Below are 68276 nucleotides of genomic sequence, written 5' to 3' on the forward strand. Positions count from 1 at the left end.
TCTTCCTTTTTCTCTCTGCCTTTGCTCTCTTGTTCCACTTCATCTCCAACAGTCTTATTCAGAAGAAGTTTAGTCTTGGGGTATCTGAGTGGCTTGGTAGGTTGAGCGTCCGACTCTTGGTTTCAGCTCAGGTCATGATGTCGCCGTTGTAGGATTGTGCCCCACTCTCAGCTCTGTGCTCAGTGCAGAGTCTGCTTCAGATTCTTTCTCCTTCTCCCTCTGCCCCTCCCTGCTCATGCTCTCTCTTTGAAATGAATAAGGAAAATCTTTAAAAAAATAAAAAAAGAAGAAATTTAGTCTCTTTTTTATTTTTTATTTTATTTTTTATTATTTTTTTAGTCTCTTTTTTAGATAGTTCCTTTGTACACCTTCCTAACCCAACTCCTGCTTTTAAGCTCTTTGTGTGTGTGTGTGTGTGTGTTTTCCTATTGCCAACCTGACAGTTATAATTCCCTAGTGGACTTCTAGCTCCTAGCAGCTTCTGCCTAGCAGAAACCACCACACCGAGTAGGACAGACTAGATGACCAAGCAGATACAGTCAAGATGGTGGCTCCACCTTTTCCCTGAACTCTGAAGGCCATTGGAAGAATAGTTTCCTGAGCACAGATGCTCCCCACTCCTCTGCCTTCTAGGTGGAACTGGGGCCAGTGCTTGGGAATCTACCATGTCTCTCCACACCAGTTAGTTGCTTAGAGGTTTTGGGAGGGGAAGAATTCTGCTATCACTGCTTCTGCACATGGATCCCCGTAAGGCTTTACAGCCCTCGAACCCTGGGAAAGTATGTGTATGTGTGTTTATGGATATGTCGAGGGTGAAGTTGTCATTCTTGGGCATGCTGGCTGGAAATTAGCCCATCAGTGGGGACTCGGAGCTTCTAATCCATTTCATATTCCCAAGAAGGGCATCTGAGCAGAGAAAGAGCCTACAGCAAAGGCTCAAGGGGAGGGCTGTCCTCAGTGTTTTGCATCTTGGGTTTGCATGACTGGAGGGGATGGGCGGGGTCGGATGTTCGGGTTCTCCAGGTAACACCCACAAGCTAAAACTTTACCAAAGGGTTTGTTACGCTGCCGCGGGTCCCAATTTTCCGTCTCCTGGCGGACTGTGAGCTCAAAGGGCTCAGGTTTCAGGGAAGGCAGTTCCTTCAGCACTCAAGGCCAGTTCTGATGCATGTTGTGTGTGGACGTGTTTTCCCAGAAACAAGTCCCCTTCTCTTTCTTTTAGGAGCTTCAATGCCCTAAAGCCAGTACTTTGTGGCCAATGTGTGCTTTAAGAGGGTGAAATTCCTGAACTCTTCCTTTGCTACCCCTACGTCTCCCTTCCTTGGCCCATAGCCCATCCTAGGGAACGGTGCCACTCTCACATTGCTTTCGCTCCTTGAAAGAACAAACATCTTCACTGCAGCCTCAGAACACTGGTGTGAGGTGATTGTTTATAGTAGATGTTTCCATGACACTCATTTATTTCTTCTGCAGATACAACTGTGTTGGGGGAAGGGATGAGAAGTTAGAGTAGAGAGACCGAGAAAGATGGAGACCTTCCCGTTGCTTCTTCACCTATCATCTTCCTCTGTAGGGATAAGTCCACCTGCCTGCCCCTTTCCCTGGGTCCCTCCATCTCAAGGCCCTAAACTATTCCACAAATCCGTCTTGGCTTCCTGATGCTGAGATGCGGCTAGGTTCCCAGATGGGTGGGGAGGGGAGGAATTTTGTGCATAAAGAGGCAGGCTTTTTTAAGAGAAGGGAAAGAAAAAAAATAAAAGAACTTTTATTGCCCAAAGTAGGGATTTAGTAATGATGAGCAACGATGACCTCTGCCGGGGGTGGCAGTGTGAGTACGTGTGTTCCGGGGAGGGGGGTGGGGGGTGGGGTCTCTGACACTCCCTTAGCTGAGCCAATGACTCATTCTAAATCGGAGCGACTTTTGGAGGTCATTTTAGTCATCCCCCTGCCTTCGGGCCGGATGGAGTTGGACTCCACTGCAGCATGTGTGAGGGTGGGAGGGGGTCGACCGCTGGGGTGGGGGCGGGGGCGGGGGGAGAGGGGGAGAGTGTCCTTGCGTGGACAGGAGTGGGGCAGGGCGTCGTGTGACCTGGACGCGCCCCAGCCCTCCCGCGCCGGGGCTTCCCCATCCCTGAATCAGCATCCTTCTCCAGGGAAACAGCTTTTTGCAGGCGGAGAACCGGATGTTGGGTTTCCGGGGTGGGCGGGGGCGACGTCCCCTCGGGCCCGGCCGGGGAGACTGGGGCATTCCCGGGGTCCCGTCTGCAAGCCCGAGGGGCCCGCGGCCCCCCCGCCCGGGTCGCCCAGAAACTTGCCCTGCGGCGCGAGCCGAGCCGGGAGCCGCGCGGAGACGCCGCGACGCCCTCTCCCTGGCAATGCGCATGATTCTGCGGCTCTGGGCTCGCCGCACTTCAACGCACCTTGAAATGGGCTCGCCTCCTGCGCGCCGCGACGGACGGGCGGCCCAGCCAACGGGCTGGCGCGCTGGCGGGCGGCGGCCAATGGGCGCGCGGCGGGGGCGGGGCCGGGGTCCGGCCCGCTAGGCTTCACCGCGGCGAGGGCTGCGCTGCGCCCGGGCGAGGAGTGCAGGTGCCGCTGCGCCGGGGCCGGAGGCTGCGCGCCGAGCGAGCCGAGCCGAGCCGCGGAGGATGGGGAGCGGGCCGCCCGGGCTGCAGGGGCACCGGCGCGGGGCGTAGCGGGCGCGGGCCGGGGCGCGGGAGCGTTCGGGTAGGATGAGGCTCCTGGCTGGCGCGCGGTAGTACTATGATTTGGTATGTGGCCACTTTGATAGCAAGTGTGATCGGCACCCGAGGGCTCGCGGCTCAAGGTGAGTTGAAGTGCAGCGCCCGGCCCGGCCCCCGCGGCCCCGCCGAGGTGGGGTCCCGCGGGGCGCGCCCCGGCTGCACCCCGCGTGCCGACTCCCGGGCTCCGGCGGGGCGCGCCGGCGGCTCCCCAACTCCGGCCGCCGCGGACCGAGGGAGTTCGCGGGCGGGCCGGGGCCGCGCAGCAGCCTTCAGCGGGAGGGGGCGCCCCGGCCCCGCGACCCTCCCGCTCCCCGGCGCACGCCCCTGCGGGGCACAGTCCCGGCCGCCGTGTCGGCGCGCCCAGCCCTGCCCGGTGCCCGGTGCCCGCGCCCGCCTGCCCGCACCTGCGCCCCGGCCGCCGAAGTTCCCCGAGCGCGGGCCGCGCAGGGCCGACCCCCGCCGCCGACGCCCGCCCGGGCGCAGGACCCGCTCGGCTGCTGGCGAGGGCGGCGGGGCGCGCGGCGGGCTGGGGTCCCCCCTCCCTCTGCAGCATCTCGGAGCCCCGGGAGCGTTTTCTTTCTGTGATTTCCCCGGGGCTGAGCCCGGGATGCGGCGACGGGGAAGCCGGCGAGTTGGGTGCTGCGTGCGTGAGCGCGCGCGCTTTTGCTTTGGAGACGGGCCGAGCGACCCGCAAGGCTCCGGGCGGCACCGCAGGCTCCCGGCCCTCCGTGGGGGCGAGCGGAGCCCGGCGCCGGGACTCCGAGCTCACCGTCTGCAGCGCACGGACGCGACCCGGCTGCGGGCAAGTTCGCCAGGCCCCGAGGAGGGGAGAGGGGCCGAGAACCGGCGGGGGTGGAGGTGGGCGCGGAGGGCAGGGGGCCTGGGCGCGAGAGGACCCGCGTCGGCCGCGCTGGGGCACAGCTCCCGCCCCCGGCCCGGCCCCCCCCCCCCCCCCGGGGCCCCCGGCTCCTCTGGGCCGTGCAGGGGGAGAGGGGAGCGACCGGGAAAGTTTCTAGGATGGAATGTCTCCCGTGCTATTCGAGGAAGGGAGTGAGTCTGGAAACGGAACCAGAGGAGGGCCAAGAGGGTGATTTGGTGAGACGCTATGTCGACACGGGGGGTCTTCAAACTCCATTTGTCAGTTGGGAAAACTGAGGCCGGGGAGCCCCAGGAGCGCGTGGGATGGCGGTGGGTGTGACGTGGGTCGGGCCGTGTGTGAGAATCTGCCCTTAGCTTCAGCCTCCTCCTTTCCCCGTTTCCTTGTAGTCTTCCGATGCCCTCGTCCTCCTCCCCTCCAGGTTTTGGTACGTTCCTGCTAGTTCCTGCTATGGGACTGTCGCTGAAAGCACAAAAGGAGCTGCTGGGGATCTTTGAATAATAATAAAAAAAAAAAAAAAACAGATACTGAAAGGAGGCTCTGAAATAGCCTCCACCCTGAGAAGTCAGGGTGAGGGGAATGGACTTTGGGCAAGTTTAAACACAGAGTGAAGGCAGGTGGGTTTATACCTGCAGCAACACACAGAATGGCCAGACAGAAGGAAGGACTTCCCACCGTGGAAGGTTGTTGGGCATGAAGGTTATGGGTGTGGAGAGGTCCCTCTGTCGGGGCTGGCTTGACATGCACCCCTGAGCCTGCCCCTCTTGTTGGTCTTGGGGTCCTTTTAGCTTAAAAAGGCTATTTGCATGTTAGTCAAGGACCTAGGTACAGAGGCAAATGATCTGGTTCCAAGTCCTGGCTCTGCCACTTGCTGGCCCCGTGACCTTGGACAAGCTGCCCAACCTTTGAAATGTCATTTGCCTCAATGGAAGTGTAGGGTTAACAGTATGAGCTTGTGGGGTTTTCTGGTGAACGTTAGCACTGTAAAGAACTGAACGACTACCTGATGTATACTAGGTGCTCAATAAACGTTAACATGACTATTATTCTTATACTCGGTATCTCCGGGGTTCCCGGCTGCTGCTCAGTTTCTGTCCCTGTGGCCAGTCAGGGCATTGGGACCTGGGAGTATCTTGGGGGAAGTTCAGAAGGCTGCCTCTGTCAGGAACCAGGTAGCGGCTGCGGCTGACCTTGTCTGAGGAGAACCTCTTGTTCCCCTGAATCCCAGGGAGGTGTGCCGAGGGCGTGCTTGGAAATCCTTTGAAAGATCTGCAGAACTGCGAGTTGTATCTGCGGCCAGAGGCTTGTGGGAAGGATGCAGGAGCCCAGGAGGCACGCAGCCTCTGGAGTGGGGGGGAGGGGGGCCTGTGTGGCAGGCCTTTGCTCACACGGGAAATGCCAGCCACTGTTCCACGCTGGCTCTGGGTGAGAGCTCAGCTGCTCTCTGGCTGGCTTTAAAGGCGACTTCTGGGGAGATTCCTGAGAGCCAGGGGCTTGGAGATGCCCCCTTTAGGGCTTGGCTGAAGCAGAGGCTGCTCCAACAGAGGGGTAAAAGGGAATGTGGGTTGGGACAGTTAGGGATGGGCTCCCCTTTTGCCTTAGACCGTGTGTGTGTGTGTGTGTGTGTGTGTGTGTGTGTGTGTGTGTATGGTGAGTAGGGTCCCTGGAGAGGTCGGAGAGGGTACGGAGAACATAGGTATCTGGCGTCTGGGAGATGGTGCCTGGCTCTCAGCATCCCAGGCTGAGCAAGCTGGGGGGCGGGGGGGACGGGACCCTGGGCCATGCCTGGGTGACTGTGGACCTGCCTTCGAGGTCTTATTCCCAAGGCCGCCGCCTCCTGTCCATCCAGATGCTGCGGTTGTGTTACCCCTGCTACAGCGGCCCCACACCCACGGGGGTTCTGACTCCCATCCTCCGGGTAGGGTACCTCTACCTGCCTGGCCTTGACTCTCCCTTCTTCCCTTTGCTGATGAAGGTGGGAGGGAGGAGATGGCGACCAGGAGGCTCTAGCACGACCCCACGGGCAGTCCCTCCGCAAAGAAGGACTCTGCTCGGCAAGTGGCCAAGCCGTCCGGCCAAGCGGTCCGTGCGCGCTCGCGCTTGCGTCCCCGCACACGCGCCAGAGGCAGGGGTGTGTCTGGCAGCCTGCACCCCGGCAGAAGCTGAGGACGGGATGTGTTGGAAAGGGCACGGCCCAGGGGCAGTGGGAAGACTCCGCTTCCAGCTCCTGGCCTGAGGCCCAACGTGTGCCAGACTTGGAGTGGGCAGGTCCCAGAGCCCGAGGGTTTCGTGTTTATGGCTCGGAGGCGGAAAGCGGAGGTCTGGTTACCCGAGGAGCAGAGGCTGCGCAGCTGGGCGGCGCCGAAGCTCAGCATCTCCCTCCTCCCTCCCTCCTGGCTCCTGCTCTGCTCTCCTGAGGCCCGCCTCTCCTCCCGCGGCCCGCCCGGCCCGCCCGGCCAGGGTGCGGCTCTCTCCCTCTCTCCTCTCCCCGGCCCTGTCCGTCTTGGGCCTGCAGGCTGCTGGCTTCTCCCCCAGCCTTCCTGTGCTGGGGTGGGGGTGGGGAGCTAGGTCCCAAAGGGGGCTAGGCCTGAGATTTAACACACTTCTCCTCTCGGAAGCCTCCTCCCTCCCCAGACACTTCCTGTGACCTTCTTCGGCTGGGGCCCGGGTCTCAGGGGGCAGTTTCCGTCTGTCTGCTGCCTACTTGACGTCTGTCTGCTGCCTACTTGACGAAGAGTGGATCTGAATTATGAGAAGAGCTGTAATTGGTGTGAGCCGTCTGCGGTTGTGTGCACATGCCTGTAGAGGCATGTGTGTTTGCACACGTGTGTATACATGCCTGTGCTTGCGTGTGCATGCACTGTGTCTGCATGCACATGTGTAGGGGGCAGCGGGACGGGGAGGGGAGGCTCCATGTGGGGAGGCCCTCCCCTCCCCTCCGGGTGCTGTGGGTGGCAGTGTGACTACACTTGGAGCAGACACCTCACTCTCCTCACCCCTGCTCTGCACCTGAGTCGAGGCAGCCCAGAAGTTTTCCAAGTTGCAGGCTCAGCCCAAGGGCTGGATTAAAAGATGCCTGAGGTCCCAGAGAGAAAGACTGAATGGGGGCCGAGCCGTCACTGGGGGGCCAGACCCCGAGCTCCAGGGGCCCAGGAGCTCCAGCAGGGGCCCCGGTAGAGCAGGGGCTGGGCCCTGGGGACAGGGCCACGGCTCCCGGGGCACACAGGCAGCTGTGGCCTGGCCGCCCAGGGGCCCTGCCCGTGGGGCCAGCGCGGGCTGCCCGAGGCAGCTGACCTATTTTTCCTAGGAATCTTCCTGCTTTTCTGTTCTCTCTTGCGTGAATAAGCAGGAGACTGGTGAGCAGAGAAGGGCCTCCATCAGGGCTCTGGACAGCAGTTCCATGCGGGCCAAAGCCAAAGCGAGGAGGGAGGCGCCCGCAGCCTAGGGGTCCTCCTGGGAGGAGGGGGGACTGGGCCAGGGAGGAGGGGGACTGGGCCAGTGCCCTCAGCCGACATGGCCTCCCTCGTGCCCTAACCCGTCCGGGTCACAGGCGGCCACGGGGAGCTCGGGCCGCACCTGCACGCGGGCTCTGGGATGTGAGCCTCTGTCCTCATTCTCTGGCTTCAGCCCCGGGGTGCTGGGCTTCTCAGGGAGTAAGCATGGGCTTCGGTGCCCACGGGCCCATCTTGTCTTCCCCAGGAGCCCCGGGGCCCTCACCTGCCTGCCTGCGGGCCCTGGGGTACACGCGTGCGCTTGGCCGCGGGGCTGGCCGGCGTGTGCGGGGCGCAGGCTTCCTGGGGCGCGTGCGGGGCGTGTGCGGGGCTTGAGGGGTGTATGCGGGGTGTGTGGGGGGCGCAGGCCTCCCAGGGCGTGTGCGGGGCTTGCGGGGTGTGTATGCGGGGTGCAGGCCTCCTGTGGTGCATGCGGGGCTTGCGGGGTGCTGCGGGGTGCGGGGCGGGGCGTGGCCGTGCCCTTCCTCGAGGAGCCCCTGCAGGAGCGAGGTTGAATTACCACTGCTTCCTGCCAGGGGCTCCTGGGGAAAAGGCTCTTGGAAATACAATCTAGCCGAGAGCAAATTAAGGTTGCTAATAGCGGGGCTGCGGCCTGCGGCCGGGGAGCGGGCCCAGCCCGGGGTGGGTGGGGGGCAGCCCCAGGGGAGGCGCCCTCGGTCCTGCCCTGCCCTCGGTCCCGGAGCCCTGTGGGGTGGGGGCTGGGAGCCAGCACCCTGAGAGGGGGCGGGGGCGGGGGCAGGGGCAGAGGACAGGAGCCAGCCTGGCTGGGGCCTTGCTGGAGGCAGAAGGGTGGCCCCGACCTCCAGCCCACCTGCCTCCTGTCACCTCCGCTCTGCAGTGGTCCCTGCTCTGGGCCGTGGGGCGCCTGCCCCTGCTTCCTCAGGCCACCCCTCTGGGTGTGTGCTGGTGTGGGAGGCTCCCTGGAATCTCCTGGAGCCTCCTGGCTTGTTGGGGAGGAGTGATTGGGGGACTATTGGGGGCTGTGCCTTTTTTGGACTCAGCAGGGATTATTTTTAGGCTGGCAGATGGAGGTGGCGGTGGCTGTCGCTGGTATTATTAGACAACAGGCCTGTGGTTTGGGAGTCTGGTGCCCAGAGGAGGGGGGGGGACGAGGAAGAAGAGGAGGAGGAGGAGGATCAGGAACAGGAGGCTTCGGGAGGACCTTGTACTGGAGGATGATGGGGCTGGTGGCCCCTCCGCTCGTGCTCCCCCCTCGCCAGGGCCGCTACCTGCAGAGTGACGCTGAGCCCAGGCCTGTCGAGGCCAGCAGCTGCCTTCTGCCATGCCCACCCTGTCTTCTGTGTGGCCACGGGCCCTGAGCCACAGGGGGTGGGGAGGGACCACCCCTTGGCCGGGGAGGGTGTGGGGTGCCGCGGGGAGAAGCCTTGGGGCCTGGGCCTGGGCTCGGCAGGGGGGTGTCCCCCCGAGTGAGTCCCAGGTTGCTCCTTAGTGAAAACGAGCCCATTGCGTTTTGCTCAGGTGGGCATCTGGACATCGGGGGACGTTTGTGGCCTGGCCCAGGGCCTGCCGTGAGCTGGGTACTCAGGACGCGAGGTGGCTGGCGCAGACGCTGCCCGGCCCTCCTAGAGCTCCTGGGGTGCGCGGGGTGCTCCTCTTCTGCCAGCCACTGGGCAGGAGCCCATCCTGGGGCAGGACCTGCAGGGCCAGGCTCCATGCACCTGGATCCAAGCAGCCTGGGCCTGGCCGCCCACCGGGCACCACCTGTGTAGACAGGGGATTGGTCCCCTCGGGGCGCCCCAGAAGGTCAGCCAGACCACAGGGGCCACCTGGTCCCCCCTGCTCTCCTGCTGCTTCCTGCGCAGAGCCCCAAGGGGCAGGCTTGTTGCGCTTGGTCCGCAGTTTCCTGCCTCCTCCCAGACCGGCCAGGGCAGCTCCTGCGCCCTCAGCGCCACAGCCTCCTCTCCTGGCTGCCCAGGCTGTCTGCTGGGAAAGGGGCCTGGCCCCCCCCCCTTGTAGCCCCTCCTCACCCAGTCGCTCTAGGTCCTTCCTCCCCCTTCCTCTTCCCATCCCCTCCCCCCTCTCCCCTCCCCTTTCCCATCCCCTCCCCCTTTTCCTCTGCTGCTTCCCATCCCCTCTCCCCCTCTCCTCCTTCCCTCCTCCCCTCCTCCTCTCCCCCTTTCCCATCCCCTCTCCTCCTTCCCCTCTCCCCTCCCTTCCCCTCCCTTCCCCCTCCCCGTTCCCATCCCCTCTCCTTCCCCTCTCCCTTCCCTTCCTTCCCCTCCCCTCCCTTCCCTTTCCCCCTCCCCCTTCCCATCCCCTCTCCTTCCCCTCTCCCTTCCCTTCCTTCCCCTCCCCCTTCCCATCCCCTCTCCTCCAACCCCCCTCCCGCCTTCCCCTTCCCTCCTTCTCCCTTCTCCCTTCCCATCCACTCCCCTCCCCCCTTCCCATCCCCTCCCCCCTTCCCCTCCCTCCTTCCCATCCTCTCCCCCTCCCCCTCTCCCCCCCCCACCTTCCTGCTCTCAGTTGCTGCAGGCAGCCCTGCTGGGAAGAAGCCCACTTGCTTCCTGAGGAATTGCCTCCACTCTCTCCCCTCCTGGTTCCGGGTCCGTGAAGCCCGTGTCTCTGTGTCCCCTGTGCTCGGAGTCCTGTGTCCTGCCCTGGGCTGGGCTCTGCCTGCGTCCCTGCCTCTCTCTCCTGGTTTCTTGAGTCCCTTTCACTCTTGGGTTCGGGTTTGGTGTCCTCCTGGGTTACAGCTCATCTCTCTCCTCCATCAAACCCCTCTTCCCTTTTTGCTGCCAGCTTGTTTACTTTTTTTTTCCTTGTTGGAGCTTTTCTGGGGAAAGTGTTTTATTAGACATGCTTTGGCTCGGAAAGGATCGGGCTCAGGAAGGAGTGCTTGTAGGTGTTGAGTGAGAGTGCTGTGTGTTGACGAGTTGAGGAAGCTGATAAATATTTTAGGGCTCAGCAAACCAGGAGCGTTGGACGGAGTGCAGAGGCTGGGACAGGGCTCCCACCCCTCCGCTTTCTTCTTGGGAAACTCTCTCTCCTTTTGCTTTCCTTAGAATCCTTGGGATGCTCCTCTTGCCCTTCCCCTCTGCCCCTGCCCGTCCAGGCCAGAAGGGGTCCTTCTGCAGAGATGCCGGTGGGGCTGACTGGCTTGGGGGCAGGTCTAGGGTCGGACTTGGGTGGGTGCTGCATCCTGAGCCTCCCGCCAGCTGGGGAGGGGATGGAAACCCGGAGCCTGGCGGTGCTGCGGGAGGTGTGAGAGGCCGCCTCATTGCTCTGCAGTGAGGATGAGGCAGGCATTGATTGTACTGTGGGAACCCACTTCCGCGCCCACCCACCTCCTGGCATTGCCCCCCCCCCCCCCCCCCCCGGCCCTCAATCCCCTGTAGCTGGGGAGCTACCGAGCTGCAGACCCCAGCTTCACCGCTAAAGGGGGCAACCGTCAGCCCCTCTGCCTCCTGTCTTCAGCTGTAGGGCCCGAGCCCTGGGCAGGGGCCCCCTTCCATGGTCAGCCTCTGTCCCCCATGCCCGGTACCCAGGCCCTGGGATAACTCCTTCCTCTTCCTGAGGCTCCTGTCTTTCCTCTTTTCACCTCCTGGAAAGTCCATGCAACACACAGTCCCGTATTCACAGGCACACTCACATCCCCCCAGGCACACACTCACCCGTGTGGTTTTGCCAAGAGCTCACATATGCATCATGCACACACATACACTCCCCCGTGCACACACACATGGCTCCCCCTGCTGGCTCCTGGTGCCTGCCGTCTGCCCTGTCCTTCTGGGTCCAGGATCAGCCTTTGTGCTCCTAGAGGCGGGGAGGCAGGCTCTGTCCCCTTCTGGGTGCCCCTGGGGTTGTGGGGGAGGGGCCTGCGGCAGCTGAGCCTTCTCCTTGCTTTCCCCGAGGGGCTGGAATTCAAACCTAGCCTGAAGCAAGGTTGGGGGTGGGGGGAGTTGGGAAACCTGCTGGGCCTTAGGCAGGTGAGTGCAACACTGTGCTCTGCTCCAAAAATACTCTGTGATCTTAGCTCTTTCTCTAGAAAACAGTGATGTCACCAGTAGCCAATCAGCTTCTAGAAGAGCTTGCCTCCTCCTCCTTCCGCAACTTCGGGAGGAGAGGGAGAGGGGGATGGGAAGGGAGAGAAGGAGAGACACAGAGATGAACAGACAACATGTAGGCAGCCGCGGAGCGGGATGCAAACATAGCAACCCAATCACACGGAGGTCCCTCCACAGAAAAGCAGGCAAAATCCCTCCCCGGTGCAGAGGGACAGGAAATCCACATATTTCCCCCAACACAACACACACACACACACCCCACACACTGATAGAGACATGAAAACCGAGAAAGACCAGTATAGAAGAATTCACACAGGGTGGGAGCTAAGAGGAAAAGACAGAGACACAGAGACCTGAAGAGAGAGCAGCACAGAGAGACCCGGAGAAGGAGCAGGGGAGAGAGGGACCTGGGAAGAGTCAGAGAGACAGACGCACAGCAGGACCAGAGACACAGAGACATGAAGGAAAGCCAGAGACAACCGGAGACAGGGACACACGGGGGTCAGAGATGCAGTAAGAGTCAGTGCAGAGGCCCCACAACAGATGGGCGGCCGGACGGAGGACGGAGGGATGGAGGGACGGAGGCACGGAGGCACGGAGGCACGGAGCCCTTCCCCCGCTGGAGGCCCTGGGCTCTGGGCTTGGCGCCCCAGCGGCGCAGCTGCTGTCCGTGGTGCTGCCCGGAGCCGGGCTGGGGGGAGGCGAGCCGAGGGGTGAGCCGAGGCCTAGGCCCAGCAGAGGTGGGTAGTGTGGGGAGGGGGCCCGAGAGCCTCTCCAGGGCCGTCCCTTTCCCTGGGAAGCCAGCTGGACAAGGTGACTTTGTGAGCACGGAGTCCTCGTGTGGGAGGGAGCAGTTTTGGGCTGAAGTGGGGGTGGCACGCCTCCTGTGGGGGCTCAGGTGTGGTTGCCAGGGGCCGCCAGGCAGGAGGAGCCGCGCCTGAGCTGACCTGTCCTCTGTGTCCTCCAGCTCAGGCCGGGGCTGGGTCCTCCACTCTGCCTCCTGCTGCAGGGTGGGGGGACGCACCCTTGCCAGCTGTGTGTTTGGTCATCTGCCAGAGGTGGGATGATCTCCCCTGAGCGGGCAGGCGCAGCAGTCCCAGCGTCCCCGCGCCGTCCCCAGCATCCTGCCTGCCTGCTGGGGATGCTGGGCTCAGCAGTTGGAGGGCTGGAGGCCGCGCCTGCGCCCCTCTCCGCAGCAGGTGCCAGTGGGGCAAGGGAGGAGGGGCCCGGAGAGGCTGGTCAGGCCTGCGGGCTTTTGGGCTTTTCCCTCGGGGTTGCCACAGCAGCCTGAGACGGCTGGCTCGGGATTCCCCGCTCCTGGGTGGAGTACTCGTGTTTTGTGCTGCGAACCTCCTCGGGCTGAGCTGGGGGTGGGGCGTGGGAGGAGGCTGGCTCTGCGGCTCCTACCAGGCTCTGGTGGGAAGCCTCCTGCGCAGGGAGGCATCGAGTATCTACCCCCTGCGGCAGTATCTATCCCCTGCGGCCCAGGCTGCGGCCCCTCCACTTCCTCAGTAGCCAGAGTCCTGAGAACTGTCGGGGCCTGGGGGGTGGGGGGGGACATGGTCATGGCTGTGCTCCTCGGGACTGCGGAGGGAGGATTTGGCTTGCACGACTGGATGGAACCGCTTCTTCCTCTTCCTCCCTCCTTCCACTCCATCTCAGGTTCATGGGTGCCCGGGGCTCCAGGGCCCCCGGAGGTGTGAACAGAGGGGGGTGAGAGGGTTTGGGGGCACCGGGACCCTCTGGGGGGTGACGGAGCTCTTAAGGGGGCGGCCTGGGGCCGTGGGTAGGGGTGGGGGCTAGAGGGCCTGGGACATGGCGGGGGGGCTGCTGGAGCGGGACTTCCGCCCACCTCCCTTGTGCACTCCCTGTGCCACCCGCAGCTGCCCACGGCCTGCGAGAGGAACCTGAGTTTGTGACCGCGAGAGCTGGCGAGGGCGTCGTCCTGCGATGCGACGTGATTCACCCCGTGACGGGCCAGCCCCCGCCCTATGTCGTGGAGTGGTTCAAGTTTGGGGTGCCCATCCCTATCTTCATCAAGTTTGGCTACTACCCACCCCACGTGGATCCTGAGTATGCAGGTAAGGGCTGGGCTGCTGTACGCCCGCTCCTGGCTCAGCCACGGCCTGCCTGCCCTTGTGGTCGTGGTCACAGTTGCGGTCACGGTCATGGTCGCGGTCACCGTCGCGCTGCGGTTGAGGCTCCTCCAGCCTTCCTCTCTGTGGCCGCTCATCGTTTCCCGACTGGTGTGTTACCTGTTCCCCGTAGTCCCTGCCTCTTCCATGCCCTCCTTTGGGCTTCAGTAGGTTTTCATTAAGTGGGAGTTGAGGGAGGAGGGGCCGCAGACCGGGGTGGGGGGGGCGGTTTGGCTGGAGGGGAGGCTTCACCAGGGCCGTGGTGGGAGCGCGCAGTATGCAGGTCAGTGGGACAGAGGGACAGCAGGACAGAGGGACAGCGGGAGCACGGGAGAGCGGGACAGAGGGACAGCAGGAGCGCGGGACAGCGGGAGAGCAGGACAGAGGGACAGCTGGACAGCGGGACAGTGAGAAAGCGGGACAGTGGAGAGCGGGTCAGCGAGAGAATAGGACAGTGGGAGAGCGGGATAGGGACAGCAGAGAGCGGGACAGTGGAGAGCAGGACAGCGGGAGAATGGGACAGCAGGACAGTGGAGAACGGGAGAGCAGACAGCGGGACAGCGGGAGCGCGGTATAGTAGGACAGCGGGAGAGCAGGACAGTGGGAGAGCAGGAGAGCGGGAGAGCGGAGAGCGGGAGTGCAGGACAGCAGGACAGTGGGAGAGGACAGCGGGAACACGTGCCAGGCTGCAGGGCAGCTGTGCGCAGGAGGGGCCGAGGCACAGCCCTGTGCCCTGGGCCAGGCGGCCCCGTGGTTGACACTTTGCTCTCCCTCCCTTGGCGTGAGCCCTCATGCCCTCAGGCCGGACGCCCCATCCCGCATCCCTGGCGGCGGCGCACCCGCCCTCTGGCCCCTCTGCACCCGCCTCCTGTCCTGCCCTGTCCTGTCCCGGGGTGTCTTGCTCGGGCTCTTCCTGCCAGCGGGGGCCTCTCCGGGAGTCACTGCCAGCGTCTGCGTGCCAGTCTGCTGGCGAGGAGAGCACAGGGCTTGAGCCTGAGCACGTGAACCTGAGTGTATGTGGGTGTGAGCATGAGTGTGTGAGCGTGTGAGTGTGTGAGCGTGTGTGAGAGTGAGAGTGAGTGGTGTGGGAGCATGTGTGTCGTGAGCGTGTGTGTGAGCATCAGCGTGTGAGCATGTGAGCATGAGTGTGAGTGGGAGCATGAGTGTGTGAGCGTGAATGTTGTGCACATGATTGAGCAGTGTGAGAGCACGTGTGTGTCCTGAGCATGTGTGTGACCATTAGTGTGTGAATGTGAGTGTGAGCATGACTGTGAGTGTGAGCATGAGTGTGAGCATGCGAATGTTGTGAGCATGAGTGTGTGTGAGTGCTGTGCACGTGAGTGAGCAGTGTGAGAGCATGTGTGTGTGAGCATCAGTGTGTGGGTGTGAGTGAGTGGGAGCATGTGTGTGAGCATGTGTGTGCATGAGTGCTAGGTTGTGAGCATATGTAAGTGTGAGCGTGTGAGAGCATGAGTGTTGAGTGTGTGCAAGTGCTGGATGTGTGTGAGTGTGTGTGTGTGCACGTGAGCCTGAGTGTGACCATGAGGTGTGAGTGTGAGCGTGTGTCTGAGTGAGCATGAGGTGTGCAAGTGTGTATGTGTGAGCATGTGTGCCTGAGTGTGAGAGTGTTGTGAGCCTGTGTGAGAGCGTGTGAGTGTGAGCTGTGAGCGTGCGTAAGTGTGAGTGTGTGTGAGCAGGAGAGGTGTGTGTGTGTGTGCGCGCACGAGTGCTGGGAGTGCTGGGATGCTAAAGGAAGGCAGGGAGATGGCAGGGCCTTGCTTCTACATCTACTTCCCTTTACCCCGTCCTCCCTCGAGGCCCACCGCGCGCTCTCCGCTCTCTCTGTCTCTGTCTCGCTCTGGCCGTGGTTGGTTTTGACTCTGGTTTTTGAGTGGATTGTCAGTGTTGAGATGGGCGGGGTGAGGGCGGAGGCCGGGGGAGGCCCGAATACAGGGTGAAGGACGAATACAGGGTGAAGGACGAGGACGAGTGGAGGGCGGAGGACAGGGTGGAGGGCAGAGGATGGGGTGAGGGCCCAGGACGGGGTGAGGGAGGAGGTTGAGGTGAAGGACCAGGACGGGGTGAGGGCCCAGGATGGGGTGAGGGAGGAAGACGGAGTGAGGGAGGAGGTTGGGGTGAAGGACCAGGATGGGGTGAGGGACAAGGACAGGGTGAGGGAGGAGGACGGGGTAAGGGAGGAGGACGGGGCGGGGGAAGGACCAGGATGGGGTGAGGACCCAGGACGGGGTGAGGGAAGAGGTTGGGGTGAGGGACCAGGATGGGGTGAGGGACCAGGACAGGGTGAGGGAGGAGGATGGGGTGAGGGAAGAGGTTGGGGTGAAGGACCAGGACAGGGTGAGGGCCCAGGATGGGGTGAGGGAGGAAGACGGAGTGAGGGAGGAGGTTGGGGTGAGGGACCAGGATGGGGTGAGGGCCCAGGACAGGGTGAGGGAGGAGGATGGGGTGAGGGAGGAGGTTGGGGTGAGGGACCAGGATGGGGTGAGGGCCCAGGACAAGGTGAGGGAGGAGGATGGGGTGAGGAACCAGGCCGTCAGGGGGAGGCAAGGAGGCAGGACGAGGGCCCCCCCAGGCAAGGCGGCGCGCCGTCTCCTGTGCCCCCTGCCACCGGGGGGTGCCAGCCACTCCCTGGGGGTCTGCTGGCAGCACCGTGACGGCCCGTCCTGTCCCTGTCCCTGTCCTGCAGGCCGGGCCAGCCTTCACGATAAAGCCTCCCTGCGGCTGGAGCAGGTTCGCTCTGAGGACCAGGGCTGGTACGAGTGCAAAGTGCTCATGCTGGACCAGCAGTATGACACCTTCCACAACGGCAGCTGGGTCCACCTCACCATCAACGGTGCGTCCGGGCCGCTTCCTGGGGCCACGCGGGCCGGGGCCGGGGCGGGGGGCGCGGTCAGGGGAGGCCTTTTCCCGACTCTTCTGTCCCTGCTGCGGAGACGAGTCGGCGGGGCTGGGCCCTGGTCAGCAGCTCCCACTGCCTGCCCCCTCGGGGGTCTCCTGGGGCCTCTGGGGCCCGTGGGGTGCACAGGATGGGCAGCTCCCCGGGCACAGGATGGGCTTGCTGTGGGTGGGCGTCCTTGGAGCGAGCGGGGGATGCGGCTCGGGGAGACCGTGCCAGCCCAGGGGTGCCTTCCCACGCTAGTGGCATTCCTGGGGTCCCAACACGACAGGGTTCCTTCCCAGGTTACTATTTTGGTTCCTTGTTCAGTATGTTCACGTGAGCGACACGCGGTGAGCGTCTGCTGTGCGCTAGCGTGCACGAGGTGCTGGGGGAACGAGGGTGACGCAGCCCGGACGCGGTCCCTGCTCGTCCCGGGTTTGCCGTCTAGGAAACTAGGAATCCTGCGGAGCGTCCCCAGCTTGCCGGCGCCCGGCGTTGACGGTGCCCACGAAGCGGATCCGCTGTGTTGACGATGCTTTTTGAGTGTTTGGACAAAGGCAGCAAAGTGCTCTGCGGGGGCACTGGCGGCCTGGCCCCGAGCCTGGCCCTGCTGTGGGTGGGGGTGGGCGGGGGCCTGGGTCTGAGGCTGTGACCCCAGCAGGTGCTGGGCCCTTGCGTGTCTCCACGTGGGGAGTCTCGCGTGTCCCTGGGAGTCCTCCCTTGGGCGGAGATACTCCGGAGGAGCCAGGAGAAGCTGGAACCGTGCAGAGAAATCTGGAGAAGTGACATGTGTGCTGTGGATGTGCCACACACAGCTTGGGTCCTTCTGGGTTTGGTGTCTGTGACTGTCGGCGCCGTGGGTGGGAGGGAGATTGCTGTCGCTCCTGGCCCGGAAGCTTCTCGCCGTGTCGGTCTGCCCTGAGGGGTGGCCCCGTGTGCCCTGGCGCGTGGGCTCGGGCCGTGTTCCCGGGCGGGGCAGCCTCTCGGGGGCCCGGGAGGACGGGACGTGGCCGGGCACCGGAGGCCCAGGGCTGATCTGGGCTGCCCGGTCCACGGGGTGCACTTGGCTCCTGTCCGGCGCCAGCGACTGATCGGAGGCTTATTTTAAGTCTTTGGTGCGCTGTCCCCACCACACAGCAAGCGTTTGAGTCACCTCCTTTTGATGCCAGCTGTTGTGTGTGCCGAGAATGAAAACTCATCTTAATATTAGCCCAAGCAAAACATAATTAGGAAGGTAAATCTGTTGCTAAAAGCTTCACTGACTGAACGCCGCGCCAAGAGGCCCCACGTCGAATCCTGAGGCTCTCGCGCCCCTCCCGCGCTGGGCTGGATCTCCACGCCCTTTCCCTTGCCTGTGTCCCGTCCCCGCAGCGTCCTCAGCCACCTGGTCAGCCACCGGGTCAGCCACCGGGTCGTGGCCGTGGCGGGGAGGCACTCCCATGCCCGGGAAGTAGAATTTAGCTGGAAGTTGCGCGTCGTGTTCCCGGCCCGCCTGGGTTCCCCTGCGCGGAAGTCGGTTCTTGGAGGATTCCTGATTGCTCCGGGGGGGACGAGCGTGGGCCGGGACCCGAGAAGGTTGCGTCCAGGGCACGGAGTGAGAGCCGGGTGATGGCAGGCGGCCGTCTGCAGAGGCGGCGGGAGGACGGGACCGTCTTGCGCCGCGTCTGGGCCGCGAGTTGCCTGTGGGGCCGACGCTGGCCCTCCTCCTCCTGGGGACAGGGAAGCGAGGACCTCAGAGGAGCACATCGAGGCCAGGAGGCCGTCGCACAGGCAGGTCCTCAGCCTGGACCGTGCAGAGGCCTGCGGTAGCGTGAGGGTGCTCGTGCCGCCGGTACTTACGCCGTGGGGCGCAACCTGGATCCTGGCTTTTGGGGTTGGCGTGAGTGACCCGCACACCTGGGCCTGGACACGGGGCTGCAGTGATCTTTGTCTCATAATGAAATGAAGTAATGCACACACGCCCACGCACAGATGCACGTGCACACACATGCACGTGCGCACATACCCGTGCCACATATGCACACATGCGTGCACATGCGCACACACATGCCCATGCACAGATGCACATGCATGTGCACACACACCCACGTGCACATGCACACTTGCATGTACACACATATGCAGGCCCATGCACACACCCAAGCACAGATGGACACGTACACACATGTGCATACACACACGTTCATGCAGACACATGCATACTCGCACGCACACACGTGCACACACACCCACGCACAGATGCACACATACACACATGCACATGTGCTCATACAGGAGTGCACACACCCATGTGCACACACAGATGCACACGTACACAATGCACATGTGCTCACACATGTGCACGCACACCCACGCGCACACTCAGATGCACACATACACACGCACATGTGCTCACACATCTCACACATGTGTGCACACGCCCATGCATATATCCACACGTGTGCGCACCCACACACAGATGCACACGTGCACACACGCACATGCCCACGCGCTCACATGTGTGCCCACATGCCACACATATGCACACGTGCACACATACGCCCACGCACAGATGCACACGTACACACGGCCATGCAGATGCACATGCATGTGCACACACACACTCACATGCACATACACGCCCATGCATAGATGCACACACACGCACCCCTTGAGTGTTTCTCCTGTGGCAGGCTGTGGGGATACAGCAGTGGGGTGGGCGGAACCCAGACCCGGAAGGCCGCGCACAGTTGCCTCAGGGCCTTGGGGAAACGGGAGGGAGAGCTTCCGTGAGGGGGCCCTTGCGGAGACCGGACTGGGGAGCAGGACTTACCCAGCTCAGGGCTGGCAGGTGCAGGGGGGCGTTCCAGGCTAAGGGATCAGCGTGCCTGGAAGCCCAGAGGAAGGGAGTCGGTACTCCGGGAAGGCGGCCAGGCTGTTCCCAGGGAGGTGTGGGCTGAAAGGCTAAGGACGTGGCGCCCTCTGCCGCAGGCGCCAGGACCAGGGCCCGCTCACCCTGGGACGCCTTCCCTTACCAGGAGCCCAGCTCCCAAACGGGGAGAACACAACACGCACCTTCGAGGTGAGAGCTCTCTCCCTTCATCCCCCTCCTCCACCCCGAGTTCTGAGGGCGAATATTTCCTTTATGGGCGGAGAGAGCCTGTACTGCCCACACGCTGTTGCTTCCAAATCAGAATGCTCAGTGTCAGGCATTTTCTGACGGAGATCACCTCTGGAAAATGAAAGGCCCATGAGAAATTAGAATTACAAATGGTCTCATTCTCCGTCTGTGTTTTCCCGAAGACCAGTTGGGTGGAAACAAACCCAATTATGCCTTTATCACATAGAAAATACCCCAAAAGCCCAAGCCAAGTCTTGCTTTAGGTTGGTGAATTACTTGGAGGAAAGGCCAGCCTATTTCTAACCTGCACTATTAATTATAGGGCACTTGCAAAAAAAGAATTAAGCCTGGAAATGCAGCTGGCACGCTAACACCTAATTCTGTAAATAATCGAGAGTCAAACCATTATTTTCCTGAAAACTCGAGATTGTTCAAAGTACTTTCCTGATTAGCACCTAAATAATAAAGTAATTATGTAATTAGTAATTAATTTGTCACTTCAGGACGTAATTTAATTTATTGTCTTTTCTTTTAAGCTTGACACCGGAGGTAATAGAGGCTGTGGCTGTATTACCCGTATTTCGAGGGGCAGGCTTGGCAAGAGGGGCTCTGTTGGAGATGCACACGTTCCAGGGCAGGAGGAGAGGCCTGGGAGCTGAATCTCAGGGAGCTGAGATTCCCGAATCCCTTTGTCAGGATCGGGAAGGCTGTTTGCCATCATTTTTATTAGATTAGACGTTGGATGAGGATTGATGCACTTGAAGGGCAACCGTTGTGTGAGTTTTGTGCGGGATGAAGGATGCTTGATTCACTCAGTATCCACGCCCGCCCCCGAGCCCTGGAGCCCCCGAGCCCTGGAGCCCCCGCCTGCCCCCGTGTGCCCCCGCGTGCCCACGCTGAGCCAGGGGCGCTGGAAGTGACTGAAGAAAGTGGTCTTGTCACGGTCTGGCCCCTGGGAGGTTTTATGGGTTTGAACGTGCGTGGTCTGTAGGTAGGTGTGTGTCTGCGTGTATGCTTCGTCCGTCCGTCCCTTCAACACGCATTTGCCGCGTGCTCTCTTACGTGCCAGGAACTGTGCTGGAAGCTGGGCGTGCAGTGAGATGGACAGAAAAGCTCTTTGTTCTCAGGGACAGTCCGTGATCGTGGCTTTAAGGAGAATTAAGGAGTCCAAGGGGGTGGAGAATGCCGGAAGCTGGGTCACGCACGTAAGGCAGAGATGGCATTCTAGCAAAGATTTGCCTGAACCAGAGGAGCGAGGTCTGGGTACAGACAGGACAGCAGAGGCCAAGGCCCTGCGGTAGGAAGACCAGGATGGCCGGTGGGCTGGCGCGCAGGGAAGGGGGTACGCGGTAGCGGACGGGTGGGCGAGTGAGGGGCGGCGGGACCCAGTCTCAGGCACTCCGGCTGGTTCTCTGGAGAGGCCACAGTGCCTGAGCGTCCCGGAGGTCTCAGGTGTCCGGGGAGGTGGTGCTGTGAGAGTGATGGCAGGAGAGCCAACCTTCCACGCCTGCTGACGTGGGGAGATGCCTTTCACACACTTTGTCTCTTATTCCTCCCTCGATCCTGGAGGGCCCCATGTAGGTAGAGCCCTGGGGGGCCGGGAGTAACGTGCTGGCTACCCCACCAGTGGGGCGAGCACTTTAACTGGGGCTTGGCCTCAAGACGAGCTGCACTCGTGCCGCCCCCGCCTGGCCTGGGCCCCAGGGCTGGGGTCCCTGGTGGGGCCTCCTGCTGGTCCACAGGGGACGTGGACCCGGTTGACTCTCCAGGCAGCTCGCACCGACGAGCTGAGGCTGTGACGGCTGCGGGTGCGTATCCGAACCGGGTGGAAATTTGGTCTAAGCTCCAGTCCGCGCAGGTGGAGGTGGGGGGACCAGGTGCAAACTCCGGAGAGCGCTCAGAAGGGAGTCGCCTGCAGATGGGGCCCCTCTTTCTGCTGGATGTTGGGAGGATGCTGGGAAGGGAGGAGCGGGAAGGGAGGAGCGTGCAGGATGCTCGCGGGATCCCCCGCAGCAGCCAGGCCAGTGGTCGCTGTGGGCCCAGGGGGAGCTCAGATAGCAGGTGCCGTGGAAGTGGGGCCTGGCGGGGGGTGGGGGTGGGGGGGGGCTGTGGGCATGTCAGGGGGGTGGGGGGAGGACCAGGGAGGACGGAGCTGGTGTGCGCAGGCTGCGCGAGAGCTCCTGTCCGTGCAGGGCACAGAGCCTCAGCAAACCCCTGGGGGCTGCGCATCAGCCCAGTAGGCCCGGTGAAGGTCAGCGATGTGCACCCCGCCAGGCGCACTTTAGACTTTGGGTCTTGCCTCCCCGTGTAAGACTCCCGGGCACAGGGCTAGCCTGTGTCCCCGTTCCTCCGCGTGCCCCAGCACCTCGTGAGGCTCACGTGGGCACACGGCGCGGTGCCGGGCTAGCGCCACCCTGCGTCTCTCTGCAGCCCCTCCCACCTTCACGGAAACACCCCCCCAGTACATCGAGGCCAAGGAGGGTGGCAGTGTGACCATGACCTGCACAGCTTTTGGGAACCCCAAGCCCATTGTCACCTGGCTCAAGGAGGGGACACTCCTAGGTGCTAGTGGGAAATACCAGGTAAGCGTGGTCCTCCTGGCTCACCCTTCCTTCGCCCCAGCCCTCCCTCCACGGCGGCCTCCCACTTCCCGTGACCTGTGTGCTTGGAGGGAGAGGGGCAGGAGGTGCCTGGCTCCGTGTGCCCCCAGTGCTCCATGCCCACCTGGGACTGGCGTCGCTAGGGCCCCATGGGGGGTACTGAGCTCCGTCTCCCCTTGGCCCCAGGTGAGTGATGGCAGCCTGACGGTGACGTCGGTCAGCAGAGAGGACAGAGGTGCCTACACCTGTCGTGCATATAGCATCCAGGGGGAGGCCGTCCACACCACCCACCTGCTTGTCCAAGGTGAGAGCGCTTTCTCTCCTCTCTGCGCCCCAGACCTTTTGCAGGGCCTCCCGGCCCATCTGAGGTGCACCGGGGTTTCCCCAGGGCGCAGCTGGGGTGGCTGGAGAGGTGGGCAGCCCGTGGGGACCGGGGTGGGCTCCCCCTGACTGTCGTGCAGTTCGCGGCAGGTGGCACCGTGTCGGGTGGGTTTTGGGTTTCCCCATCTGTCCACATAGTGTCCTGCTGTGCCTCGCTCTTCCCGGGGGAGGGGGCGTCCCTCAGGCTCCCACCCATGGGTGATGGCGTCCGTAAATCTAGACAGACCCCAGGTGTTTGGACAGTACCAAGGGTGTGGGCAGAGCTGGGGTCTGCACGGTCAGCCCCGGGGCGTCGCCGTGTGCCCCCCAGGAGGTGGATTCGGGCGCTGGGGAGGCTGGCTGGGCCGCCAGGGCTGCCGGGGCCGGGTCCTCTCTGTCTCCCCCGACCGGCAGTGCCACCCAGGTCCCTCTGCTGCCAGGAGAGCCGCCCCCTCAGGACGCGGCCAGCGCCAGGAGGCCTGGGGTCTCCCCCCATCTTGACTCTGCTTGCCCCTGCCTCTCCCCCCATCTGCCCCCCTGACCTCCGGCTGCTAAGCGGCACCAGCGTCTTCACTGCTTCAGAGGCCAGATCCTTGCTCAGTACTGAGAGGAGTGGCCTTTGCCCTCCTGCGAGTCCCCCGCTCGGGTTCTGGAGGGCAGGCCGGGGCGTGGGGGGTCGGATGGCCGGTCTGGGAGCCCGGGTTTTATGGAGGCCACGTGCCTGGCTGGGGTGCAGGTGTTCCCAGGCAGGGGCCTGCAGCTGGCTGCGGAGAGGGGGTGGGGGGGGCATGTCGTGACCCTGCCCCAGGACCTTTGCATCTGTCGGGTCTGTCAGGAGACTGAGAACCTAAGCCCTGGCGACCGCTAGGGGGGCATCTCCACGACAGCTCCCTCCCCGGGGTCCGGACACCCCGTCCTGAGGCCCCGCAGGCCCCGCTGGGAGGCCTCAGAGCTGTCGCTCTCCCCTCCTGCACCACGTAAGGTCCCGTTTGTTTCCTGTCCGTCCCCCCCCACCAGGGCCTCCGTTCATCGTTTCGCCTCCTGAGAACATCACGGTCAACATCTCCCAGGATGCGCTGCTCACCTGCCGGGCAGAGGCGTACCCCGGCAACCTCACCTACACCTGGTACTGGCAGGATGAGAACGTCTACTTCCAGAAGTGAGCGAGCTGCCCTGCCCTGTGGGGTCCCCAGCCACCCGGCCTCCCAGGGGCGGGGCCTCTGAGCAGGGCGGCCACAGCGGCCCTGGGGCACAGGGAGCCTGCAGTGGGGTGGCCGGCCCTCCCCCCCCCCGCCCGCCGCCTGGCCCCGCTGGCTCAGGGGGGATCCTCTCCCCTCCGTGCCGACCCGCCCCTGCTTGTCTCCTTGTGTGTTCGCAGCGACCTGAAGTTGAGAGTGCGGATCTTGATCGACGGGACCCTGATCATCTTCCGGGTGAAGCCTGAGGATGCCGGGAAGTACACCTGCGTCCCCAGCAACAGCCTGGGGCGCTCCCCCTCTGCCTCGGCGTACCTAACCGTGCAGTGTGAGTAGGGACGGGCGGCGGCCACACGTGGTGGGGTTCCTGAAGAGGCCGGCCCCGTGGGCACCCTCGAGAGCGAGGGTCACTGGAGGGGTGGGGCGGAGGCCTGACGGGATGCAGGGGGAGACCGAGGCCCGGGCTGCTGGGCCGAGGGAGGGTAGCTCTGGCCGGACCAAGGATGCCCTGTGAGCTGGGCTCCGTGGGGGCTCCGGGATGGGCAGACCCGAGCGGTCGTGCCTGCGCCGGCGACTGGCCCACCCTCCCCCCGGACTGTGAGCGAGATGCTCTCTGGCGCTTCTCCCCTCAGGTGTGCGAGGGAGGGCAGGTGCATGTGGTGTTGGCTTAGGCTTCCCCCCAGCCCTGCACGTCCCCTGCCGCGGACGGGCGTTTGGGGAGGAGGGGGCAGACCGTCTCCTGGGGCGACTGGGCCCGGGGGCCGCCGACACCCGGCTCGCCCTTGGCTCTCCACTCGCTCTTCTCCGGAGCTGCCAGGGATCCAAATGGATGGGCCGCCCCTCACGCCAGCACAGCCGAGGGCTTTTGTGCAAAAGCACAATAATTCAGTTGCTCATCTTGAATCCGTCAGCATCGTCCGTGCCTTCCCACCCCCTGGCAAGTGGTGCTGAGACGGAGAGAGGAGGACGAGCGACGAGGATTAATGACTTCCTTTGGTTTGCGGATGGCCCTGTCGCTGTGACTGGGGGCGACAGGCTCCCCATCGCGCGAGGGCCGGTGCGGGACGCGGGACAGCGGCTCGCCCCCAAGGGCACTCCCGGGCAGGGCGACAGGGGCGGCCGGGCCAGCACCGAGCTGTGAGCGAGTGCCACAGCGGAGACCCCGGGCCGCGGGGCGGGTCTCCCGAGGCCTCTGCACGGCTGGCCGGTGACTGTCCCGCGAGTGGGCGCCGCGGCGTCGGGGCCGGGCCGGCCTGCGAGCCCTGCTCCGCCGCTCACCGCACACGGTCGCCGTGTCGGTGTCCATGCAGCGGTTCTGGCCGCGCGGGCCAAGGTGTCCCCGTGCCGCCCCTGCCGTTGCCGTCGTCAGCAGCGGGCAGGCTCTCGGCGCGCGATGTCCCGAGTCCCCGGGCATCGAGGACCCTGAGGCCCAAGAAGCAATGTGACGTGACTGGGACGTCGGGTTGGTCCCGCCCAGACCTGCAGTCAGGAACACGGTTTACATGCGACTTCGCCGGTGCCCTGCACTGGGCTGGGCCTTTGTGAAGGGGCCTGGGAAGGGACGGGCCCACCTGCAGGAGCAGAGACCCGAGGGGCGGCCTCCGGAGGAAGACGAGTCCAGGCGGGAGGAAGCCCCGTGGGGGAAGCCATGGGCTGCCGTGCCCTCCCCGTGCCTCCCCGTGTCCCCCCGGTGCCATCTCCTGCTCCCGCGTGTCCCTTTTTACCTCCTTCTTGCCTCCAAGGAGAATCCGGGATGGGGGGCGGGGTGAGGTTTTCAGGTGGGTGAGACAAGGATCTTCATTTCTGCTAAAAAGTGGTTGTTCAGAGGATTTCCCATTCATAAACCTTTTGAAGATCTTGGAGGAAAAAAAACCCCTACATGCAAAAGTAGGAAGCTGTGTCTAAATATACACCTCGGCCTGGTATTTATGTAATGCTGTTCTCTGAAGAGCTCCGAGTGCTCATTCATCCTCGCCGCCTCACGGGAAGTTCTGGATCTTTCTCCCTGGTAGCCCTCGGGGGACGTTGGGGGAAGAGTCGAAAGGTGATGAGTCACCCACATCACAGGAAGCGCCGCACGCTCTTCTCCCGGGGACTTTTCATCCGTGGCCGCCGAGGTCGATTCTGCATCCCAACCGCACGGAGGGGAAACTGAGGCTGGGGGGGTTGGACAGCGAGCACCGTGGAGAGGAGAGAAAAGAAGCGCCACTGGTCCCGCCTCGCAGCACCTGTGCCTAGGGCGACGCTCCTCTTGGGCTTAGGGCGTGGACGGAGAGGTCGGAGAGGTCAGAGAGGTCAGAGGACCCCGAGCCTGGGTCGAGGAGCCGTTGCTGGGGGGTGCGGTCAAATGTCCACTTGGAGTTTGAGGTCCAGGGGAGGAGCCTCGGGAGCCCTTGCTGTGCCAGGAGCATCGGAGGAGCGTCTGGCTGGGGCAAGCTCCGGGGCCTCCCGACTGGAAACAGGACTCGTGGGGGACGCTGGCGGCGGGCAGCCTGCACGGCCCCTGGGGCGTCCGTCTTGTCCCTCGTGGTGGCCGGCACCTGGCCCCGTTGGGAGCACTGGGGACACATGTGGTGCTAACTGGACGGGGGAAGGGGTGGGGGTGGGGGTCGGGGGTGGCAGGCCCCGGGAGGCCCGCTGTCTGTGTGGCCCCTGGGCCGGGGTGCGCGGGGCCCCGGCCGCTGCCTGGGATCCTCGCTCCTGCACATCCTCGTGCCCTCGTATCTCACCCCACATTGTCGCCCTGCAGACCCAGCCCGCGTCCTCAACATGCCCCCTGTCATCTACGTGCCCGTGGGAATTCACGGCTACATCCGCTGCCCTGTGGACGCAGAGCCGCCGGCCACCGTGGTCAAGTGGAACAAGGATGGCCGCCCGCTGCAGGTCGAGAAGGTGCTAGAGGGATGCCCGTGGGGTCCCAGCGCCGTGTGCCTCCCGATGGCCGAGGCTGCCCCCGAGGGTCCGGTTCCCTGCCCGGGCTCCTGCACTCCCCACCCCACCTCTGGGGGTGCAAAGCTGCTTGGGGGGGGTGGTCTGCGGGGCCTGAGCCCCTGGCCCAGGCTGGCTGCTGCTCTGCCTCCCCGGCCGGCCGGAGCCCCTGCCCTGACACTGGCTCCCCGCTGTGCTGTCTGCTTGGGCAGAACCTGGGCTGGACCCTGATGGAGGATGGCTCCATTCGGATTGAGGAGGCCACAGAGGAGGCCCTTGGCACTTACACCTGTGTGCCTTACAACACCCTGGGGACCATGGGCCAGTCTGCTCCCGCACGGCTTGTCCTGAAGGTGAGTCTGGGGCTGAGTGGCTGTGGAGCGGGCGCCCCGAGCGCTGGGCGTCACCAGGTGGCCGTGTCCTCCCTAGGACCCCCCGTATTTTACGGTGCTACCAGGCTGGGAATATCGGCAGGAGGCTGGCCGGGAGCTGCTCATTCCCTGTGCTGCTGCCGGGGACCCCTTCCCCGTCATCACGTGGAGAAAGGTACCCCCGGGTTCTGGAGCCTGGGAAGTGGGGCGGCGGTGGGGGGGGCAGTGAGGGGGCGAGGAGGGGACGGGGCTTGGTGGGGGGACGGGAGGAGCAGGTTGCGGGGCCTGGTAGCAGCTCTGCTGGGAGAAGGTGGGGTGCAGAGGAGTGGGGTGGGCCCCCTGCGGGAGGGGCAGCGGGGGCGGGCTGAGACTTGGGGTGCCCCTCGCTCCTCCGGCCTCTGATGTGTGGGTGGCTTCTCTTCCTCCCTGCTGACCTGGCTCCTCCCCTGGCGCCCTGCCCTGCCTTCCTCCTGCCCCCTTGTTGGCCAAGGTAGGGAAGCCCAGCAGAAGCAAGCACAACGCCCTGCCCAGCGGGAGCCTCCAGTTTCGAGCCCTGAGTAAGGAGGACCACGGGGAGTGGGAGTGCATCGCCACCAACGTGGTCACCAGCATCACTGCCAGTACCCACCTGACCGTCATCGGTACGGGGGCTGCGGGCAGGAGGGCTGCGGTCTGGGTGCTGCACACGGTTGCCCACTCTGGGTGCTGTGCACAGTTGCCTGCTCTGGGTGCTGCGCACAGTCTGCCCGCTCTGGGTGCTGCGCACAGTCACCTGCTCTGAGTGCTGCGCACGGTTGCCTGCTCTGGGCGTCTCTCCTGAATCGGCCCGCCTCGGAACTGGGAGCCTGCCACGTGCAGCCCTAGCCCTCTAGACGCTGCCCGAGGGAAGGGGCCAGGGGGCCTGTCCTGGGGGATCTTCCTCGGGCGAGATGCCCCCAGCAACACCCCCAGGCAGACCGAGGCATGTGCGTAGGCAGGAGCAGCTGCTGGGGGTCTGTGTCCAGAGCCCGGGAGGGGTCTCGGGAGGGCCCAGCGTGGAGGTTCCTGGTGCTGCCGCGTCCCCACGTAGCCGCCCGTGGGTGGAGAGGCGGTGGCGCCAGCCGAGGCCAAGGCGGCAGGCGTTGCCGCAGTCTCAGGCCCTGTACCCGGTGGTGCCCGTCCCCTATAACCCGAGGCGAGAGCGGATAGCCCGGTGCACCCCGTTGGGCCCGGGCCTGGCGTGGGTCGCACACCTCGCGGGCATCGCACCGCCGGGCAGCGCGGGCTCAGGACGCACAGGCGGGAAGCTCTTAACAGTCGTGTTGCGCGGCCTGTCACGCCGGCGGTCGGGTGGCGTGTGGCTCTCGTGGGGCCGGAGGACCTGGCGGGTCGGGGGCTTTCTGGCTTTGCCTGTGAGCTCCGGGGAGAGTGTGTGCTCGGGGGGAGCCCAGGACTTCGGCCCGGGGTGACGCAGGCTCCAGGTTCCCTTCGCTCAGGCCGAGTGCTCCGGGAGGCACGGGGCGGGTTTCCTGCCGCAGCCCTGCTGCGCGGGCGTCGGCTCCTCCGGGGTCCCCGAGGGCCCCGAGCGCCCCCTTGGGCACTGCCCTCGCCACCACGCGGTGCCGCTGCGGCCCGGCTCGCTGGGCCCAGCTCGTTTTGGTCTGAGAGGACTCCGCTTGGTCTCCAGGCACCAGCCCCCATGCCCCGGGCAGTGTCCGGGTCCAGGTCTCCATGACAACTGCCAACGTGTCCTGGGAGCCAGGCTATGATGGAGGATTCGAGCAGACATTCTCAGTTTGGTACGGACCTCTGTGAGTCACCCCCGCATGCTTTGCTCTCTGCTTCTCCCTCCCCGACCCCCGACTTCAGGCAGCCCCCGGGGGGTAGACGCTAGGAGGAGGAGACGGTTCTTGGCCTGCTAGGCCTCCCGGCCGCGAGGTGCGTGGATGCGGTGACTAGCTCTCGGGGACTCCGGGCCCTCTCTGCCTTCCGGCCTGGAAGGTTTGGGACGCCAGCTTAGCTTGTGGCCCGACGTGACCACCGGCCTCTGCTGCTCCTTCCCCAGCTTATCTCCCGGCCCCCTTTTGTGTCCTTGGATCATGCTCCTTTGAGGTTCCTCTGCCCTCTGGAGTCTGGAGGAGACTCCGGGGATCTTCAAGGGCGTTGTGCAACAGCCCGGCAGGAGGCGTGGACTCTAACTGTTATGCCGTGGCTTCCCCAGGGGTTCCAGGAACCCGTTGGAAGTGGTGCTTGCCTTCCGGCCTGGTCTTCAGCATCTCCTTTCCTCCAGGACCCTGTGTCTCTATCTGTGTTTATGTCTCTCCTGCTCAGTTGGCCGGATGTGGCGATGGGAGATCTTTGCCCGAACCTTGGGGGTAGGTTAGGGAATCTCAGAGATGCACACATCAGGCTGAGGTCGGGGGGCACCGCAGGGGTGGAGAGGGGGACCTGTAGCTGAGCTCCTTCCCGATCCCCACGGAATTCCCTCCCTGTCCTGAGCCGGGGACCGGCCCCCGCAGCGTGGGACACCGCCGAGCAGGAGGGTGGGTCCTCCTTTCAGACCTGCCTCATCTGGGGGTGCACGCGTAGTCAGGCTCACCCGGAGCCTGGGAGGGAGGAGACACCCCTGCAGAGGGCAACTCAGGGACGTTCAGGGAGGGCCCTCGATGCACTTCTCGACAGCCGGGGAGCTGCCCCGTCTCCCACCATCAAACATGGGGCCCGTGCCCCGAGCTTCCCAGGGGCCCGAGCTCTGGATGGGCGGGCTCCCTGGGCCTCCGGGGGGAGTGTGGGGGGCTCTGCGAGTTGCAGCCAGAATATCCTCCCACCTTTACCTCTGCTCCTCCTGAGGCAGGGGGCGGGGGCGGGGGGGGCACACCCCCGCAGGTGGCCCTGCAAGCATCGCGGTGAGGCCAGGTGGCTGAGTGTCCAGGGCAGGGTGTTTGGCCGGGCCGAGCCGTGTCTGGGGACAGCCAAGTGGCAGGTGTGGGCGTAGACGGGGTTTCCCTCACTGCTTGTGGTCCTGCTCCACGCTGCTGCTCATCTGCACCGCTCTGTTACACTCCGCTCACTTGCTTTGGTGCCGGGGGCGGGCATGGGGGGGCCGGGCGGTTGTGAAGTGGGGGAGGTCGCCTCCCCCCCTCGCTGAGTGGCTCTGACTCCCGGGACTGACTCAGACGTTTGGTGCTAGCTTCCTTTCTCGGCTGTGCTTTCTGCTGCCTCAGCGTCCAGGGTGGTGAGCCCTTCCTTGTGGGGGGATCCTGCGGGGGGCGGGGGGCGTCCACCAGGCGGCGGCTCGGGGATGAGGCTGGCTGGGGCCGGGTCCCGCGGGGTGATGTCTCCTCCCCGTGGCGAGGCCGGGGCACTGCACCTGCACACAGGCCGCGGCTGAGCCGGGTGGGGCGGGCGGTCCACAGCAAGGCCTGCAGCAAGGCCTCACCCTCGCCCCAGGGCGTCTCCGTGCTGGGGACCCCCCCCCCCCATGGTGAGTTCTAACCCTTAAAGCCTGAAGGATCCTCCTGCTCACCGTGGGGAAACCCCTGCTTATTTTCATCACACGCCCTCGGCTTCCTCAGATGACTCAAACCTGCTCGGGGGGCCGGGGAGCCGTCTGGCTTCCCTGACACCCCAGCGTGGGCTGCCCCGGGGGACGGGGTTGTGGTTCTTCCCCTGGGTCGCTGCCGCTCACTGTCCCACGATGGCCCCTGCCTTGCTCCCGGAGCCCGGACCCTCCCGAGGCAGAGCCACTCTCAGGGTGGTGCTCGGGGCGACGCTGTCCCCAGATGCACTTGCTACTTCGACCTGGGCCTTGAGCGCCACGTATACCTAAGGGTCCCGTTCGTAGCGGCGGTACCGGCCATGGCTGGCGACCTGCGTTCTGGGACCGGCACGGCCACGTTGGGTAGGTCACCCCGCCTTGGTCGGCACCCGTCTCCGTGCTGACGCCCCGGGAGGCCAGGTGTGTCCGCCGCCACCTCCTGGAGGACCTTGCACGCGCGCCTGTGTCTCCAGTGTGACCCACCCCACCCCCTCGTCCCCGATCCTCTCTCTTCCTTTCGGCCAGGATGAAGCGGGCGCAGTTTGGGCCGCACGACTGGCTGTCTTTGCCCGTGCCGCCGGGACCCAGCTGGCTGCTGGTGGACGCGCTGGAGCCCGAGACAGCCTACCAGTTCAGCGTCCTGGCCCAGAACAAGCTGGGAACGAGCGCCTTCAGTGAGGTGGTCACTGTGAACACTTTAGGTGAGGGCCGCAGGCTGCGCAGCCGCGAGGGCTTCCCGGGGGGGCCGGGTGGGCCGCTGCCGACCGCGTGCTCTGTGCCGTTGTGCGGGGCTTGCCCCAGCCCGGATGCCTTGTCCCCCGTCGCAGCGCTCGGGGCCGGATTCCTGTCGGGAAGAGGCTTGGCATTTGTCCTTCCTCGCCAGGCCGGGGCTTTGCAGCGTCCCGTGGCTTCGCAGGGCAGGGTCGGAGGCGCTCCCCCGTCTGCCCTCCCCGATTCCTTCCTCTGGCCTTGGCCTCACTTGCTGGCGGGCGTGTGGCCGGTTCTTGCCGTCGACTCCTGGTCCTCCGTGGGCCTCGGGGCTCCGTCCATGCCGCGCGAACGGGGGCGCCCCTCCTGCCCGCCCCGGGGCCTCTGCTGCCTCCAGGGCCTGCGGCTCTGATGGGACGCTCGGCCCCGCTCTGCAGCCTTCCTCCCTGGCCCTTGGTTCCCTCCCGGGGCCGAGAGGGCGGCTGAGGGCGGGCGGCGAGCCCTGGGACGGGGGCCCCGGCCTCCTTAGAGGAGGTCGCGGGATGCGATGCTCGGTGTCCTCATAAAGATGCCGCGCTGTTTAGAGGATCACATTCAAACATTCAAGTTCTCCGCCTTCCCCCCCTTCCTGTTTGTTGGTGTGTTTTTTTATCCGCCCCCTCCCCCGTCCTTCCGAGGAGCTGCGTTCTCTCGTCTGTGTGCGTGGATCATGGGGCCGCTTCCGTGGGTGTCGAGGGCTCTTGCTGTGCAAGCCTCGTCTCTGAAACAACCCCCGCGTGGGCGTGTGGCCCTCGCTGTGGGGCCGTGGCCCGGCGGCGTGCGGGGAGGTGGGGCGCCTGGCCCCGCAGGTGCCGCCACGTACCCTCTGTCTCCCCCCGCTGCAGCATTCCCTGTCACAACTCCAGAACCCCTGGTGCTGGTTACCCCACCGAGGTGCCTCACAGCCAACCGGACCCAGCAGGGCGTGCTCCTGTCCTGGCTGCCCCCTGCCAACCACAGCTTCCCCATCGACCGCTACATCATGGAGTACCGCGTCGGGGAGCACTGGGAGACGCTGGACAGTGCCATCCCGGGCACCGAGGGAGACTTCTTTGCCAAGGATTTGTCGCAGGTGAGGGGCCCGGCTTTTCCCAAATTCCGAAAGTGACGTGAGCCTGGAGACACCAAAAGCTTCCGGTGACCAAGGCAGGTGTGCTGCCCCCCACGCTCTCCGATCTGCTGCCGAGGTCTGGGATCCTCAGGCCCCACAGGCTCAGGGCCATTGTGTGGCCACAGAGACTTCTATTGCCTTGAGGGCTTTTCCCACACACGGACGTGAGCTGGGGCCGCGCGGGGCAGGTGAGGAGCCCCACCTGTGACCCTGGACGTCGACCTCTGCTCCTTGCCGGACTCTGACGCGCGCTGGGCAAAGCGTTTCCCAGAAGGGCTGTCTCCTGCTTTGCCCCCTGCTTTAACAAGTTAGAGTCCCCGGAGGAAGATGCATTATCTTTTTTTTAGCAGCTGGTCCCCTGTAAACTTTGCTGTGTCTCTCTCTCGCTAGAGGGAGGAAGCAGCTTATTTCATGGAAATAAGTCTGGACAGTCTGGACAGTCTTTTTTTTTTTTCTTTTTTTTCAAGATTTTATTTATTTATTCATGAGAGACACACAGAGAGAGGCAGAGACACAGGCAGAGGGAGAAGCAGGCTCCATGCAGGGAGCCCGATGCGGGACTCGATCCCAGATCTGGGGATCTCGCTCTGAGCCGAAGGCAGAGGCTCAACCCCCGAGCCACCCAGGTGTCCCGAAACAGTCTCGTCTGTCTTTCTGTCTTCCTTCCCTGGGCACTTATTCCGCGGTACAACCAGCCCCCGGGGGCCCATGAGAGCCCATGTGTGCGTCCCTCTCCACCTCTGCTTTCTGCGACCTCACAGCCCTAGATTGAAATCCACCGCGGTGGGAGTATTTTTTTTTTTTTTAATTTATTCATGAGAGACACAGGCAGAGGGAGAAGCAGGCTCCATGCAGGGAGCCCAACACGGGACTCGATCCTGGGTCTCCAGGATCAGGCCCTGGCTGAAGGCGGGCACTAAACCGCTGAGCCACCCAGGCTGCCCAGTGGGAGTATTTTTACCATGGAAATGGAAGTTGGTAAATGCTGCAAATGAGGACTTTGTTTTTTCTTTTCCTTTTTCTTTTTCTTTTTTTTTTTTTGGTAACCCGAGAGCTGGTTGTTCATCACTTCCAGTCCGCCACGGCTTCGGGTACCTGTTCCCCCTTGGGGGAGGGTCTGCGGTAGGTCAGCGTCCGCCTGGGGTCCCAGGCTGACGAGAGTCTTGTCCCCGGGGCTGCAGGACACCTGGTACGAATTCCGGGTTCTGGCCGTCATGCAGGATCTGATCAGCGAGCCCAGCAACATCGCCGGCGTCTCCAGCACAGGTACGTGGGCTCGGCTCTTGTATAAGCCGAGGGCTTAGGGCCGCACGGAGTCCCTTGTGAGGAAGCTAGTCCGGGAGGGAGGCTGAGTCGGAAACGAGCAAGGGCTCTGGTTGAGACCGGAGCGTTTCTTCAGGCCCTCCAGCCCGTCGGAGGACGGGACAGGCGCTCCCCTGCTGGAGCTGCGTGCACGGCCCTGCCTGCGGGGCACCCGTCGCTGGGACTGGCGCTAGCCCCCTCCTCGTAGTAGTCCAAAAGGACCTGGCTCACGTTCCTTTGCTGTGACATCCCTGTTTCCGCCAGCGCGTCCTCTGTAAGGGACTGGGGTGGTGAACTGGAGAGACCGCAGGTCAGCACATATTTGCTGAAGGCCTGGGATGAGACTGCTTTCTAATTATGGTGGTTTTATTTGGAAAATTGCTGTTTGGTGTTGTTTCCTCCACTCCTTCGTCTCCCTAGGTTTTTTTTTCAGGCTAAATAAAGCCAACTCCCTAGCATTTTCCACATTTATCTTTCTTTCTCTTGGCCCTGGTCCCACTTCTACGCATCTTCCTCCGGCTACGGGTCCCGAAACCCAGCAGAGCCCCTCCCTCGCCCGGTCAAGTGGCTCCCTCGGTATGGGAAGAGGCTTTCACTTAGTGATTAAGCGGGGGCGCCATTTCTGGGGGCGCTGCTCCTCCAAGGACCCCTGGGGCCGGCGGCAGGGGCTTGGCCAGGGCGCTCGTGCAGCAGGACAGCTCCAGAGGCACTGGGCAGGCCGATGTGGGGAAGCAGGGGAGACGGTGGCCAAGCCCTGGGGCGGAGGGGCATCACTCCTGCCTCACCTTAGGCACCGTGGCACCGAGGCTGTTTTCTTGTTTTTCCCCATACAGAGGTACCCTGTCTTGGCTTCCCTCTAGGGAGGGGACTCTAGAGCGAGGGAGGAACAGGGACCAGGGCTCACAGCCGAGGCCACAGTAAAAGACGCAAGGGTTTGCATCGGCGGGCTCTTCTGTGTTCAGTGGCTTTATGTCTGGCACCCGAATGGAAGACGGGTACCGGGGCGCAGTGGCCTCAGCCCCCGTCTCAGCCCCCCACTCCCAAGGGCTCATAGCTTTCCATCGGCCCACGCCACTCGTCAGGGTGATCCAGGCTGTTTCGGCTCTGGCCCAAGACATCCGCGTACACAGAATATAAAGAGTGGCGCTTTCCGGTGTCACCAACTGTGAAGTAGGGCCTGGCGGGTGGGGGTCCAGCCCTGGCTCCGTCACTAACGAGCTGGGCACAAAGCGAACCGCGGTTCTTTACCTGTAAGAGGAGGTTGGACTAGTGTGGAGCGTCCCTGCGGGCTCCGGAGTTGTGAGCCGAGGTGTCGGGGACATGCTAACTCTCCCTGCAGAAATTGCTCAGCCGTGATGCGGTGGCTCGGAATCTCTGGTCACAGCCCCTTCTCCCCTCCGTGGCATTTAACTCCCAAGGTGGCTTCACAGCCAGGGTCCCATTTTGTCGGGATGGCAGGAAGCAGCAATACCCCCTCCCCCAGGAGGCCGAGTAGCAGGGGTGTAGACCGGATAGGCCGTGTCTGTTGGCCAGTCCGTGACGGTGTCTTTACGTCAGAGTGAGCGCGTGTGCCCCGTTTGCCCCCTGTGAGGGCGTCTGGTAGTGTGCACCGTGGCCAAGCGGATGTTACTGTCGGAGTCATGCCTGCCATGCGGTCACCGTGGCTGTGACTTTTTCGCAAGCCCTGTGGACGTCACTTGACTTCCATCCACCCATCTGCGGTCCCTCTCCTCGGCCGTCCCCCTCTCTCCAAACCTCAAGTGCTAGACTTGCGCGTCGTCTGTTCCACGGGGCTAGCAAAGACGCCTGGGGGCTCAGCGTCAGAGTTGGGGGGCTCCTGCGGGAGGGAGGGGAGGGAGTCACGCATGTTCCTCGCCCCCCGCAGACATCTTCCCACAGCCGGACCTGACTGATGACGGGCTAGCCCGGCCCGTGTTGGCTGGAATCGTAGCTACCATCTGCTTCTTGGCAGCTGCCATCCTGTTCAGCACCCTGGCCGCCTGCTTTGTCAACAAGCAGCGCAAGCGTAAGCTCAAGCGCAAAAAAGGTGGGTGTCTGCCCCCACCGCCCTCCTCTGCCTGGCCCGGTTCCCAGTGCTCCCTGTTGGAAGAGGCGGCTCTCCTTGAGCGTGGGCCCCCTTGCCAATAGGGAAATGGGGTCTTAGGGGTACAACTGCCAATGGGACCGGATGGGCAAGAGGGAGTAAGGAAGGTAGATGCTGGGGAGGGGGTGATGGGCCCAGGCCGTGAGAGGGCAGGTCTGCAGCTCTGCTCTGGGGGCCATGGACCTGAGGCGAATTTTGGGTCCCTGGCCTCAGCGGGCTCTCCTTCCCCTTCTTCTTTCTTGTAGATCCTCCACTGTCCATCACTCACTGCAGAAAGAGCCTAGAGTCTCCGTAAGTGCCCCCGCGGTCATGCTGAGTGCACAGAGGGCGGAGGGCGGATGCGGGCAGGTGGTTTGCCTAGCTCGGCCCCCAGACGAGCGTGTCTAGACTGTTTGCTGTCCACTGCTCTGCACGTGCACAGAGGGAGCAGTGGCGTAGACCATCCCAATAGCGGATAATCCATGGCTCTTTAGCTTCGGAATGTGTTTCCGTGGGTTTCTTTCACCCTAATAGACGCGCCTTCTTGGCGTGTCTTGCGTAAGTCGACCTTAAGGTGGGCTTGCATTTCTTGAGCACGCCGGGAACGATGCTAGAGGTGTGACTGCACGGAATGGGGCAGGCAGGAAGGGCCAGAACGAGGGCAGACGTGCGCGTTCATTCAAAAGCCGGCCGGCACCCGCCTAGATGGTTTCACGCCAGAGTGTTTCACGCCAAAGTACACAGCCCATCGGCACCCCCTTCTGTTGAGCATCCTCTTAGGCGTTTGTGGTTGTTTGTTAAGAGGAGGAAAAGAAGTGCCTGAGCGGGCGTCTGCAGCCTCACGCTCCTGCCCCCTCGCTCACCCCCACAGCTTGTCGTCTGGCAAGGTGAGCCCCGAGAGCATCCGCACGCTCCGGGCCCCATCGGAGTCCTCTGATGACCAAGGCCAGCCGGCCGCCAAGAGGATGCTGAGTCCCACCCGGGAGAAGGAGCTGTCGTTGTACAAGAAGACCAAGAGGGCCATCAGCAGCAAGAAGTATAGCGTGGCCAAGGCCGAGGCCGAGGCCGAGGCCACCACGCCCATCGAGCTCATCAGCAGAGGCCCCGACGGCCGCTTCGTGATGGATCCCTCTGAGATGGAGCCCTCGATGAAGAGCAGGCGCATCGAGGGCTTTCCCTTTGCCGAGGAGACGGACATGTACCCCGAGTTCCGCCAGTCGGACGAGGAGAATGAGGACCCGCTGGTGCCCACGTCTGTGGCTGCCCTCAAGTCCCAGCTGACCCCTCTGTCGTCCAGCCAGGAGTCCTACCTGCCACCACCAGCATACAGCCCTCGGTTCCAGCCCCGTGGGCTGGAGGGCCCCGGCGGCCTGGAGGGGCGGCTGCAGGCCACGGGCCAGGCCAGGCCTCCCGCGCCCCGGCCCTTCCACCATGGCCAGTATTATGGGTACCTCAGCAGCAGCAGCCCCGGGGAGGTGGAGCCGCCGCCCTTCTACATGCCGGAGGTGGGCAGCCCCCTGAGCTCCGTCATGTCCTCCCCACCCCTGCACGCCGAGGGGCCCTTCGGCCACCCCACCATTCCCGAGGAGAACGGAGAGAACGCTTCCAACAGCACGCTGCCCTTGACTCAGACGCCCACAGGCGGCCGCTCCCCTGAGCCCTGGGGCCGGCCGGAGTTCCCCTTTGGGGGCCTGGAGACCCCGGCCATGATGTTCCCCCACCAGCTGCACCCCTGTGACGTCGCCGAGAGTCTGCAGCCCAAGGCCTGCCTCCCCCGAGGACTGCCCCCCACCTCCCTGCAGGTGCCCTCGGCCTACCCGGGCATCCTGTCCCTGGAGGCGCCCAAGGGCTGGGCGGGCAAGTCGCCGGGCCGAGGCCCCGTCCCGGGGCCCCCCTCCGCCAAGTGGCAGGACAGACCTATGCAACCTCTGGTGAGCCAAGGGCAGCTAAGACATACCAGCCAAGGTATGGGCATACCCGTGTTGCCTTACCCCGAGCCGGCCGAGCCGGGGGGGCACAGCGGCCCCAGCACGTTTGGCCTGGACACCCGGTGGTACGAGCCCCAGCCCCGGCCCCGGCCCAGCCCCCGGCAGGCCAGGCGCGCCGAGCCCAGTTTACATCAAGTGGTGCTACAGCCGTCCCGGCTCTCGCCTCTCACCCAAAGCCCCCTGAGCTCGCGCACCGGCTCCCCCGAGCTGGCGGCCCGCGCCCGGCCCCGCCCGGGGCTCCTGCAGCAGGCCGAGATGGAGATCGCGCTGCAGCCGCCGGCCGCCGGCAGCTTCTCCCGCAAGTCCACGCCGTCCACGGGCTCCCCGTCCCAGAGCAGCCGCAGTGGCAGCCCCAGCTACCGGCCCGCCACGGGCTTCCCGGCCCTGGCCGCCGCCTACCCTGCGCCCCCGCCCGCGCCTGCGCCCGCGGGGCCTGCCGACAGCCTGGACGTGTTTGGACCCACGGCCTCCCCTCGCAGCGGGGGGGAGGAGCTGCTGCGGCCGGAGCCCCCCCCGCCGCCGTTACCTACTTCGGGGTGAGTGCCGGCCGGTTGCCCTGCCCGCGTCCGCGCCTGGTCATCCTCGCCCCCATTCCCCACCCGCCCCCACCCCTCCATCACCCCGAATGACAGGGCTTGTGTGGACATGCTGCAGCATCCCTTCCGGAGAGTTCTGGTCTTGGCATCGGCGGGCGAGCTCGTGGGGTCCAGTGCGGGGCGGACCTGGTCCCCCCCGCCCCTCCCCTCCCGAGACAGGACGGACATGCGTGGGCAGGGGCGGGGTGTGCCGTGCAGGCCGAGCGGCCCCCAGGTCCTCTTGCAGTGCAGAGCGCTCCCGTGCCGTGACCCTGGCTTGGGGTGGGGGGTCCAGGGCCCTCCAGACACTTCGGATCCAGCCTCTTTGCTGCCCCGGCCCATCCTCCCTGCCAGGCAGGACCCCAGAGCCCCCCTCCACCCAGGACGGGTCGCCAGGCGGGGTCTCCTCCCCCCCCCCTTCCCCGGCCTTAGTAGCCTAGAGAGCCGGAGGGGCCGTCCCCAGACCGCCCCCTGGGCGGGGAGCAAGGTCTCAGGCCTGTGAACCGTGTGCCTGGAGCCACACACCCTACCCCGACCTGTGTGCCTCGCAGGAAGCTGCAGACAGACAGACAGACAGACAGACAAGCTCCTGCGATCAGCCTGCCCGAGAGAGCACACTCTAAACTGTAGCAGCTGGTATTCCAGGTACCAGAGTCGGCCTGGACGCCCGTCTGTGCCTCCTTCTCTCGCTTCTCTTGCCCCGACCCCTCGTCCCTCCTCCCCCTCCCCCCCTCCCCCCCTCCCCCCTCCTCAAGTCTGGCTTTCCTTCTGTCTGTCCTCCTTCCTCCTCCATCTTCTTCGGGTTGGCCCGACTTGCTCCGAAGGGCTGGCAGCGTCTCCGTAGTGCCCCTCACCCCTCCTGGCCTCCCCTCCCTGCCCCTCTCCACCCCTCCCTCCCTCTCTCTCTCTCTCTCTCTCTCTCTCTCTGGTTCCGTCCTTTGGTCTCTCTTGATGTGGCCGCCTGTGCAGGGGAGCAGAGTGTTCCAGAGGAGGCTGGCCTGCTGGTAGGCAGGATGGGAGGCGGTCGGAGAGGAGGGAGCCCAGCGCCCTTCCCCTGCCCCACGCACTCCCACCCTCTCTGGTACCTGGAAGCACAGCCTCCCCTCCCGCTGCCCCTGCTCCTGGCGGGCGGGGAAGGCGAGGCGAGCTCTAGCTAGGACGCCGGGCGCGGCGCCCACGGAGCCGGGCCTCTGTCTGTGCAGGAGATGCTGTGCGCCGCAGCCCTGTCGTCTGTGCTTTGTGCAGCGCTCATCTGCCTCGTCCATCGTGCCGTCTGGTTCTCTGTCTCTCTCCTCTCCTTCCCCTCACCCCATTCTCTGGCCTCGCTTGTGGTTCTCTGGCCCCCGTGCTCCTCCCCTCCTCCCCTCTGGGTGTGCGTGGGTGGTTGCCCCACGGCCCGGCCCGTGTTGATAACTGCTTTGTTTCTGATTGATCTCAGCTATCTGGGCAGTGTTGTCGAGACAAGCCTCTCCTCAGCTCAATAGGTAAGGGAGCTCCGTGGCTGGGGCGGGGCGGGGGGTGGACAGGCGGACGGGGCTTCGGCAGGGCCATCGCTTCCTTTACAGGGGAATCCAGGCCATGTCCCCTCCCCCCGCGTGGGCGGCAGCTCCGCTGCTCCGGGCCCCACGGCTTCTGGGTTCCCCACATCATGCTGCTCCCACAGCCTCACCGGGCCGCGCTCGGGCACCGCCTAGCTGCAGCTTCTGACGCCCGCCCCACACGCCACGCCTGCCCCAGAGCCTCCCTGCAGTTCCCCTCACTCGGACCCCTGCTGCCCACATACCCAGGGCCTCCCACAGACACCCCCGGGGACCCTGCATGCTCCCTGAGGGGCCTAGAATGCCTACGATCCGCTTTGCATCTCTGCACCTCTGGAAACACCAGGGTCACACTCAGATCCAGAAACACCGCCTCTCCCCTGTCCCCCCGCAGCCTCAGGCAGGGTGTCCCCCGCCCCATCCTGGCTCCCCAGAGACTCCGGTCTTCCTCAGGGGTTGCTGGTCCCTCCCAGTCTTCTCGGGCTCGCTCTGATATTGTCAGGGAGCCAGGGTTGGGGTGTGGCCCCGTTCCTTCCCTCAACGGCTGGGTCGTCCCCAGGACCAGGTCACCTGTAGTCCTGTGAGGTCAGGGGCGGGGAGACGCCGCCACTTGCCGTGCCCCTTGCCTGCCAGAGCCCGTTGGGGGCTGTTACAGGACTGACACGTGGACCTCGCCCTCGGGTCAGATTGCCCCCAGACCCCATAGCGGCCACTCCCGATCCCACTGGGTCACAGCTCCAGGGGCCTGGGAGGAGTTCCCGGGCGCAGAGGACAGGCTGGCCCTGGGGCAGCACTACGCTCCTTCCTCTGCTCTCTTCCGAGGGCGTCCCTGCCCCCAAGCCCTGTCCCCTGTCCCCAAGCCCTGTCCCTCCCGCGTCCTTGCAGGTGGAGGTGTCAGGAATCTGAGGGCTCCCAGAGGGGTGTGAGGTCTCCTGCAGAGGCTTGAGGTCACCCGAGACTCACTGTCTCCCACGGTGGCTGCGACACTCTGTTTGCCATGGATGCCCCTGCCTGTGCTTCTGGGCACTAGCAGCGTGGGAGCTTCCCATGGGGAGAAGCACCTGCATCCCCTGCCTACCTAGAGATGCCAGAGGGCTCAGGACGCTATGCTCAGGCGTAGGACCGGCCGCCCGTGAGGAGGGCTGCGCTGTGTGGCCGTGTCCTTGTGCTCTGCAGCCTCAGGCTTGTTAGCAGCCGAGGCCCCGGGGGGCGTGAGGCTGGTTGGGTGTCACGCTGCGGCCGCGAGCAGTGGCGAGCGGGGCCAGCATCGGGCCGTAGGTGTGAGCCCACCCTCACCTGCCGACGGCCGCCTGTCCCCCACCGTCTGAGCTCGCCCTCCCTCCCTCCCTCCCTCCCTGAGTCCCAGTTCTGACCCCCGCCACCCCCAGAGAGGAGGGAGCTCCAGGCCCAGCCGTCACTGCACTCCTGGACAGTGCCCGGACCCCCGCCCCGCGGTGACTGCCACGCCCTCACCCGGCTGTCGCCCTGCACCCCCAGCACGCCCCACCCGCCCCCGCCGAGGGCCTGGCCCCTGTACCCTCACTGCTGTGGCAAACCCAGAAACCAAGGGCAGTGGTAGGGGACCGCAGGATCCTCGGGGCCTGGCCGGGTCCCCAGCCGAGGAGAGTCAGGTGCCCCCCGCAGCCCGGAGCCGGGCCTTGGTGGTGCTGGGCAGCACGAGCCACCCTAGTCCTGCTTGCTGAGAGCTCCCCGGGCGCGGGAGCTGCTGGGGCCATCGGGAGGCGTTAGGCTCCTCTTCAGACGCTGTCTTCATGCTGCGCCTTTGCATGTGTCTCCACTCGGTCTTGCTTGGAGAGGATGTGACGCGTCTTGTCTACGTGCGTTCTCGCTCTGTTCCTGTTTCCTTCAGTCTGTCTCCCGCTCCTCCCCTGGGCCCGCAGTGGTCCTCCTCCTCTCCCCCTCTCTCTCTCTGCCTCCCCTCCCTCTCCTCTTCCCAACTCCCATCTCGGAGCGGGAGTTGTACTGTGTGGACCTGCCCTGTGTGGGGCCGGCGGGCTCCCGGGCTCGTCCCGTAGCAGGCCTCTTCTCCCCTCGCCCTTGAGCCCTGTCCCTCAGCGCTGACTTTGGCCTGTCGGATGGGGTGGGTCTGGGGGGCGGACCCCAGGAAGGAGCTCCCGAGTCCCGAGTCCTGAGTCCTGAGGCCAGACCCTGGGTTTGTCCCCACCCCACAGGGAATGCTGCCGTTGGTCGTCAGGGCTTGGGGGGGGGGGGGCACGACCTCCGCGGTCCGGACTTTCTCTGTTGTAAGGGGGGGCGGTGGCGGGACTTGTTCCCAGCTCACCTCGGGCACTACTGGATTTTCTGCCCCCACCCCCCACCCCGGGTCTGGTCAGGTGGTTATGCAGAGGAGGAAAGCTCCCCTTCCCTCCCGGCCGCCGACTGCCGGGGTGCCCGGCCCCGGGGGGCAGGCGCTGGCCTGCGGTTCTCACCTCTGTCCTGCGGTCTGCCTACTTTTGGAACCTTTTTGTCTGTGTCTTTTCTCCACTGTTTTGGGTGAGCACAGAGCTAAGCAACCATTAGCCAACCCTGGGCTAAATGCTTGATTTGTATGGATTTTATGAAAACAGAAAGAGAGAAGATTCCAGGCAGTTCCTAGCAGTCGTGACCCTCAGTGAAGCATCAGTGGGCTGGAGTGCTGGGGTTCGGGGGAGCTCCACAGACATGGAAGATCTAGGGAGACCCTGGGCTTTTAGGGTTGTACCCCCGCCCCCCCAACTTCTTGGGATCAGGAGAGCCTGGTCTGCTGGGCTCCGGTAGGTTTTCGGAGGACCGGGCCTGACGGGGAAGGGGGCTGCCCTCTGTCTGTCGGAGAGCCCGGTGGGTGCTGTTGTGGGGTGCACCCTGCTGGTGCACTGCAGACTCCCGGGCTGAGGCCGCGGCAGGGGTGAAGTCGCATAGCCCAGGTCTCCCACCGTCTCCCGGCAGCACGAAGCTCCGTTGTCCATGGTCCCCCGTGGGCCTGGGACGTGGTCCCCTTCTAGAGCACAGAGGTGACTTGATTCCAAAGGGCGTCACGGGCTGCAAGTCAAGTGTGTTGGGCCGCATTTCACGTTTTTTTTTCTGTATAATTTGCTAAAAATAATTCAATTTTTGCCCTCCCCTCCCCGTCCGCCCCATCCGTCCGCCCCGTCCGCCCCGTCCTTCCAGACACTTGCTGTTATTTCTCCCTCCTGCATCGGCAGAGTGTCTCAGGGCCTCCAGGAGCCTTCGGTCACGTTTCTGTGTTTGAGCGCTGAGCCCAGCGCGGAGGCGGGTGGACAGCAGGCGTCCCGTCCCAGAGGGGCTGCGGCTTGGCTGTTCCACAAAGGGAAGTTGGCCTGTCCTCCTCAGCGGGTCATCACGGTTTGGGAACTTTGGCCTGAAGACAGACCTTGAGCGCCCCTTCCCCACCCCTGGCGCGTCTTCCTGGGGGCGCACGGGGTTCCCAGGTGGAGCACGGGAGCGCGGCCCTCTGCTAGGTGGCTTCCGAACCTGTTTCCCTCAGGAAGAACTCGGAAGAGCCCTTTGATGTTCTCAGCCTCGGCTCTGTGTCGTGAGAGCTGGATCCTTAGGCGAGCTGCTTCAGTTTGCCCCTCTGAGAAACGGGGTCAGTCCAGTATTTACCCGGTAGGGTTCTCGTAAGGACGGGAGAGAACAGTCAGTGCGGCCTGGTAAGTGGTGACTAACCGCCGCGTGACAGAGGCGATGAAGGCCGCGACAGGTTGATTTTAGTGAGGATGTCCTTGGAGGTTTCACCCGGCTGGGAGGGTCCCCAGGAACGACCCCAGGCGCCTTGGCCAGTTTTTCTCGCGGCCTCTGGGTCGCTCACCCTGGATTATGTGGTTTAAGCCCTGCCCCCTGGGGCCTCGCATCCCTCACCTCGTGTGGTCCCTTTGAAGAGGCTGGCCTGGACCGGGGCACAGGTAAACCCAACGGCTGATTCACACCTTTGATTCTCCTTTTAGGAGCTGGAGAAGCCCTAGTCAAGGATGAGAAGGGGGTGAGCACTGCCCGCCAGCATTGCAAACTCATGCTCCCCCATCCCCTAGCCATCTCCACCCGTTGTCCGCCTTCCAGATTCCCTTGCGGCCGCGCGGCCGCCCTGTAAGGTCCGTGCGGGTGGAGTCGAAGGAGGAGGGGACGGGGATTTGCAGGTCGGGTCTCTGGGGGCAGAAGACCTGACTCCTAACGGTGAGTCGGACTTCCCTCCGAGACCGTGTGCTGCCTGCCTGCGTGTGCGTGGACGTGGGGCCCCCGCGCTCTGTGCTGTCAGGGCCTATGGGAAACCCAGGAGCCGCCTCTGACCTGGACTTCGGAGGAGCTTCTGGGTACTTTATGTGCCGAGAGGCTACGGAGTGACGGCATCCGTCAGGGAAGGTGGAGGTGGCTTCATTGCCACTTACTGAGGAGGCCCCAGAGACCAGAGGCTTACCACCAGTCAGCCTGCGGGTGGCTTCTTGCTCCTTCCCCGCAAGTCCCACCGGTCCCGGGAGACGGGCTGCAGACCTCCCTCCCTCCTTCCCTGCGTCGTCGGTTCTGCCTCGGATTGTCGGCTCACCGCTGGCCGCTTCTCCCCCCCAGGGTTGGCCATCCTCCTGCTAATCAGGACTTACCCAAAATCCATGTGCTGCAGTTGGAAGAGGCTGGAGGAAGAGCGTGGTCGCCTCCGTGGGTGGCCCGGGGGGCACGCTGCACCCAGCGCTCTCCCTGCCTCTCCTCCTCGGGCTCCTCCATCCCGGGAAGCAGTGACACTGATAACTCGCCTTCTAGGTTTTCCTTTATGACCCGCGGGCAGTTCTCTCCCGTCCAGTGTGCACCGGTTGCCTCGGCCCAGCCTTGCAGCGGCCTGGGGTCCCCCGGGTCGCAGAGGCCGCACGGCTCCAGCAGAATCGTGGGCTTCGTTCTAACTGCAGGGTTGATCCATCAGGCGAATGACCATGTCCGCCCGCAGCGGGGGGACAGGGAGACCGTGGCGCGCGTGGCGTCTCTCCCATCCCCGCTTTTCCCACTGAGCCTGAAAGCGTAGACAGTCCTTGGACGTTTGCCACCGAAGGCAAGGGCTTCACGAGGCTGCCGGATTTGGACGCCCAGCGTCCGGGTTGACATCCACCTTCTTTTGGACTCTGAGCCTAGGCCGCGGGAGGTCCAGGCGCCCGCCCGCCAAGGTGCTGCTGGATGACCATGCCGCCGCCCCTGGCTGCCGGGTGCCGCCTGGCTCCGGTTGGCGCCAGGGAAGACGCCCGGTGAAGTGGGTTGTACGCGCCCCCTGCCTCACAGGGCGTGGGGCTCCTCGTGGGCCCTGGCCTTCTCCTCCCCAGAGGACAACGGTTCAGTGGCGGTCTTTACCTCCTCTAACCTGCCCTCTTACTTTCCACTTTAAGGTCTCGGTCGTGGTGATTTCTGGCAGCTTGGGGCACGGATGCCGCCTTCTTCCTGCGTTGAGTGACACGTGATGCGGCCCCCTACTAAAGCCTGTCTCCCCTTTTCTTAGGTCTTCTCATTGCTCCACACGGTGGTTTCCATCCGAGGTAGGCCTCCCGCGGCTCAAGCCTTCTACCGGCTTTTCTCCCTTCCAGGAACAACCGAGAGGCGGGTGCCCGGGGACCACCGTGCACACCTGGGACTGCCCAGCACTGTGCCTGTCCTCCCGTCGGCCGGTGCTGTGGTTTTCTTCCAGCCGCTCTTCGGACGCTCCCTCTCTGGGGGCTGACCTGTGCCTCTCTGATTGTCCTTCCAGAACACATCCACCTGCACCCGGGAACGCTGCTACACCTGAGAGGCTGGAGGCTCTGAAATACCAACGGATAAAGAAGCCCAAAAAGTCATCCAAGGGCTCCTCGAAGTCAAAGAAACGATCCGGTAAATGGCGGATCCTCTCTTTCCTCCTCTCTCCGCCGTCATTGTGGGGTTGTTCGGCTCGGGATCCCGTCCCTGGGTTGTCTCCAGAATTGAATCCAGCAGTTTATGTCACTGTGTCTTTTTAATATTAGTTACTAAGTAATATGTAAGTATGATTTCCATGTAAACGTTAGAAAGACAGGGTCTCGAATTTCCTCTCAATCGTTTCCTCCCCACTGGGAACCATCCTTTTGTTCTTTTTTTTTTTTGAGATTTTATTTCTTTATTTGACAGACAGCAGGGGAGCACAAGCAGGGGGAGCAGGGAGGGGGGAAGGGGAAGCAGGCTCTTTGCTGAGCAGGGAGCTTGGTGCGGGGCTGGACCCAGGACCCCAGGATCATGACCTGACCCAAGGCAGCCGCTTCACCGACGGAGCCCCCCAGGCACCCCGGGAGCCACCTTCTTGGTTGTAGATGTGCTTTCAGAGGGTTCTGTGCATTTGCCTCCAGGAGATGCAGCTTGTTGCCTCTATGCGTTTCCAGACGACATAAGTAGCATCTTGATCCCTTTCCCTTCTGCCATAGGCCTTTTGGAACTCCCTTTATTTCCTTATATGTTTCTTTGTTATTTCAGACCGTCTAGTTGGACGTGGGATTTGTGGGGTCCTACTCAGTGCTTAGGGCACCTGGTGGCATGGACCCGCCCTCTGCGGGATGACCGAGATAGAATGAAATCCCCTTACGGTAGAGAGAACATTCCTGCTGACATATGTCTGATGTTTTCATCCCACACGGAGGGGTAGCTGCTAAGGTAGCGCAAAAATAATTCAGCCCTTTCCTACACTTAGAAAATTCTTTGATATTTATCACGTCGTCTTTATTATTTCACCAATGGTTTTACGAATCTTGTCCCAGGCTGTCAAAAGAGACAGCTGGACAGCTTCCTCGCTGATCTTTAGTAACCACGGACAGTGTTACTACTTTCTTTGGAGGCGGGGTCACGGGCAAGCCTTCTACGAGGCCGCCGGGATCTTTGGAAGACAGGGAGCCTTTGGGTGGCGCTCATATCCTGTTGGTTTATAGATGGGCGAACTGAGGCAGAAGAGGAGAAGATGATGTTTTTAGGGCTTGAGTGAGGAATGGGAGCCGAAGCTTGAGTGCTCAACCCACTTAAGCTCGTTGCAGTTGAGGACGCACGTACCCACCCACCTACCTATGTTTGTTTTTTTTTTTAATTAAAAAAATTTTTTTTAAAGATTTTATTTATTCTTAAAGAGACAGAGAAAGAGAGACACAGGCAGAGGGAGAAGCAGGCTCCATGCAGGGAGCCCAACGTGGGACTCGATCCCGGGTCTCCAGGATCATGCCCTGGGCCAAAGGCGGCGCTAAACCGCTGGGCCACCTGGGCTGCCCTGTTTTATTTTTTTATTTGCTTTTTTTTTTTTTTTTTTTGCTTATTTATTTTTAACAAAAAGAGCCACACCAGATCCCTGTGTTCCCTCCTGCTCTGCCCCGGCGTCCTGTTCCTATAAGACGTTGATGGCTCCCAAACGTCTCTTCCAAGCCCCAGTCTCTTCCAAGAGCTCACGTCTCATGTTTCCAGCTGCCTGCTGAACACGCACTTAGATGTTTTATAAGCCTCCGAAACGTCCAAAATAGAGTTATCGATCACCCTCTCCAAATGTGCGTCTCCTACCTCCTCCCCACCTTCTTGCATAGCACTGCTACGGGCCTCGCCACTCAGCCTTGCTCCTTGTCTGGCCTCACGGGTCCTGTCTAGCCACTTGGTAAGGTCTGCGGGACCAACTTTTATAGCACGTCCTCCGTCCGACTCTTTCCCACCTCAATTGCTAAAACTAAAGCTATTCCCACCCTGATTCTCGCAGTGGCCTCCTTGCTGGTTGTCTCGCTCCCTCCTTACTCCTCCTACAGTGCAGTCTACACTCAGCAACTGGAGCGATCTTCAGACAATGCAGTAGCGTCCTCTTGGCAATGTACACACACATGCACCTGGAGAAAACCTTCTAGAAGCTTCCTGCTGCAGCCAGAGCAGATTCCAAGCTCTTTAGGATTCCCACCTCCATCTTCCTTGCCTCACTGTCCTTTGCTCGCTCTGCTTCAGCTACGATGGCCTCCTTCCTTCCTTCCTTCCTTCCTTCCTTCCTTCCTTCCTTCCTTCCGTCCGTCTCTGAAATGTGGCAGTTGGCTCATCAGCCATGGGTCTCACTTTCGCCCATCCTCCTTCTTTTGGGAAACTCCTCCCTTGGGGCTTCAGAAAGCTCGTCGGCCTTTCAAGAGTAGAACCATACTTTATTTTTTGGTTTATTTTTTAAGATTTTAGTCCTTTACTTGAGAGAGAGAGAGAACGAGTGAGAGGGAGAAGCAGGCTGCCTGCCAAGCAGGGAGCCTGAGGTGGGGCTTGATCCCGGGACCCCTGAGATCACGCCCTGAGCTGAAGGCAGACGCTAACTCACCGAGCCACCCAGGCACCCCAGGACCGTGCTTAGTCATTTGCTCTCACGTGGCCTTCTTTTCATCTTTCTTTGTAGGACTTTCAGGATCTGGAAATTTTATTTCTGTATTTTTTAAGTCCACACTAAAGTATAATTTTCTAGAAACCCAGCCCTTTACTGCCGTATCTGCAGAAGAGCCATGAGGCAGCGTGGTGGCCCTGGCGTCTAGGAAGGGCCTCGCCTGGCTCTACGGCAAGGATTGAAGTCTTGGGTAGAGTCCATCACTGCTGTGGGGCGGGGGGTGACAGCACGTGTTGAGGTCCACCCATCCTTGGAAGCCCCAATCCCCAGCTCCTACAATGATGCTTGGTACCTGGGAGGCATGGAAGGAGAAATATCGATATTACTCTGATAAAAGTTAAAATACTAGATAACAGGTTTTAAATCAAAACATTTAATATTACATAAAAGATAAGTGCCGGTGGACTGGGCGCATCCTGCTTCCCTCCGCTCTCCGTGCACCCAGGGGAGTGGATGCGGGTCATTGGTGCCCAGCAAGGACCCCCTCGGCCACAGGGCCCCCAGCCCTGGCTGCACCACAAGGGGCTGAGGGGTCACTGGTGGTGACGACGGGGTTGTCTGCTGCGGTCACCCCCGGCCCGGCTACGCTGATGAGTCTCGTCCTGCTAGAAAGCCCGGGGTGTGAGTCTCCGCGGATGGAAGAGGTGAGTGCGTGGGGTTACTGTCTTCCCTTTCACCCACTTTATTTTCTTCCTGTTTGTTTGCTGCACCTGTTCCCTCCTCCCTAGACGGTCCTGCCTCCCAGGCTCAGCAGCTTCCAGACTCCCAGGTTCTGTGGCCCGATGAAGCCGTCTGCCTCCGAAAGAAGAAGAGACATTCTCGGCCTGACCCCTTTGCCCGCCTCTCAGACCTGTGCCACCGCCAGCTCCCGGAAGACCAGACGGCGATTCTCAACAGCGTGGATCACGACGACCCCGGCCACGCCACCTTGCTGTGACGCCACGAGCGCTGAGCGGTCCCGGAGCGGCGTCGCGGCGGCGCTGGGCTGAGGGGCCGGGGAGGGGGCCGGGGTGTGCCGGCAGGGGGGCGGCTGGGGGGCTGCTTCCCCCGCGGCCTGGCCGGCGGCGTCGCCGTGAGGACAGAGGGCCGGGGCTCGTGGGAGCGATTAGGAAGCCAACAGGGGTCAGGGAGGGACCCGCCTTGCCCCCCTTGGCTCTCCGGCGGCGGCGGGATGTTTCCGCCTCCGCAGATCCCTTGGGAGCGAGGAAGGGAAAGCGATGGCTCTTACTGCTCTCCGCTCTGTGGGGTGTTCGGGTCCTGGAGGAGGGCTGGGCTCCCCTCCCCTCTTCCGAATCTACATATACATAGATATAGATACAAATGCATCGTATGTAGTTTGTGGGCCTCTCTATGTATATATATGTACATTGAAGCAAAGTGCTGTTTATTTCTGTGGTCAGTGGAGGAAGGAGGAGGAGCGCGGCGAAGGCGTGGGGTCCGTGGGGGGGACCCGCAGGGCCAGCGGGCGTCCCCCCGCAGCCAGGAGCCGGGCCTCCTCCCCTGAACTCCCCGAGCACGGAGGGGCCGCGGCTGGGCTACCGCACAGCTAAACCCGAGCCTTGGGCCCGGCTCAGGCCACGCAGCGGGGGCTGCTCAGCAGCGAGGCGGCCCCCCCCGCAGCCCCCCGTCCTGCGGCCCCGGTGCTGAGCCCTGAGCTGCCGCGGCTCTATTTATATCCTGCTCGGCTCAGCGCCCTCCCGAGTGGAGGATTGGATCCCTCCTTTCCTTTTGTGGGAGCTAATTCCCCAGATTGAGTAATTGCCACTTGCGGGCCCGCCTGCGGCTCCTCCCGCCTCCCCGCGTGCTGCCTGCGGGCTCCTCTCTGCCCGGGGTTCAGCTGCTGGGTCGGGTCGGGTCGGGTCAGGCCAGGCAAAGGGAGCGGCCCAGATTCCCGGTCCTGGGGGCACGCTGGGCCCCCTGCCGTCCCCTGGATTCATTTACAGGAACCGGCTGAGGCAGGGGTGGAGCTGGAAGGGGAGGTGGGCCGGGGCCTGGGCTCCGACCTTTTCTGCCACAATCTCGTCCTAGTTCACAGCGTTAGCAGCAGAAGCGCCTGTGAGGCCGTGTTGCCCTGCCTGAGGGTGCGTCTGTGTCCCAGTGTGATGGTGGATGGTGGTGCTGCCGGGCAGTGCCCCGCTCCGTGGGGCCCGTGCTCTGGCCGCCTGGGGATAAAGGTGCTGCGGGTCCTCGACGGGTCTCCTCCTGGTGCTCTGGTCCTGGCGGCTCCGGGCACCTGCCTCTCCCCGCCACCTGTGTGGCTGCCGCCTGGTCAAAGCGCCAGAGGCTCCGCACAGTTGCTAGCAGGAGAGCGGCGCAGGGGGAGGCCCCGAGGGCTGGGGAGCGGCGCCTCGCTGGGAGCCCCATCTTAGGGTCGGTTCTTCTCTGCCGCACAAGCTCTGGTGCTTCCGTCCTGTCGCCCCGCCAGTGGGGCCCGACTCCGCCTTGGGGGTCTCCACGTCCCCAGCCACGGGTCACCCGAGGGTGGGGAGGCGGAGGGGGAGGGCCTCACCCTGGGGACCCTCTGTGCTCCCTGCCCTGGGCCTCGGGCGTCCGGGACCACCCGGCCAGGGTGAGGAGGGGCAGAGGCCGGGCCTCCGCCTGGCGCCCCAGGGCAGCTCTACCTCCGCCCGGGCGTGCAGGGAGCGGTCGCGGGTCTCCCGCTGGGTCACTTGCAGCCTGTCCTGGTGCGCGGGGTGCGTGCCGACCGGGCGGATCCCGGCTGAAATGTGGGGGTGTGATCCGTGGGACCTTAGGGTGGGGGGGGCCCTTCCTGGGCGCTGTGCTCGAATTCTAGGTCCCAAGCGTGGAAAGGAAGAGGAGGAGGTGGGGGGGCATAGGCTCTTCGGGGCACCCTCGGGGCCCCCCTGGCTACGGCTCCCGGCTCCCGGTCAAGGGCCCACCCCAGGCGGTCTCGGAGCTTCCACGGTGCTGACTCCTGTCTTCCCTGCCTCTGGCGGGGCCCTTACCTCGGCACATCAGACCAAATGCTTGGGCTCTGCTTGCGTCCCCAGGCTGGGGGAGGGACACCACACGGCTCTTCACGGCCGCAGCCTCCCGTCCTCCCGCGGCCGTGTCCTGGAAGGCCGGCGGCCCCCTGCACCTGGGGCTCTCCCGGCCCTTTGGGCGCCGTCCCCCCGTCCACGCGACGGAGGGTAAAGGGGCCATGGGCACATGCTTCCATGCGGGGTGTGTGCCCGCGTGTGCATGACGGGGCCGTCGTCATCGCTAGGGCCCACTGTCCTCTCCTCCCCACTGGCAATCGCAGTGCACCCTCTTGAGCTCCCACCACCTCGTGCCCCACCGCGGGGCCAGCAGACACCCCCCAGACCCCTCCCTTCCAGGCCTGGTGCCTTCGCGGGGAGGCAGCCCCACAAAAGCCCATGCCTTGCATCCCGGGTTCCCGCCTGCGCCTGACTGAGCCCCGGGACTGCCTCGGGGGCCGGGGGCTCGTGCAGCAGGACGGGGGCCATGGGTCCCGAGGGGCTCAGGCTGACAGCGCGGGGGCGGGGGGGGGGACTAGCAAGGAGGAGGAATCGGATCCTGGATCTCGGAAGCCCGCTGACCACATGGCGCGGCTCCGGCATGGCTCCGTGGCTCGTGTGGGGCCCTGCATGCGGGTAGGCGTCCGGGGCCCAGTGGGGCCCATGCGGGGAGCCCTGCCTGCCTCCTCCCTGACCCGGGGGCCGGCGCTCGAGGCCCCTGGAGGGTCCCCTTTCTCCAGAGGGAGGCTGCTGTGAAGGGCCTGTGCCCGGCGGCCGTGCGCCGGGGCCTCTCAGGCAGGGGTGGGTGACCACTGACACTTCTCAATGCTCTCTCGTCTTTATTTTGGTTTGGGATCTAAAATATTTATAGAGTCGTGTCGATTCCAGTTGTTTTCCTGTGGCCTTTTTATGCAGAGGAAACCGGGTAGGGTTCAGATGTGAAATTTCCTGACTAGCTTTGTTCTTGTTTTTTACCTCGTTTTCGTTTTGTTGTTTTTGCTGAGTTGACAAAACAGTAGCTTCAAGGGAGAAACAGACTTCACAAAAAAACGTCAGGGCGACTTTGCCCCTCCCCGGGATTAGAATCCAGGGCCGAGGTGTGCGTGGCTGCAGCTGTTTCTTCCAGTTTTGTTAGAAAGCCTTCTGGGGGGTTGGGGTGGGCTGGGGGGAGAATTGTACATAAAGTACGTTTTATTACTATGTAGAAACATAAGAAAAGAGAAGCTAATGGTTAATCTCGGGCTTGCTTTGCTTGCATGTAGAGGAGCTTTGGGGCACCCTCACGGGTCGCTGGGGAGCAGTCGGAAAGAGTCAAAGGGTAGAGAGGGCGGGAGCGGGGAAGAGCGCGCGTCTTCATCCGCCCTCCTGGCCCGCCCTGCCATCATGTCATGTCCTCTGTAGGACACAGGGAGGCAGGCTTGGGCAGGCCGGATGCTTGGAGCCCCAGGGGCCGCCCTTGTTGCTCTGGGGGGGATGGTCCGGATCTAAGGTGAATAAAGGACTTGGCGGGGTGGGGTGTTTCAGGAGCGGGAGTCAGAGAGGGGGAGCACAGAAAGGAGGTCAGAGCTTTTGTGCAGGGTCTGTAAGGCCGGAAGGGGGATGGAGGGCGAGGTCAATCCCATGGGAGGCGGTGGGGACCCTGAGATGTGATAGTGAGGCCAAGGCAGGATGGGGAACATCAAGCCTTACCTTTCTGTTTGCAGCATGTGGCAACTTACCCCTAAGGGTACCATGTACAAGTTGGGTAGGGATGGGGGTCATCCCAAGAAAGCAAAGACGCGCCATTGCCCGGGGCGGGGCAGGCTGGGGAGTGGTGGCAGCAAGGATGGTTTGGGGGACAGGGTGGGAGGGTGATGGAGCCGTTGAAGACGGACTGAGGAGCAGGGTCTCGGCCCAGCGGCCCAGCCTGGCTCTCGGGACGGGTCTCGCGTCCTTAGCTGGCCTCCCTCGCGTCTCCTAGAATTAGCCTATAACACGAAGTGCCCGAGCCAAACGCGGTCATATCCTCTGTGATGTCCTTCAACTTCATCCGTCTGCTTTCCGGGGTTGCTCAGGCCCGGAGCTAGGAGATTTGTCCTGAGAGCCCCGTCGGATCGCCAGCTCTGTGTCGGGGGAGAAGGAAGACTCGTTCTCATGAGCTTCGTGTGCTCGTTTTCCTAAGCGGGAGCGTCGGGCGGCCTTTTCCCTCCCCTCTCTCCCGTGATCGGAAGACGCGGTTGCTGGTGGAGGAGGACGGGGGTGGGGGGGTGGTGGTGGCTGGTGCACCTGTCCCCTTTTCTTCTTGAGCACAGAGGCTGCCTTTGGACCGTGAAGCCACACAGTGGCTCCAGACCTGGAGGTCTCGTTCTCACTTTCTCCTCCTTCGACGGCATGAGGCCAGAGTCTGGCATCGAAGGACAAACGAGACCGGCCCTTCCTCTGTCCTCTCCGAGTCCGCAGCCCGGCTTCCTCTCACATCGAGAGGCAGAATGAAAAATCTCTTCTTTAGAAGAAGTCCATAAAAATCAAGCCCAGGCGGGACGCCAGCCCTCCTGGCACCTTGACGTTCGGTTAGGGAGGTGGGGGGGTCCCCATTACCCCCCATCCTTCTGATTGGTGGTGAAATCATGCTGCTCTAGGGCTTTTTTTCTGCCCCCCCCCCCGCCCCCGTCCGTAGTTTTCAAATAAGTCGTGAACAAATAGAATGTCCTCACCACATGTTCTGTGTTTTGGAAGTGGTTTCACAACCTCATTTTGAGCTGATCAAATAATTCCTAATAGATCTGATCCAAAGACATGCCCCTCCCCGCCCCCTGCCCCAGACCTTACCCCAAGGGTTTCTGGGTAGGATAAAGAAAACTGAAGTATCAGTGCAAATATCCTTAATGGCCTGCCACACCTTATGGAAGGGAGAGTTGGAGGATCTCTGTTAATAAATCCCTTGCTAGGATGGCAGCCAGCAGTCGAACTCACTTAGGTATTCTCTTCTGTCATGGGTCGGTAGTAGTAGTTGGGGTTGTTGAAGACGTAATGGGCAGCTCTGGACCCCTGGCTGGGGAGACTTAGGTTGGGGAGTGAGGGGGGTGCAGAGGCTCAGTTCCTGTCCCCGGTACCTTGGCTGTTTGCCTTTCCCATCCCGCTGGATGGGGACGTGGATGGCTGTCTTGGCCTGTTGTTCCTTTTGGTCTCGAAGGAATGTGCTTCACCGTCCCCACCTATCCCTGGCACTGGATTTCCTGGATTTATTTTAGGAACTAGGGCAAGCTCTCCACCTCCACCCCATATACACACCAGCTAGGCCTTTCCTTCCTTACCCCACTTCTTTACGGCTCCAGGGATCTTAAATTTGTGCATGGTTTACAGATGGGGAGACGGTTGGGTGGGGAAGGGAATCTGGGAGGGGAGATGGGTTGGGCTGGGGGGGGCGGGATTTACATTTTCAGCCTTAGAAACACTGCAAGCATGTTTTTGGGGTTTTCACATATTAGGTGGAAGGGGCAAGTGCAGACCCTCCTCGTGGGCGATGAGGGCTTCGAGGCTTTGTGCTTCCTTTTGGCTTAGGGCATCCTTGAAACCTCATTTCTGATAGAGGGGAATAGACCTCCTCATGGGCATCTTGTAGTCCGTGGAAGGCAGTTGCCAGTCGCTTTGTCAGTGCGTATTCACTGCCCATGCGAGCAGAGAGGTCTGTCAGTGGACAGCGGCCTACCTGGGCCAGGAACGGGGCCGTCTCCCCCGTCCCTCTAAGTTGTGGGGTCGTCTCCCTGGTTCTCCGGCCCCCGCCAGCTGTCTAGTCTGTGCTCCTTTCCTGGGCTCAGGAAGTGAGAACGTGTGTGCGCCGTGTGGGTGCGAGACTGGGGTTTGCGTGTGAGAGTGTGTGGGCGTGGTGTGTATGTGGTGTTTGGGGAGTGTGTGCTGTTGTGTTGTGTGATGTAGGTGTTTGTGTTTGGCGTGTTTGTGGTGTGTGTATGTGAGTGTGGTGTGCGTGTATGGGGTACGTGGGTGTTTGTGTCTGGCGTCTTTGCCGTATGTGGGTGTGTGGTTTGTGGTGCGTGCGGTGTGGGGTGTGTTTGTGGTTTGAGGTGTGTGTGTGTGTGTGTGTGTGTGTGTCTAGAGGTTTATAAGGACACAACTAATTTGCCTGAGGAGCATCAGGCCCAGACGACCCCCTCTTTGGTTGACTCTTTGATAGGCAACTTCTGTGTAGGTAGGAGGGTGAAATTAGTGACACACCATCCTTAGTGTATTTTTTATGGAGATTGTATATAAAATTATATAAGTGCATATAATTTGTTCTATTTTAAGGAGAGAGGGAACTTATGTAATGGGTGGGTGGGTGCAAGGATCAGATGCAGTAGTCAGGAGTGGGAGGCTTCAGGCAAGTGGGGCATCTGGGGAGTGGGAAGCGGGAGGACAGGAGACTCAAGCTGGGCAGGAGGAGTGGGGCTCACGCCCTGGGCGCACATATATAAATATACAGAAAGCCTATATAAAGTCTAGCTAGCTAGCTTATCTATATATCTATATATCTATATGAAGTCATAGTTTGCTTTATTTTTGTACCTGTGCTTAGAGACGTCTTGAGCCGGACCGCCTTGCCCAGGTGGCCTGGAATACGAGCTCATGCCTTGATGCCCCCACCTCCCCCGTCCTCCCTCCATGCCGCTCTTCCCCTGAGACGCTCTCTGCCTAGAGTTGCTGGGGTCTTCCGGATGGGAATGTGCGTACAGGAAGATTAAAAAAAAAAAAATAGCAAAACGAATGATCGACTTGCGGAAAGGACAAGTGAGCCGAGGGTTGTGGGAAGCTGCCGGATCTGATGGCCCCAAGGAACCGGGATTCGGGGAAGGACACTGAGGCTCGAACACGTTGGCACGGTGCCTACTGCGGTGAGGACGGAGAGTGACGACTGTGAGTCTGCCCTCCTGTTGCCAGGGGTTGGTACCCGGCTCCTCTGAAGGAACCCGGCTCAGCGGCATTAGGAAGGAGGCTAGGGTTCCCTGCGGGCTGACAGCACCTAGGTTACAGCACCTTGACCCGCGCGCTCTCGGACGGTGTGGTAGCGGGAGGGAGGCGCCTCGAGACAGCTTGTCCAGGCCGCCTGCACGGGCTCAGGCCTGGAGACGAATACCCGGGTCATTCTTGCTGCAGATTCTTGGAACCAGTGTGAATGTGATATATCTAATATAAACATGTCTTATATGCGTTCTTAGAGTTATTATTTTGATCGGAAAAATACGGTGTCACTGGAAATAGGGTGGTCGAGTCCTGGGACACGGAGTGGAGGACGAGGTGCGGGAGAAGCACTCTGGGCGTGACGGGGAGGATGGGGCTGGGTGGAACCTCCTGCTCCCTGGGAACTTAACAGAGCCAAACATCACCACACTGGACGAACTTGGCCCAGAATTGGAGATTTTGGAGAGCGGGAGCTCACTTGCACTGGCGCAGGAAACTTTGTGCGGCCTGAAGAATACCTCCTTGAGAATTCAAGACCTCACATACGCTGCAAGGGCTGTGCACCTTGCAGCCTCAGCAATTGTCTCTTGGGTGCTAGCTTTTCCTTCTGACTTGCCAGAGCTCAGAGTGATGTGTTTGAAGCTGGGAAAGGGCCAGATGGTACAGGCAGCCAGGAGAGACGTGTGCCTGCAGCCTTTTCTGCTCTCATCCTTCTTGTCAACTAAAAAAAGGCAATACTAACCCTTCCTCCCCAACCAAAGTGTCGTGTTGTCCCAGAGTTTCTGTCTTAACGGAGTTTGATCATTAGAAGGACTCCGATGCTTCGGCCACCAGTAGGAGCTCTCTTTACCATTTGGGGATATTATGGGAAGAGTAGGTTGGGGTAGAGCTTGAGCCTGACTCCTGACCCTACTGCCCCAACAGTGTAAACCTTATGGGGCTTTGCCATCCACTCAGGCACTGTCCTAGAGGCCCCGGGAGTACTTGCTCAAAACACTTCTCATTTTCTAAGGACACCGAAGGAAAATGGGCTTTGTCCAGACAGTACTGGAAGGGCGCTAACACTGAGTCCAGTTGGCCGTCGTGTCCATCCTTGACCAACTTTTTCTGCAGTCTTCCAGGAGGCCAAAGGAGGATATAGCCAGATGTTTCTTAGTAAGGTTTTTCAGGGAGGCTGGGCAAGAGACAAAGCAGCACATTCTATGTCCCTTCCCAGCTCGCGACCTAACCCCTTTCAACCCATCCAAGCCTCCACACAATGAGGGCTTCCCATTATTGGTTTTGTTTTGTTTTGTTTTGGCTCTTAAAGTGGTCATCCCTTCTTTCTCCGTAGACTCTGTCCCATTTCTGGTACTCACGCGACCAGCAGAATAAATCACTTTAGCATCCCAGGCCTCTCAGAGAGATAGTAGTACCCTCCGTAGATCTACAGTCGCTCTAAAACTTACTTCTTCCCACATTATACTCAAAGCTTAGAATCCTCAGCAGCATCAGAGTTACAAGGTCAAAAGTCACTGGCCACATTCCCATTTCATTCTCTAACCTCCAGTTGGACTCTTTCATGTATGGAAGGAAAAATGAAGACAAGGGACGTGGGTCCCCCTTGAAATTGTGGTGCTTGGAGGGGATCGGATACTCACTTCGGCCCTTTCCACGGTCCTGGCCGTCGGCCCTCAGAGAGAGGTGAAAGGCAGACAGCGGAGCGGGGAGGGAGAGCGCCCGGGGTAGGGTTCCAGGCTCTCTGAAGAGCCAGCCTTCTACAAAGTCCCACGGAGCAAAATGGGTTGAGATCTGGTTCTATATGGAGTAGGCAGAAGTTCCTGTCTGGGGCCTGTCGGTTAGTGGGGCCGGTTGGTGATGGGTGCTCGGAGGAGGCCCGTGGCCCGCGCTGGGAGCCACGCTCCTTGGCCCCCCCCCTCCTTGGCCCTCGGTAGGAGGGATACTGCAGTTTGGCTTTTCGGCTGGCGGCTGGCGGCGGACCCCGGGGAGTTGTTGGACTTGTGCTGCCTCTGGCTGCTGGACGGGGCAAGGGCTGGGAGCAGACGGGTCCGGGACTGTGGGGGTCACAGGCTTCCCCCCTTTGTCATCAGCTGTGGGGGGGGGCTCCTCCGCTGGAGATGCCCCTGCTGGCGGCCTGCGATGTCCGATGTCCGGAGTGGGGGGAGCAGGACAGGCCTCCATACCGACTGCTGAGCGAACGGGCTGGGCGGGGGCGCTTCTGGAAGGGTCTCGGCTGCTGGAGCCCTGGGCGGAATGGTGCGGCAGGGAAGAAGAGCAGTGGGAAGCTCCGCTTACCGGTCTCCAAGGGTCTTGACCTGCCCCTCGGACGTCCCTTCCACGCCGCCGTCTGCGGGGCTGGCCGGGTGGTGTGGGCTTTCGGCCGCCGCCCCCTTTGCGCAGCCCCGACCTGCTTCTTGTGGGGGGGGGGGGCGCCCTGCAGGTGCAGCGTCCTCTCTGCCGCCAGGACAGATGCTGCATCCTGGGCACGTCTTCCACCGCACACCTGGAGGCCACGGGGTGTGACTTCCTTCCCCGTCTCCCCGGGGTCCGCGGACCGGGTGAGGCTCCCGGGGCTCCCTCCCCGAGGCCCCCAGCCTCCAGACGCCCGGTAGCCTCCCAGTCCTTTCCTGGCGAGTCTGGATGCGACCATCAGTTCCGTCACGGGAGCTCTTGCTCTCACTTCACCCTCTTTCTTTCCCTTCTTCAGCTTTCTTTGGGAGCCACGCCCCACCCATGCCGGGTCTTCTCGGGACACCATTCAAACCTCGTTTCCATTCTTGAATGTCAAGTATTAACCACATAACCGCGCTAGGGTGCTCTATGGTGCTGTTCCTGAAGAGGCCAGCTGGACTGAACCTCCTTCGTCCCACTGGTTCCTTAAATCCTTGCTGTATTTTGTCTTCTAATTTCTTTTCTCCCTGGGGGTTGGGGGTGGGAGACATGGGGGTGGCCTTTGTGTTCTCTCCCTCTCTTTTCTTTGTGTACGGGCTGGTGAAAGTCAGTTATCACGGGCAGCTGACTTCACGGCTTTGGTTGGCGGACTTTGGTTAATTATTAAAGACAAACCAACAAATTGTACAGCTGCACACAGAACACCTTTATGTGTGGATTTGAATGGCAACTAGAGGCTTACTTTTTGAACTTCAGGTATGTAACTCAAAAGTAAATAAAAACACTATTTTTTCAGTAAGCTTTTTTTTTTTTTTTTTCCTTCTAAGAGACGATTTAGAAGTCAAACTGTAAGAACATTAAATCGGTGCTGTACCAAAGCCTTATGTGGACATACTTACACTCTGTACGGCCGGTCTCTGGTAGCTTCCTGCTCTCTCACCCTCTTCTCAAAAGCCTGGGGGTGGATGCCAGCCTGTGCCAAGCCTGGGGCCGGGTCTCGAGGACCTGGGGGCCACGGGGACGCCTGGGAGCAGAGGATCCTGGTGAAGATGGGACACCGTGCTGCCTCCTGAGTAGACTGAAGGGAAACGAGGCATTTGTGTATGTGTGGGTGTGTACATGTGTGCGTGTGCGTGTGCTTACAGGTGCACAATGCCAAAGCAAATGCGTTCCCCGGGGGTCTGAAAGGGAGACCCAGGTTGGCTCGGGGAGGGGGCTGGCTGTAATGAAAGGGGGAGCATCTCCTCTCCCCTATTTCCTGTCCTTCCCTCTCCCCTCCGTCAGGGAAAGGGGGTGTATGGAAACAGCCACTCTTAACCAGGTGCTTTTCCCTCAAAATCTCCAAATGCTAAGCATCTATGAAGAGCCCATCCAAGAGGCAGGCGCTCCGGCCACCGGATCCCGGGCTGCCGAGGCAGGGAGGAAGCATTCCTCTCTCCAGCTCTGGCTTGTCCTCTTGGGGAAGGGGGCTCCTCGGGCAGGGTTCCTTGACCTCCATCCCAGGCCCCGGCCTGTTCGAGCTGCTGCCCCTCCAATGGGCTCTGATTGGCTGTCCTACCCCTTCCCCATCCGCAAAGAAGACCTGGCTTGAGACCACCCCTCAGCCACGCCCGCCCTCGGCCCTAAGCAATAAAGCCTGCCCTAGCTACCAAGGACTCCTTTGGCCTTAGACTCTCGCCAGTTAAAAAAACCGAGTGACGCCCTGAATTCAATTAGGGAGAGGATCTATCTGCAGCCTGCGTTGGCTCCAGCTGCCATGCCAGGCTCCACTCGCTGGTACTTTCAGGCTTGCCGGATACTAACCAACTTATCTCCAGTAACACCGCATGTTCCTATAGTGAGTTAAAAATCAAAACAAGCAAACACGTGCATAAGCAAACAAACGAAAAACAGGAAAAAGGGCACATCCGACGACGAGATGCGTAGCCAGTGAAGGTATCCTGGGAGTGTTGCAAGTTAAACTGATGAAAAGAAGTTTAGTATTTAACTGCTCCTCATGTAATATTACTCTGCTTCAGAAATGTTTTGTATTTTGATATAAATAAACATTTGCTAAAAAAGTTTATTTCCTAATTTTTATTTATGCCTAGGAAGTATTTTCCGATATTTTCTAATCTCACCTCTGGCTTTGGGTCTCCCTAATTTAACCCTAAAATTTGAAACTCGTGACTCAGGCTGATTCTGGAAGGATTTGAGGTGTGGAGAGTAAGGAAGGACTCCTCTCTCACTGAGCAAACACGTCCTGAGGGTACGGGATGTGGGAGGCCCTGTTCTCTTCAGCTGGAATCTTTTTTTTAAATAAATATTTTATTTATTTATTCATGAGAGACACAGAGACACAGACAGAGGGAGAAGCAGGCTCCATGCAGGGAGCCCGACGCAGGACTCGATCCCGGGTCTCCAGGATCACGCCCTGGGCTGGAGGTAGATGCTAAACCGCTGAGCCACCCGGGCTGCCCCCTTCAGCTGGAATCTATCTGTGAGCAAAACAGACTAGGTTTCCCTTCTTCTAGGGCTTCTGTTCTGGTGGTGGGGAGACAGACCATAAGCAATTATCGCAATGAGGAAATTGCATAGAATATAATAAGGTGATAAGTGCTTTAGGGAAACAAAAAATAGAGCAGGATAAGGGACAGGTGGAGTATGGAGGGAGGGGGTCGCTGCAGTTTAAGCCCGAGCAGGCCTCTCTGGGAAGGTAACACTTGCACATAAACTGACCGGGACGGCTCGGCTCAGGGTCTAATAAAGTTCTTTAACTCCGTAGATGTCTTTACAGTGCCTGAGAGCAACCGGAAGGCACACTGACTTTTCAGTTACGGGATGAAGGTAATTTTTTGTTTGATTCCATCTTTGTCTAACTGAGCTCCCACCCTAAGGGGGGCTGGCCCTGGGCGAAGTGTTACTATGGGAGTCGGAGGTGCCGTGACTCCTCTCTGCTTGAATTACGCCTTTCCTTCCACTTGAGGGGATTAGCTGGCCTCCACATCTCATTCCGTCATCCCCGGGGTTGATTTGGTGGATTTGACGGCCCAAAGCAGCGAGCTTTCCCTCCTTTAACACGGCATCCTTCTTGTTTCTTCTTTTTTCTTTTCTTTTCTTTCTTTCTTTTCCTTTTTCCTTTCCTTTCCTTTCCTTTCCTTTCCTTTCCTTTCCTTTCCTTTCCTTTCCTTTCCTTTCCTTTCCTTTCCTTTCCTTCTTTCCTTTCCTCTTTCCTTTCCTTTCTTTTCTTTTCTTTCTTCCCTTTTCTTTTTTAGAGAGTGAGAGCACTCGTGCGTGCGTGCACATGCCATGGGGTGGGGACAAAGAGAGAGAGAGAGTCTTAAGCAGACTCTTGAGCCTAAATCAACAGCCAGAGGCTTAATGGACTGAGCCCCCCAGGCGCCCCTGTCTTGTTTCTCGATGTCCTTCCTTGGGGTCTATCTCCGCAGCACTCCGATTATCGATCAACTCATAGGCTGCTTATTTTTAATTTCAGTTGGTCTTTGGGCGGCAGATACCGTGATGTCCCTGTTTATGCTCAAGGGTCCCAAGGGAAGCAAACAACCAACCCGTCAGCCGAAAAAAAACAAAAATAGGTCCATCTACAAATTTACACACGTTTGCCATGGAGTAAAAAGCCTCCACATAAAATTCCCTGAAGGCCACGAGACGGGGCCGTGATGCAGGGGATGTCTAGTATCCATGTGCTGGCTTTGGCCTCACGCTCTGGTCTTGGTTCTCATCCCTACAGGTTCCATTTCGTGTCCTTTGCCCTCTGTCATAGCAGGCCACGATGGAAATCTTTTTGGTACTTCTCACAGACTCTCTGCTGTTGGTTTTTAAAAACCGATACATGAAGGAGCGTTTTGCAGTCCCCTACTCACATACACAAGTGTGGCCACGTCATCAAGCCCACGCTTGCACGGGCCAGCTACCAGTGCCCGCTCATTGGGCGCCAGAGCCCGGTGGTCCATTGATCCTCTCCCAGCGTGTGTATGTGGCAGGAGGAGCTTGCGGACAGAACGTTTCTCTTACATTTGTAAGTAGTGAGGAAAAAATAAGTAGTTTGGGTCAAGAGGCCCTTCTCTGTGTTAAATGATGTAATTTTAGGGACTTCGATCTATTTTCAAAATTGGCCCTAACTTCACGTTGACCCAGGGCTCCATGCTTTAAGCAGTTCTCTTGCATGTGTATCACTTGGTGCTCATGGTAACCTTATGGCTTAAGTAAAGTAGGTGTTTCCGTTTTTTAGAGACAGGAATGAGATGGTGAGAACCAACAAATGAGTCAACCCATCAATGCCCCTCGTTTCCTCTTCCCCTCTTCCCTCCTCTGTGTCCCCACCCCCATCACTTTGTCCTCCGTTTTCCACCTTTCGTCCAGCCCTTCCATACCCCTCCTCATTCCACAGAGGCCTTAAAGGCAGCAAGAAGTTGCCTAGAAAATAAGAAGAGGCCTCAGACACTAGTCCTGGTCCCATACTTTTCCCCTTAGTCTTCCTTTCAGATGGATGTGACCCAGTACCTGGAAACCTGTATTTTCCCTGTGAGGTCAAATAGCCCCTTGAGTCTGGAAGATGAGACTCTGGAACCCTACTGAGCAAAGCCAATACATGTATAATGGGGATTCAGCTAAATGACAGTGACAAGAAAGGTGGGGAAGACCATGTGATAAGCAAACTTTATAAGCTTTATCCACCTCAAGACACTACTGATTTCTGGGGTCAAGACTATTTGCTTTTAGATTTTAGGAATAAACCAGGCTGGTCTTGGGCAGTAAAGGACCTTCTGTCCTCATGCAGACAGCATGGTGCATGGTGAGCCCAGGTCAGACTTGTAATCCTCAGCCTTCTCTTTTGGGATTCCTTTCCCAATAAAAATACCTATTGAATCCTTTCCCTCTGTGATCCTTTTGTCCACAAACATGATGTTAAGGAAGGATCTCAAGATGCTTTAGTTTCTTCATCAAGAGAGCTGGGCAGGATTTCCCCAGGACCCTGAAATCTCAGATTGTAGCTCACTCTGCTTTTGAGAAATTGCCTTTCTCCTTTATGTCCTCAGCCCCGGTCTATAAACTGGCCATATTTATGATGGTTTCCTGCCCACTCCCCTCAGGCTCCCTGATCCCCTTTGTCTTGGTAACTGATGAATTTGGGGACACAACTTAACCTTTCTAAGGGAGCTACGCGCTTGCCGGTTTCCCTCGTTCAAGAAACGCTGGGTGGGAGGCGTGCATTCTCTGCGCTGACACGTACTCTCAGACCTCGGGACGCTCTGGTCAGTTTGTCTCGGGGAGCTCCCTTAGCAGCACCAGATTGAGCCACAACGTTCTACGGTTCAGCCAGAAGCCATTCCAGGGAGAGGGGCAACATTCCCTCCTTGCCAGCAACCCTGATCTCTACGACAAGGTATTTTAGAGCTCTTATTTCATTTGGCTTTGAGTGAAGATATATTCTTTCTGCCCACATAGGGAGGCGAGAAATAAACCCCTTAGCATTTACAGATGCTCCCCATAAAGCAGTAACTCGGGACTGGAGTCTCTCCTTTCTCTTCCCTCCCCAGGCCTCTATCTTACCAGTGCAGAGGTGTGGGGTGGGGGTGCTGCCTCTTGGTAGGTTGCGATGGACTAACTGGCCCTCCTGACAGCTGTGGCTACCTTGGGAGGGAGAGGTACTTAGCTCCCCTTTATCCTCAGGTTGGGACCTTGGTTGCCCATTTGGCGGCAGCAGGAGTGTTACCTGTCAAGTGCCCCTTAACACTGTTAGACTAGCTCATTGTGTGTCTGCCTCACTCGTGTGTAAGCTCCGTGGGGATTGGGCCCTATCTGACCTGTTCACTGTTGGAGTCCGAATGCCTCTCACAAGAGAGAGAGATTTAATAAACACTTATTGAAAGGATGAGTGGCTGGTCAGAAAATGCCTATTCTGTTTGGCAGCATTGAATTTGCTGGTCATTGGTAGTCTTGGTGAGAGCAGCGTCAGTGCACCCGTGGGAGCGGAAGCTAGATCTAGTTCCCCATGCCCAGTTGAGGCTCATGGGAAATGAGCATGAGAGACAAGTCTAGAAGCAACACTTTTGTGTTCCAAAAAGTAGAAACTCTTGAGGTGTAGTAAGGCCAACAGATAAGCAGACAATTGTCATTGAAAACATGGTTTGTTATGGTTGCCAAGGGGAGGGGGCCACACAGGGCCACACCAGAGCTGTCCAGGAGGCAGAAACAGAGGGGGAACTCGGGGCAAGAGTATTGTAGTTTCTTTTTTTTTTTAATTTTTATTTTTTTATGATAGTCACAGATTGAGAGAGAGAGGCAGAGACACAGGCAGAGGGAGAAGCAGGCTCCATGCACCGGGAGCCCGACGTGGGATTCGATCCCGGGTCTCCAGGATCGCGCCCTGGGCCAAAGGCAGGCGCTAAACCGCTGCGCCACCCAGGGATCCCAGTATTGTAGTTTCCACAAGAAAGAAGGAGCAGGGCAGGGAAAACCGTTTTTGGATTGGCTAGTTTGGATAATTTCAGCAGGCCCCATGGCACAGAGGCTGTTTCTAGTTGTCCAGTCCCTGGCCCTGGGGTGATTAGGGCAGGGAGATAATAGCCTGGAGTGTGAAAGCGCGATAAAGAGGTGGGATGGGGTACAGACACTGGGTAGGTTGGTTTGTATTTGAAAAATGCACTTGTGGGCAGATTATCTACTATCTGTAGGTATTGGCCCCCCTGGGAGGGGCGGGCCTCCAGGGTAACTCAGGCCCCAGATGTCAATGCATCACAATACAGTAAACAAAAGGCAGAGTTAAGACAGTTTGTAGCAAAGGGGAACAGCAAAACGGGGTGGTAGTGAGGGAATAATGTCCCAAGGATAAGCTTTGTTTGTTTTTAAGTCAGGAGATGTTAAAGTATGTTTTGTGCCGCTGGAATGAGCCAACGGAGGAAGAGACTCACGATACCAGAGAGAATGGTGGTAACCAGAGTAGTACAGTTCTTGTTAAATAACAGTAGAAAGGATCCAGACCACATGCAAAAGAACTGCAGAAGGCCTTTTGAGAAAGAGTAGGCGATGCTATTCTTTGGGATGGGAAGGGAGATGATGCCAGGAGTAGTAGTAGTAGTACTCCAAAGGAGTAGTAGAGTTCTCATTTGATGACTTGTGTTTTCTTATGAAGTGACAGACAAGGTTATCAGATAGACAGAAGGTCAGAGGGGTTGTGCTGCTGGTGGAAAAAAATATGAAGAATAAATGAGCTTCCAGCCAGAAAAGAACATCCTCAGTAGAGGGTGCAGTTAGTGCAAAGGCCCTAAGGCAGGAATGAGTTTGAGATGTCTGAGGAACACAGAGCATGGAGGTGTGCGTGTGCAGGAAAGGGTGATAGAGGTGAGGCTGGAGAGATAGGCCGGAGTTCTGCAAACTTGAATAAGGAATTTGATTTGGTTTTAGGGTGATGGAAACTCGTTGGAGAGTTTTAGGCGGGGAAAAGACGTGGTCTGACTTACACTTTAAAAAGATTCCCTCCACTTCTGGTGGATAGTAGGCTGGAGGAGGGGAGGGCAGAAGCAGGGAGACCAGTGAGAAGACCAAGCCTGGAGTCCAGAGTTGAGAACGTGCTGTAACAGATTAGGGCAGTCAGTGCAGATGGGGAGAAGGAAGGCCGATTTGGTACGCGTTTGCAGGGGTTTGGGAGGCTTGCTGAAAGATCTAATGTGGGAGGTGAGGGAAGTAGAAGAGTTAAGAATGACTCCTAGATGTTTTACCTAAGTGAGAATGAGAAGATGGAAGGAGGAGGAGGAGATATTAAAGGAGGGGGGGATCAAGAGTTTGTCTCATGATCATTAAACATCCAATTGGCTACTTAGCCAACTGGACATACGAGTCTGGAATTCCAGAGGGAGACTAGGGCCAGAGATATGGATCGGGGGATGATCCTCAGAGAGATGGTGTTTAAATCCTAGGAAGTGGGGTCCCAGCGGTTGAGCGTCTGCCTTCTTGCCCAGGGCGTGATCCTGGGTTCCGGGATCGAGTCACACATCGGGCTCCCTGCATGGAGCCTGCTTCTCCCTCTGCCTGTGTCTCTGCCTCTCTGTCTCTCATGAATCAGTCAATCAACCAATCAATCTTTAAAAAAAAATAAAACCTAGGAGGTGGGTAGATAGGAGTATGTAAGAGATGTACTAGAAGCCACTGAGTGAAGAAAAAGTCAGGTCAATTCAGAGGAATGACTACAGATTTGGGCAGCTTAGAGACTTGTAGCTAGTGGTGTTGACAGAGGCAGCCTCAGTGGAATGGTGGGGACAGCAGTCTAGCTGAAGTGGGCTAAGAAAGTCCGGACAGTGGCTATTGACAAAACGAGGGCTAGGAGACAGAGGGAAGTGCTGATAACATCGGGGAATTTGCTGACCACTGAGTGGAAGTTTTCCAAGACATTGTTTAAAGGGTCAGAAGCACCGTAGGTGCTATCACTTCCTAATTTGATCCCCTATACTGGACAGGTGCTTCCATTCTCCAGCTTCCCTGGTGGGGGTAACTGATGGCTCAAGTTCCCCGTTGCTGAAGAAGTGCCCTTGACGGACACAAGCCTCTTTGCAAGAGATTATATGTCCCTTCGCCTGGGTCAGTGACTGACGCAGGGACCAAGGACCACACCCTTTCCTTAAGAGGGGGTGTCTCCATGGTGAGCTCCATGGATTAGGGCAAGGCTAGAATCCAGCTGGGTCTATATCTTTCTTTTTGTATTTTTTTTAAGCTTTTATTTATTTTTGAGAGAGAGAGAGAGAGAGAGAGAGAGAGCGTGAGCAAGGGGAGGGGCAGAGGGAAGGGAGAGAGAGAATCTCAAGCAGATCCCGCGCTGAGCAGGGAGCTGCGGGGCTCAATCTCACCACTCTGAGATCATGACCTGAGCCAAAACCAAAGGTGGGACTTGACCAATTGGGCTGCCCAGGTGCCCTGACCACGTCCTTCTTTCCCCAATTCTGGGAGCTTTTCTTCGCCTTTTTCCTGAGCAGCATTTCTCCCACGTACCGCATGCACCCAGTTGCTAGCCGTAGGCTCTGCCTGTAGGGAACCCATTCCAAGGGCCGCTGCTAGGAGACCGTAAGGATGACGTTCTGGTGTCGGGTCACTTGCCGCCTCGCTGCCTCAGGACTCCATCGTGGTGGCTACAGTGTCAGGAGCCACCCACCCCCGGCACGTGCTAACCGTGTAACTGCTAAGACATCACCCGTGCTGAACTGAAGCAGGGTTCGGGTGAGGGGATAAGCTGATTCATAGAGTATCTCCTATTGGAGAGATACTGGGAAAGGCAGACTTGTAGGAACGTGGAATCACTGAGTGGCTATTGCAGAATATCATTGGTGCTGTGAAGAGAGAAAATACAGGGTCAGGGCGATCCATCACCAATTTAAAGCAAAGTGTGAGTTAAAATGCTTCCTTTGGAGCTAGAAGGAGACTTCATCTCCTGCAACAGAAGGGCAGACGACGCTGAAGACCAAACCCAGGACTTAACTGTGAGACTGGAAGGATTCTGGAGAAGGCTCAACTTCAGCCTCATGAGTCTCCCATGCCAAAGTCACAGCTTTGATAGGGAAGGAGTGAGACCCTATAATCCAGAATGGGAATATCGAGATGAATGCATTAGAAAATCCTACCCCTCCAGGTTCCTCTCAAACCTCTGACCTCTTGCTGGAAGATAGAAGACCCCCTTGCTTGAAGAACATGCAGATGCCTCAGATGAGGCAAATGTCTTACAAGAAATTCTTTTTTTTCCCCTGATTATATTTCCAGGTTTATATAAGGAAAGTGTGGGAAAACAGGCCAGTGGGTATGTGCAGGTGGGCAGGAAAGGGCAGGCGATCACGTCTCGGAGTCAGTCCCACGGGCTTCGCTGGCTCAGGGCTGTCCTTATTGCTTGGCAGGGTAGTTTCCATCCCCCTCACGGGTTGCTTTGCCTGCAGGGTCTTTTGCCCGAGTTAAGAGATAAGCTGAGTGTTGTCTCTTTGTTTTTTCATTTAGTGGGACACTGTACAAGTA

General features: G+C 60.8%; 1 protein-coding gene across 4 annotated transcripts; it reads left to right on the top strand.

Moving 5' to 3' along the window:
- The first annotated feature begins 2664 nt into the window (after positions 1–2664).
- IGSF9B (immunoglobulin superfamily member 9B) lies at positions 2665–59082 on the top strand. Of its 4 annotated transcripts, none has more exons than XR_005359019.1 (21): positions 2665–2827; positions 13042–13239; positions 15998–16144; positions 21720–21871; positions 22076–22193; positions 23267–23408; positions 23628–23773; positions 26195–26337; positions 26586–26726; positions 26803–26919; positions 27235–27385; positions 28411–28534; positions 30787–30962; positions 31854–32080; positions 33301–33385; positions 35307–35468; positions 35771–35816; positions 36376–38028; positions 39506–39551; positions 45343–45464; positions 48705–48725. XR_005359019.1 is itself a non-coding variant. In XM_038535601.1 (20 exons), exons 1-20 carry the CDS (start codon positions 2764–2766, stop codon positions 48911–48913), a joined length of 4323 nt encoding a protein of 1440 aa, XP_038391529.1. In that variant the 5' UTR covers positions 2665–2763; the 3' UTR covers positions 48914–59082. The 4 variants fall into 4 exon arrangements, 2 of the variants coding, with proteins under 2 accessions (XP_038391529.1, XP_038391530.1); XR_005359018.1 differs by lacking the exon at positions 48705–48725 and adding an exon at positions 38619–38712 and having other exon boundaries at positions 45343–45433; XM_038535601.1 differs by lacking the exon at positions 39506–39551 and having other exon boundaries at positions 48705–59082.
- The last annotated feature ends 9194 nt before the right edge of the window (positions 59083–68276 follow it).

The sequence above is a fragment of the Canis lupus genome, chromosome 5 (genome assembly GCF_011100685.1).
Source record: "Canis lupus familiaris isolate Mischka breed German Shepherd chromosome 5, alternate assembly UU_Cfam_GSD_1.0, whole genome shotgun sequence".
In the NCBI taxonomy this organism is placed as follows: Eukaryota; Metazoa; Chordata; class Mammalia; order Carnivora; family Canidae; genus Canis; species Canis lupus.

Bases quoted from the DNA above. Each gene is read 5' to 3' on its own strand.
- IGSF9B (XM_038535601.1), top strand. From the start codon at position 2,764: ATGATTTGGTATGTGGCCACTTTGATAGCAAGTGTGATCGGCACCCGA. The intron at 28,535-30,786 runs GTGAGTCACCCC...CCTTTCGGCCAG, and splicing joins TCAGTTTGGTACGGACCTCT to GATGAAGCGGGCGCAGTTTG. The intron at 38,029-45,342 runs GTGAGTGCCGGC...TTGTCCTTCCAG, and splicing joins CCGCCGTTACCTACTTCGGG to AACACATCCACCTGCACCCG.